Source organism: Sprattus sprattus, assembly GCF_963457725.1.
Source record: "Sprattus sprattus genome assembly, chromosome: 8".
NCBI lineage: Eukaryota > Metazoa > Chordata > Actinopteri > Clupeiformes > Clupeidae > Sprattus > Sprattus sprattus.
Genome location: NC_137927.1, coordinates 11,002,056 through 11,073,789, shown reverse-complemented (window position 1 = coordinate 11,073,789; position 71,734 = coordinate 11,002,056). Strand labels below are relative to the sequence as shown.

Below are 71,734 nucleotides of genomic sequence, written 5' to 3'. Positions count from 1 at the left end.
TCACTTGCCATTCTGTGAGGTGTCTCAGGTCTGTATGGAGGCTGGCTTAATATTTGATGTGGGTGCCTCGCACCTTGGTCAGGCAGGTTAAGGCGGTGAATCCCTAAGCTTTGGGCGGCCGCTCAGCGGGGGCAGCCCTCATGAGGCGGCAGGCGGGCGCTGGGCTCTCTGTTCTCACCGCCAGCCCTGAATATTTCACTCGCTCAGGATGCCCTTTGATGCCCGCCGTAATCCTCTGCTCTCCTCTGCAGCCTGAGCGGTCTTGGGAGGTGTGTGTGTGTGTGTGTGTGTGTCTGTGTGTCTGTGAGAGCGAGAGAGTTAGTGTCTGTGTGCATAGTATGTGAGAGAAGCTCTGTGTGGTGTGTGTAAGAGAGAAGTCAAGTGACTGTGAATAGTGTGTGTGTGTGTGTGTGTGTGTGTGCCTGTGAGAGCGAGAGCGAGAGAGTTGGTGTCTGTGTGTGTATTATGTGATAGAAACTGTGAGAAGGTGTGTGTGTGAGAGAGAAGTGGAGTGACTGTGTGCATTGAATGTGTGCATAGAGTGTGTGTGTGTGTGTGTGTGTGTGTGTGTGTGTGTCTATATGTCTATATGTAGTCTGCGAGAGGGAACGGGAAGGGAGAGACTGTGTGTGTGTACACATGAAAGAAAGCTGAGATAGGAAATGGAGGCTGTTTGGTGGCTGTTTTTGACTCTAAAAATACTACAGTCAGATCATGGTACACACATGATCTCACTAGCATATGTTTAAAGTAATCCCTCTGCCTGAACTCTGTCTCTCACTTACTCTGGTCTATTTCCCCTCTCTCTGCCATCTGTTTATCTCCACTACCTATGGCTGCAGTTCCAGCTGTGGAGCCCTCTAAACTGCTGGGGAGAGGGGGCTCTAAACTGGGACTAAGAGTAGTTCTTAGTGTTCATGGAGACCTTTGCCAGCAAGCTGTTGGCTCCATCAGAGGGTTTGAACTAGAACCTACAAGTATATTACATCAATGACTGGTACACTAGTCAATTATTTTGAGCTGATAAGTGTTTTCAGTGTAATGCGTTGTGAAACAGGTGCGGTTATGTGTTGGGAAAAAGTACGTTTGGTTTGGTGTCTGGCTGGTTGTGGTAGCTGGCTGGAGGCTGTATTGAAGCTGGCCTCCTGGACTTTCCTGTGTGTGTGTGTGTGTGTGTGTGTGTGTGAGCCAGTGGGGACAAACACCCAGAGCGTAAGATATCTCCCCCATCTCCACTCAGTGCATCAGTCAGCCAGCCCCGGTTATTAGAGCTGTGGCAGGTCAGCTAAGGGGGGAAACAACTCTCTCTTTCTCTCACCCTCACTCTCTCTTTCTCTCACCCTCACTCTCTCTTTCTCTCACCCTCACTCCCTCTTTCTCTCATCCTCACTCTCTCTTTCTCTCTCTCTCCCTCTCTCTCATTCTCTCTCTCTGTTGCTCTCACTCTTGCTCTCTCTCTCTCTCTCTCTCTCTCTCTCTTTCTCACCAACACATACACGCACTTTCTCTCCCACTTCTTTTTCTCTTCCTCCACCATCTCTCTCCCTGGTTCTCACCATTTTCATCCATCTCTCTCTCTTTTTCCATCCGTCCATCCATATCTTTCTCCCTTCCTCCATGTCGCCCTCTCTCCCTGCCCGCAGTGTTGGCCTTGGGGCTGAGCTGCAGTTTGTCAGGCCCCGGGGCAGGGTCACCGCTTGCCTCCCATTCACTGGGCAGTTAATAAAGTGGCCGGGGGCCTAGGCTCGGTCCTGACCCACAGCGTATCCATACACACTGGCTCGCTGGCTGGCTGTCAGATGCTGAGTCCCCAAGGGGGAAATAAAACTCCTATTAACATCCTCTTCCTTACTGGCCCTGACAGCTTGATCAATTAGGCCCCTCTTTAGGTGACCTCTGCGTTGCTGTGACAACGAGGTGAGGGCCGGAATGAATCGCTCTGTCGCAGCACTGTACCACGGAGGGCGGAGGGGGGCGGAGGGGGGCGGGGAGTGGGTTCCCACTTCACTGTGCCGACGAGACGCTTGCTCAGTTTTCTAATTTTCTCTTTCTTCAGCACTCTCTCCTCTTTTTTTCCCTCTTTTTTCTCCCTCTCTGTTTCTGAATTCCTCACTCAGTTATCATAGTTCTTTGTCCTTGGAGTCCTGTCTTTTTTCTGTCTCCTCTGCTTTTCATACTCTCTCATTTTCTCTAACCTTTTTCTCCCTGACCATCCTATCTAGTAGTGTGCCATGTCTCATGCTCTTCTATGCCAGATTCTTCACCCCTACCATTTTCTTCTGTCCGTTCCTCCATCTAGCGATAGAGGCTGTTCTTCTCGCTCTTTTAATAATGGGCTCTGGTGTGTATCCCCCCCTCTCTCTTTCTCTTTCTTTCTCTCTCTCTCTCTCTCTCTCTCGTTCTTTTTTCTCCTCTATCTGCAGTATCTGTCCTCTTTATCTCTGCTCTTGTCACATGGAGCAGGTGCTCTGTGCTGGTAATGTAAAGCACCCCATCCTGCAGGCTTGAGTTTCACCTCACTGAAATGTGTGATCTTATCATCCTGTGCCTAGCATGACGGAACACCAGGTATTTTTGTCATTTTCTGTGTGTCTGTGCCTGTGTGTGTGTGTGTGTGTGTCTGTAGAGGTCAGGTTCCTGAAACAGCACGCTCAGACCTCACTTTCAAAATCTGATTATATTGTCCTCACTACCAAAAGGGCATGGACCCGACAGAGAGCGAAAGAGAGAGAGACAGTGAGTGTGAGAGGGGGAACAAGGGGAAGAAGACGGATGGAGACAGTTTTAACACACAAGCCGTTTAACGAGACTAATCTGCACCAGAAGGCGTCGCTGGCCCTAACAAAACACAAACCTGCCGGTGAGAGTTCATCGGGGGCCGCAGCGTCGTGGAGGAGGCTGAACACTGACTGTTGACAAAACACGGCAGGCCAGAGCGCTGCGGGCCGTGGCCCGGCTAGGTGTAAATAGAGGTGTCGCGTCGGGTCGACAGAGGGTCAACGCGTCCGCTCCCACTGGGGTCAAGCCGTAATCACTTCAAGCCGACCTCCGCGCTCAGAACAAAGAGATCCCAGCCATATCTGTAAGCATTAGGAGAAGCTCAGGGAAAGCTACACCATATTGCTTTCAGTAACCTTAACCTTTTGAGAAATGGGAGTTCTCAAGAGTCCATGAACTCCAGGTGAATGTGGGTGTGTGGTTGGGCCGGTATCTTCCCCTCAGTGGACCAGAGCAGGCCAGCCCTGTTGCGGGGTGAAACAGCCGCACTGGACTGCTGTTGGGGTAAACAGGGCTTTAGTGGTGCTAAAGCGGGCTGATCTCACCGCCAGTCTTGGTGGAGACGTGTGGCAAATGCTGAGTTTCCATCAGACAGCGGCACTCTGGGGCTGCTGCAGGGCTTGACCCCTGTGTGTGTACGTGTGCGCGTGCATGAGTGTATGTGTGGAGTGTGAGGGCCTGACCTGACGTGTGTGTGTGTGTGTGTGTGTGTGTGTGTGTGTGTGTGTGTGTGTGTGTGTGTGCATGCACGCGCGCATGGAGTGTGAGGGCCTGACCTGACGTCTGTGTGAGTGTGTAATCTCCTGCTGTCTGACAGCTGCAGCTAATCCCAGTCACAGCCGTGCTGAGCTACCTGACCGACCCCGAGCACGGGAGCCCCTCTCCCCTGTCTCTCACAAGAACCAATGGCTGTTTCTGTCAGGAGCTTTTACATCAGTTCAGGAACCTTATTTTATAGATATTGTTTTTATAACATCAAGGTATTGTAGGCTTATGTATATGAATGCCTGTTATATTAGGCATGTCTCAAATAAAATGGTGTGTCAAGTTGTGCTATCGCACTCTCTTAGGCACTGGCTGCTTTTACATTCAAACATGTTTTTATTGGAACCAAATTTAAGTAGTGGCCTTGTGATTTTAGTTTTGTTTAGTTATGCTTAATCTCCAGGGCACTTTGACCTTGTTAACCATGAGAACAAACAGGAATCAAAGCACTTGAATTGTTGACACACAACACCAGCATATCGGGCATGAAGTGCCAGGTCAAGCACTGGGGGCTGTGCAGTATCTGCTGGGTGGGAGCTGTCTGCTTGGCACAGATAGTAGTGAGAGTCCACAGCATCCTCTCCCTCTTCCTCCCCTCCCCACTCTTAAGCCTTATTCACATATGAAGCCCATTAACCTATCAGGTAAAAACAACATGGGATAGATAGCACATTTTCATTCACACTCAGTCTTCCATAATGGTAAAGTCATGGGAGTCGAGTATTCCCACCTGACTCTATTTGACGGAATGCTATGGAGCTTGAAACGTGCAAACCTGCAAGGTCTCATGCTAGTTAACCTAGCTATGAACTATCCTAGTAATCTGTAGCTTATGCCTGGTGCACATCAGATGATTTTCAAATCTTTTTACACAGATTTAACAGATTTTTAATCGATTCCGACTCCACACGTCACTACAGTTGCATGCCCTTGTAAGGAGCTGTCAGGGTGTGTATATATGCAAATATAGGTGCACGAGAACGCGCATTCAATGTAAGAAACCTCATTCGGGGGAGCACAGCTGAGAGCACTTCGGCTGCGTAAGAATACATTTTCAGGCGTTCATGAATCTGGCGGAGATCTTTTTCTTACGTTGGTTTTCTGTAGTCTGTAAAAAAACATTTCAGAAGAAACTTCAGAAAATGTTCGAGAATGAGGCCCATTGTTATTTGTACACAGGTGGAGGGGAGAGTGAGACCTGTGATCATTAGAAATGTGGTAATTTGTATACACTCTGACCATCCAATGCCATGGATATGACGTTCCATATTCATATTTTTAGGCTCTGCTTCCCGTTCAGCTCACTCTCCTTAGCAATTGCAGGTTTTTGATCAATATGTCATTGCTGTTCCTTTCACACTACAGGATTTTAAGTCTTAACAATCGAACTTGTTTGTTACCGATCAAGTCAGTAACATTAAGATTGTGTCTGTAAACCCCTCACATTACAGGATCATTTGAGCCGGTGAAGGCTCTTGGGATTGTTGTGAGGAGTGAATCGGTCTCAAGATCTGTGCAAAAATCCTCAAGTGTGGGGCAAACACACAGTTGGTAGTTGCTAGGGTGTGTTAATAGTTCATGGAATTTTGTAATGTCTCTATGGTTGCAGATTTTGACATGAATTACATGACCCATAGTGTAAACGAATCACGAGCTTTAACCCTGGTGCTTGTTTCTGGGCTGAAGGCCAACAGTGTAAACGGAGCTATTAAGAACTAATTAGCTGCTAAGTTAAATGTATATATTTGGGGGCCAAGCAGTGAAGCTGCACATGCACCCTGAGGGTTTCTACCTTTTTTCTATTATAATTTACCAGACTATAAACCGCACCGTATAAACTGCATAACAGTATTTTATGTAATTTTATAAAACAAACCCGTCGTCAATGTTACATTGCCCTGTCACGTCAAACTGAATGCCATGTAGTTGTGGTGTTTGCTACTAGCCATTTAAAAGTTGAAGCCATTTAACATTATCACTCTGATCTTAACCACAACCATGTAATATGAACTTATGGTAATATGAAGTGAATATGAACTCAGTAATATTAACGATAATCTTCTGACAGGGCTCCAGTGGGTTGGTTGCCTAGTTGGTATGCTAGTGAACCGCTATGAGAATGCTAGAGTTCCTTTTGCATGACGTGATAGCTAGTTATCTAGCTAATGTTACAGTCTCCGCAAAACCCTAAGGATGCCTGTGCAGCTATAAGCACAAATTCATATCAGCATGAGTTAATATTAACGCACTCTAGCAGCTGCTAAGTTTGAAGATGGTTCCCTAAGTACGAGATAGCTAGGATAGTTAAAAAGCTACGATAGGTAGAAACCCTCTGGGTGCCTCTGTAGCTTCATATTTACTAAGTCACCAAGGAAAAGGCTTGGACTTTAACGTTTTTTTTCCCAATCCCAAACGACACCGCAACAGTTAAATTGTTATAATTAAATGCCTTTCAGTGTGAGTGAGAATAAGGTACTACTACCCCCTCCCCCCATCCTCTGTCCTCTCTGTCTCGCCACAAGCCCAGTTCTCTCACTAATGATCAAGATTACCCTGCGTCATTAAAAGGCGTGAAGCGAGAAGGTGCAGAGAGGTGTGTTGGTGCCTGTCTCCCTCTCTCTCTTTCACTGTGTGTGTGTGTGTGTGTGTGTGTGGACAGGGTTTTGAGGATGTGGTGAATATGCACTGCTCTAATTGAATATTGACATTCTGCATAGGAGGCTAAAGGGTTCTGTCAAACACATAACTCGCCGGCAAAGTGCTTCTTTTAACCCGCTCTGCCAGCAACTTCAAGCTATTTGCCGGAATCTGTCGCCATGGCAGCAAGGTCTGCTCCAATGTTTGTTTGTTTGTTTATTTCTTTCTTTATTTTCTCTCCTTACTAATTCCCCCTGCCCGGCACAGACAGCATTTTCTATAACTTTGGGACCCTGTGATGCGGTGTGGCCATTAAGTTCCTTGGCTGACACAAGGTGTGTGTTTAATGGCTGGTTAATAGGGTCGCTCTCCCCTGCCCTGCCCCGGCACAGCCCAGCCCGGCTACTACACAGTGCTTCCGCACGACACTGTCCAGATGGCTGGGGAGTCAGCCCCTTATCTAATCTGGCTCCGAGGCCGAGGGGCTGGGGGCGATTGCCAGTGAGCATCACACACACACACACACTCTCACAGTCCAGGCTGCACCACCAGAGCTGGATAATAAGACCTGTGTGTGTGCACGCAGACCCTTGGAGGAAACAAGCCTTCCTTTATGTGACGGGGATGTCATTAATCTTTATGGAGGTTAACAAATGCACTCGCATGGAAGGTATATTTCATACACAGACACCGACAATGGCGCCTTTGTACCAGACGGCCACAGCTCCCCATCCCCCTCACCTCCCCTCAGCTCGTACACCACTGCCGACGAATTCCAGCCGCATTGCACACTAGGGGTTGTGTTCTGTTTATTTTTCTCAGGTGTGTGTGTGCGCGCGTGTGTGTGTGTGTGTGTGTGTGTGTGTGTGTGTGTGTGTGTGTGTGTGTGTGTGTGTCTGCTCCTGTCTCGTGAGATCCTGGACGTGAGATTGCATATGAAAATTGTGTCTTGTGCCCCCCCCCCCCCCTTTCACTCACAACAGTCCTGCGTATTTACACAAATATTTTTGTCCAGATAGATTGGATGTAGTCCTTTTTCATTCCAATATTGCTGAAGGTTTTATTTTTTGTGAGGTCCAATACAATGGAATATCCATGTATAACAAATCGCTAGCGTAGGGCTCTTGATTTATGAACCCTTCCACAGATATAGACTAGAACCTTCTCTTTCTATTCCTCAAATGCTGGCGCCTGCACTGAATAATTTTCCCATACAGGGGATCACTGTAATTAACCAGTTATCAAAGGCCCCGGTCCAAGTATATTCCGTTTCTGTCCACCTATTGTACTGGTTGGATTTGTTTATTTATATATTTGTTTGTTTGGCCCGTAATTTTTTTTCTTCTTTCTCTCACTTCCTTCCCGAGGCTGATCGAAGGGCCTGCAGGAACCGTTTTATTTGTGTCAAAACTCACCTCCGCTCGGCACCGCTCGATACTTCATTCGTCGCTGTCGCCGTGGCAATTCCTCATTGTAACAAACCCTATTGATGTTTCTGAGCTTCGAATCCACCCCCTCCTCCGCCTCTTCCCTTCACACACACACACACACACACACACACACACACACACACACACACACACACACTCACAGAGGCACACACGCGCACACACACACACACACACACACACACACACACACACACACACACACACACACACACACACACACACACACACATTCTCAGTCAAGCCCGCTACAAAATACTGTGACTAAATGACTAAGAATAGCATCCCAGTGCCACCTCACCAGCCAACCAGCCATCTATTTCACATTCTGTCAGAGAGGCTGTGCTGCGTCTAGCTTCATCCACATGGCCTTAGGTCAGAGGCCAAAGTCCCTGAAGTCAGCATCTTTTGTAATTTTTACCATTGAACGGTCAAAGTGCTCATCATCCTCCCTCTCACACACTCACTCTCTCTCTCTCTCTCTCTCTCTCTCTCTCTCTGTCCCTCTCTCTCTCGCACGCGCGCTCTGTTTCTTCACCACTCCCTCCGTTCATTTACTATGCAGAAGCCCCTGCAGTTTCCCTCCAGCACAGGGCTTGTCGTTTCTCTTGGTGTGTCCCCCGTTGCCAGCAGGAGGGCTGCGGGGTTGTGTTGTTTCTGTTAAACTCCCCATCAGAGAAAAGCAGCAGTGTTAACCTGCAACTACCTGCAGTGCCTTCCCCTCCAGTCACATGTGAAGGATGGACTCTGTGGGGGGTAAAGGGAGGGAGGGAGGGAGGGAGAGAGAAGCTATCATTTTTAACAGGATGAGAACATCTTCTGTCAGCTGTCTATTCTGAGCGTGTGTGTGTGTGTGTGTGTGTTTTTTTTCTCCCTCAGGACCCCCTGGTTTAATGGCTGGGGCTTTAACCTACCGCGGGGACAGTCCCTGCTGGATAAATGGAACCTCATACCTGAGGGCATCGACATCCTCATGACCCACAACCCGCCCCTCGGTGAGTTTAACTAGACAGTCACATCCCACCATTAGCATAACTAATGAGGTATTGGCTCATGCAAATGTTGTGTGAATATAAATCACGTGTGGTCTAGTTTAGATGAGAGGGCTAGTTTATATTTTGGTTTGGCTTGAAGTCAAACAAACTTAGGAGTAAAGTATGTCTTCTCATTTTAAAACTCAAATATTGAATTTGAATTGAAAATAAATATAAATTGAATTTAATTGAAGTGTGAAAATTTCACAAAACCCACGTAAAAGTGTCATGATGTAATTGTATTATCAGTAATGTGCCTTTACTGAATGGCACATTTTACCCAACCCATTTGTCATGCTTGCCATGGTCTTGGCTATGGCATAAAGGCATTAGACATTCTTTTTCCTGTTTAAATCCCGTTTTTCCTATTATTGGACCTAAATATTGACTTTTCCTCGCTTCAGTAACACTTTTAAGGTCTTTAGTGTCAACCTCCTGCTCTCCACTGAAGTACTGAGATTAATCGTCCCTTTAGCAGCATTCGTGTTGTGCTGTTTTGTGGGCTCTGTGATGTTTTCTCTCTGGTTCGTGTGATTGCTTTTCTTTCTGCAGGTTGTTTTGCACTTTAAAAAAAAAATCTTGGATGTGAATCGAATGTGAACGTCATGTACTGAGCTGTTGATTTTCTAGGGGGAAGATTGATTTTCTAAAGGGTGACAGATTTTGATGTTTGTGTGTGTGTGTGTGTGTTTGTCTGTCTGTGCGTGTGCGGTTGTGCGTGTGTGTTTGCAGGGTTTCGGGACTGGGTTCCTAAAGAGCTCCAGAGGGTGGGTTGCGTGGAGCTGCTGAACACGGTGCAGAGGAGAGTCCGGCCCAAACTGCACGCCTTCGGGGGCATCCATGAAGGTAGAGCCTCCAGACTGCATCAGACACATCAGTCTCACACCATAGACAGTAGCCATGCGCTACCACTCCAGATTCTCCCGTTGGTTTAAATGCATCAGTAGCTTTGTTGTGATTGACGTGGAGCTGTGCTGTGAGGAGACATCAAGTTGGATCATTAGCAAAGTCACAACAGTTGCTGAAAATAATTGAAAAAGATCACTTACTTCAAAATATAATTGTGACAGTATAATATAATTGGGCAAGTATAAATATGTATCATTTAAATAAGACTGTTGGCTTATAGTTGAATGTGTAACATAAGCACTAAAAGTTGGATGTCATTAACTGAAACATGATTACAAGAATTTAAATGATAATGTGCCGCACTCTCCTGAGCGAGTTTAATGTAAATGAGAGCGTTGAGTACATGAGTGCAGGCTGGGAAAGGGAAGTGGGCACCCATGGGTAGGAGTGGAAAGTTTCAGTTGACACTCCGTCTTTTTTAATGTATCACACACACACAATGGACATGGCACGAGGGCAAGGGGTTAGTCATTTTATCTGCCCCTTATCTGTCCTCAGGGCTACAGTCTCTAGCGTATCTCTGCAGCAGATGTGGCCATGCCATTTGTCCTCCATCCCCCTAGATTTTTTTTTAATTAAACATGTTAAAGGAGAACGTAAAAAACGAGCTAGTTCCCAGCCTGAGGCTAATTAGAACCAAGTATTCTCAGAGACGCGGGGGCTTGCAGTGTTCCTAGTGTTTATCGTGTATGGAGGGGGGTTTTGTTTGTACAGCAGACTGGAGGTTTTTTTTTCTGAACATGGTACAGCAAATGGGCAGAGCCATGGCACCAGCTTTCTCTAGGAGAAGAGAATATTCCTGGAGCCGGTCCCCTCCCTGGCTATAAAGAGGCATTGTGGGAAAGGGAAACTGCTTTACATTTAGTTATGCAGCAGATGTTTTCACCCCAACCCCACTCGCACTATGGGGAAGTAAACGTTTTTAGATGGTATCAGCATTTTGGGCCTGTGCAGATCAGAACACATGGCCCTGTCATCAGAGGCGCTGTTCTTCACCAAATACAAGAGTACAAGAGTAGGAGCAAAGGTTCTTTTTTACTCATCATGTCGTCTCAGGTTTTTTTTCTTTTTTTGTGTGTGTGTTGGGTCGTGTGTTATATGTTAGATTCACTCATGTCAGTAGTAATTTTACACAGCTGCAAATCTGCTGAAAAACAGCTTTCATTCATATTTCCTGAGTGACATTCGCTTCATAGTTCCTGTGGTCTTATCATACTCAATCATTCCACATGATTATATTCTGTCATTGCTCTCTCCTGTTCCAGCTGCCCTACATGGCAGTTTCGTCTGTTTCGGTGACGTGTTGCCTATGCCACGTCTGCTACCAGCAGGCCTTGTCTTTAGCTCAATGTCACCCTCTCAATCAGAACACGTACCCCTCCTGGTGCTTTTCTCTCTGCATCCTTGTAACGTTGACCATCCATCCATCCTTTCCCCATCTCCCCAGGTTACGGCCTCATGACGGACGGCTACACAACCTTCGTCAACGCCTCCGTCTGCACGGTCAGCTTCCAGCCCACCAACCCCCCTATCGTGTTCGACCTGCCCAACCCGAGCAGCTCGTGAGGGGCTCGCCGGAGTCAAGGACACCCTCCGTTTCTTTTAGTTTTTTTAACAGTAATTCTTTTCTTGTGTTTTCTCTTTTCCAAAATATTAGTCTTTTTGTATACTGTCGTTGGAGGGTGGATAGTTTTGGGGAGTTATTGGGGATTGGGTCTCGGGGCAGGGGGGTGATATGGGAGAGGAGGAGAAGCTAAAATCTGAATCTGTAAGATAAAGAAGCATTGTGAATTTGTACAATTTGTTTGCTTTGCAACTTTTTTGCTGAATACATGAATAGTGGATGAAGTTTGTTTTGATTAAATATGTTATTTCTTTTTTTTTAAGGACAATTAAGCTTCCTTTTGGCTGACAGGGATACTGCCTTAAACTAGCTTTACATTTCCTAGCTAGAGCCCCCTTCTTTCTGCTAGCACAAAGAAAGCCTCGTATTTATTACCCGTGATTGATCCAAAAGGACTCGCATATAAGAGCAGTGAAGAACTCAAACGAATCTCACTCATCTGTGCTATAGTGTTTCACTCTGCAAATTTAATTGGACAAAAAAAATGTCTTAAAAAGTATAAATGTGTGTATGTGTGTATTCTGTAAATTCTCTACTAAAATGTTTGTTCTGAACGTCTCCTAACTGAGAGATGGTTTTTCATTTTGCTTGTAAGTGATATATATTATATATTATGTGCAAAATGCACAGGTGGTCTTTTCTGTTCTCATCAAAGTTTCCTCTAATGTTGATATAATGTAAGCCACCTCAATACCTGTCTGGCATTAATGCCGTTATGTAAGACAGAATCAGCTCTTGGAATATAAGGTATTGGCAATCTGAAAGATAATGTTCTTTTATATTATTTTCCTTTCTTTCTCTCTCTCTCTTTCGCTCTCTGTCTGTCTATCCATATATCTCTGCAAGCCTGCCTAAAAAAGGTTTAGTTGTCCATCGGTATGTTAAATATGATAGTTTTTGTGTTTTTATTCCTTTGGTTTCTAATTTTTGCACTGTGTGTAAATGCAATCTTGCTAGCACAAAAAAATGTTGCCAATAGTTTCAACTCCGCCATTGTAAATTGTCCCATGGCTCTCTTTAAGTTAGATTGTCTTGTTCAACATTGAAAGTTTAGAGCCGCTGTTTTTTTCCCTCTTCTTCTTCAAGGTCATTGTGATATATCTAGCTGCCTTTATATGCAAATAAAATTGCAAGATTTTTACTTATTTACAGTTTCATATAATTGTTTTATTGAACACCTCAACCTACATTTATAATCTAACATTTAGCTGGAACCTGTTATAACCTATATCCCACAACCATCTTCATTCTGTTTGACAGAGGTGACAATACCTAGCCTGACGATGTCATAATAATTCTAGTCAGAATATGAGTCTGATACTGCTCCATTGAGCTGTGATTATGGGGCGTGTTTCAACGAACTCTTCGCTCAATTGGATACCTAGAACCAATCAGAGCAACGTAGTATGACCATCTGATACATTAAACTTTTACCAGATCCCGTAGGAAGGACGGCAAAAACATATTTTAGATCGACAAATGCCTTAATCGCGTTTCTCTGTTGCTCTTTCAAAATGAATGCGCTGTCAATATTTCAGCGAGGCTAGCTAGCTACTATGTGTTTCAATGGATTTTTGGTCTAAGCGTTAGCAATAACCTAACAATAAATGTCTAGAGAGCTTCAGTTAAGACCTACAATACTCTACAACATTCATGTTGCACATACACAACTAACCGAGTCAATGTAGACATAAAAAAGTCGTGTAGATAGCTTAATTCACATAAAATATTTCCCCCTAACAGGCCCCGAGACGCCGCCATCTTGGTATGAGTTCGAATCTTCCGTTAATTCAACTTGAGCCATCTGTCCATCATCGTATAAAGCCCGCCCTGACAATTTGATTGGCTGTCATGTTTTCGACGGGAATTATTTCTCCCCAACGGAGCCGTGCCAGACCGAACTTCCAGCCCAAAACATTTTGTGGGCGGGGTTCGGTCTGGTATCCAGGCTAGACGATACCTATAATGCCTCTGAAATTGTAAAAACAAAAATGCAGAAAGGGGGGGGTATAATTTAGTTCAGTGTACCTTTATCCTTTCCATGTTCGCATATTTGACTACCTCCCAAGCCCCAAAATAAAAGACATCTCACTGGGCGCCCCTTCTCTCACACACACACATACACAGATATACACATTCAACCTCCTTCGCTAAGCTGAGACATCAAAGGCACCAAACCAATTAACTCTCACCCAAATGAGAGCAGAAAATATGGCTCCGAACCTGGCAGATTCTCTCTCCACATTATCATAATCCACACTAATCATATTAGCATAACCCCTCGAATCAATGTCAGCACAGCTACTTCTTCTCTCAAAAACATGCATGCAGAAGGGCGCACACTTGTGGGTGAGTGTGTGTGTGTATATCTGTACAGCATCATACCAGTTGGCCACAGAATAAAGAAAATGCAAACATTTTTAGCTGTAAGCAGTGACACAAACATAAATACGTTTGGCGTATCACAACCTCGGGGATGAAGGCGGGTTTTAAGAGGAGGCGGATCATTTTCCCCCAGATGTAGATCAGTCAATTTGTTGCAGAGGTTTCCCCGCTTGACAAAATATCATAGAGCTTTTTTGGACTGCACCCATTTTTGTCTAGGTGATGCGGAACGAGCCACCCGACGTCCCTGAACCCTCGAGCAACTGGTTCAGTGGATCACGTGTTGATGCTCCTATGCTGGCACTCAATCAAAGAGCTCCTCGCTCTCCCCACCCCTACTCACTCCCTATCACTCTGAAGCACCCACTGCAGTTCTTCCCAAACCTAATTTCACCAGACGGATGGAAAATGCTTCAGCACACACACTCACACACACACACACACACACACACACACACACACACACACTCGTGCGCGGACCCCCAGTTTGCCAGCCTGTGGAGTGAATTTATCTGTGTATTAATAAAAAGAGCCCGGACGCTTGAGTTAGTGACATGGTTCCCACTCTCCTCCATTTGTCTTTATTTCTCCCCCCCATCTCTGTCTCTCTGCCCCCCCCCCCCCCTCCATCTCTTTCTTCCTCTCCCTCGCCCTTCTCATTTCTGTCCCTGTCACCATCTCTCCCCATCTCCCTCCCTTTTTTTCCGATGCGTGGCACGCAGACAGGGAGGGGAGGTGAAGCGAAGCTGTCTGTCTGTCTGCGAAACCACTCCTCTTGCAGCACAGTGCAGTTGTGTTGGGGGGGGGGGGGGGGGGGGGGGGCTTTATTGCTGTTCCAGATTGCAAAGTCTATTAATTACCCCTGCTCTGACACCAGCAGGCATTAATAGGTGCTCTTGACAGGGACGGCTATTACCCTCCAGTGCCCTGACAGCTGCTATTGATATTGGATATTTGTCAACTTAGCCTTCGCCTGGCTGTGATGGATGCCACATGGTTCGCTGTGAAGGCTAATACCCTCCGTCACCACCGGCTGTGTGTGTGTGTCTGAGTGTGTGAGTGTGTGTCGGTCTGTATGTGTAGCGTTTAAATATGCAGATGGTGTGTTTGTGCTACAAATGTGCATGTGTACCATGGCGTGGTGGGGAGGATGAGAGCCTGTGCGTGCATACCTAGACTGGTGACTGTGTGTGTGTGCGCGCATGTGTGTGTGTGTGTGTGTGTGTGTGTGTGAGAGAGAGTGTGAGTGTCTGTGTGAGGCTTAGTCTGGTGCCAGCAGCTCAGTGTGGAGTGTTTATGCGGTCTTAATTGCACCCAGCGTCAGTATTATTGTAATCTGGAGTTCATTTGGCCCCAGTTGAGTCGCAATGAAATAATGGAGGGAGGTGGTGCCAGGGAGAAAGTGTTGCTCTTTGCTTTCCATCTTCTCATCATTCCCATATGTTAGAAATTATACCTCTTTATTAGCTGTATTATTTTATTACTTCAATTAAGATTAAGGGATTATCCGAGAGCAGTTTGGAAAAGGGAGCAGAAAAAGCATTGTACTGTGATGTTAAAGCGCTCTTCAAACTTTCAAACCAGTGTTTTCTTTTTCTTTCATCAGTACAGTCCATGACCCCACAGCTTTTCAGAAGCAACAGTTTCTCCACTCATCATTTCATCATTTGGATTCAGTATATACCCCCTTGAAATGTTCTGTTTTTCTTTTGAGCATTAGGGTTAGATGGGACTAATTCAATTGTGTTTTGGAAGAAGACGGCCATCTGGTTTTGAGTCACCCGACGTTTAGCCAGACATCTGAAAATGACGTCAAAAATACTACAAAATAATGCAAACTCTGTCTTTTGAAATCAAATGATATTATTATGCTGTAATTTGCTCTTACTCAGATTAGTTTATGGCATTCTTAATAAGGTACACACATGGCTTTTACAAATTAGGCTTTCAATATGAGATATTATTATAAGGCAACGATAGTACGAGCGTTCTGATTGTCTAATACATGGTAATGCCTCCTGCGTATCGCCCACTCAGGAGCCTCAATGGGCGATACGGAATTGCGTATTGCCCTGACGAAAACTTTTTGTGAGAAGACTTGAGAGGCAGCCACATCGCCGACTTTTGATTTTGCAAAGGAGAGAAAAATGGCATATAATAAACAACATACTAACCTTGACCGTTTTAATATTTCCCGGCATGACCTCACTCTTGGTTAGGAAGGAGTTAGTATTATGCCAGTACATAAACATGATTAGAGCTGGTAACCTCCATCCCACAAATGTTTGCAGGACTGAGGGGCACTGATAGGATACATCTATCAACAGTTGATGCCACACCCCTTCATAGATCAGGTCCCTTTTAAATATCAAATTTTATAAAGTATATAATATCATATAATACTAAAGGTAGAACATGAATTCAATATGGAATGCAAGCTGTCAGACTGATCTTTCCAATCCATTCTTTCATGACCATAATTGTATATCTGGATCTGCCAGGTGAGAACCTACCCGTTCAGTACCAGAATATTCAGTTATACATTAACCTTCTCTCGACTTGACTCAACTAAGTGTGGCATGCCACACACAACTCTCTCCCTAACCCTTACTGGGTCAGAACTCTATTGTGTGGATCATCAATCCCTCACTTCTTATCATCAACACCCTTCACGTTCTCTGTGAAAACATTAGTTTCTAGATCTTATCTAGAACTTTCAAAGCCCAACCAAACCCTTTATCTGATCACTCTCTCTTCCTCTCCACGTCTCTTTTATAGACTTCACACCTTTAAAAGAAACAGAAAATCCATCTTAACTTCAGGAGGAAATGTTTAACGAGTTGCAGTTCTCTCACCCCTTGACCTTTTCTTTCATGGCTCTTGTGTGTTTCCTACTCATATCTGACTGCCTTTAAACCTGACATCGATATTCTCTGCGTGATTATTAGCAGGAGGTTGAATGTAACTTTCAGTTGCTCTATGAAACTCAAACACTTCCTCCAGCGGCTGTCTTTTACGCTTGATTCAAATCAATTCCCTTTCAGAGTTAAGTATTCGTATTCACCTTTCAAATTTCAATGTCACTTTTTGTTCGTATTTCTTTGATTGATATCTTTTCTCTCAATAGCTTAGGCATTTTTGTCACATTTTCACAATTCTTTCTTACCAATCACCATTCGTTTTTGCTCTACTTTACTGTACATGCTTGCCCAGGCTTGTTGACACATCTGGCTGGGTTTCTGTGAGAAACAGTTAAGACGGAGGAGCTTCAAATCTACACGTGGACCTGACCGTGAAGCTCCAGCACACCGGGGCAGTAGCCCAGAGCATTAGAGGCCTCAGCAGCTTTATCAGCATTTTGACACTTACTGCTTGAACTCTTCCCACCTGCTTCTTTTTTTACAAGCACAATCAATGGCAGAGAGAGGAAGCAGCACTGCTGTCCGCGGGGCCAGTGCTCCTCAAGAGGGAGAAGAGGCAGGATGGACACCGCTTTGTGTTTGGGTTCACTGGAGGGAGGAAGATCGTGATGACAGCCCGCCGCTCTCCCGCGGCGGTTGTCTCATGGTCGTGTAGAGGTCGCCCTGAGGTCGGCGAGAGGGGCCAACGGGTGCATGTCTCAGCAGCCCCCTGCTCATGAATCCAAACATGGGTTGGCCTCTCAAACATGCGCACACACTTAAATGCACACATGCAGGGACACAGGTCACACACGCACACACACACAAACACACACACACACACACACACACACACACACACACACACACACAACTTCACATACAAAAGGCTGCGTGCCTGAGTTATTGACATCTCCATCTCTCTTATTTTCCATCTTTCTTTCTTTCCCCTGTTCACTCTCGTCAGACAAGGAAAAGCTGTACACATAACCAACTAAAGGAAGACCACAGGATTTTTAGGAATAAAAAATGGGGGTTTCACCCCGAGCCATTGTTTTGAAGCGTGTGTTTTCCCCTCTGTTGGCTCTATCCTAGCGCATAGCCAACCATCCTCCTTGAAGTAACATGCATAGGAATCAACACCACCCACACATTCTCTCCAACATGCACACATGTCATTTTCAATGTCTTAGTTTAAACTTAAGGTATAATTAGAGCCTTGATTATGTCTTTGAAACAGGACTGACAAGCATTACTTGAATTTGGCCTCATTCACTCTAAATTAGTTTTCACAAACTTGTTTCCCCCCCCCCACTGATCAGTTTATTTCAAGTTGATCACAAAGGTTATGAGGTTGTACACTTTGTAATTATTCTATTTCGCTGCCTGGTTATCGCTGTCATGTGCAGGCTGTGTGCTAAACACTTTCCCCCTCAAGTGACAATTAAGAACATGGGTGAAGAATGGCTTCTGATGACTTCCTGAATGTAACAATCACACAGTATCTGCAATAGAGAATGACTAAAGATTGACACTCTGAAGTGTCAAATGATGATTTACACGCAATTAACATTGTCAAAGATGATTCTAATCATAGGTTACATCAGTGATGCATTTGCAATACATTCTGAAAATCACAAACAAATGTACTTCAGATCATCAGATTCCTTATCAGACTCATCGCTAAATAAAATTAGTACTAGCAAATGCACACACATTTACCCAAAAAGTTTTATACTTAAACTTTATATTGTTTAATTAGTATAGGTGGACTAACATGTACCCTGGTCTCAGATATATTCAAATCAATACAATGTTTACATTCACAAATAAGCTATATATCTTCACTAAAGATATTTTTTGCAGAAAAAATATTGTTTCTTTTAGAATACAAGTAGACATAAGGGGCGAGTTCATTGGGACCCTATTCATGGGAAGGTGTAAGTGATGGTACGGCCTACTGTCAAATTCAATACTGGATTTTTTCCCCCCAATGTATTATTCAGTTGGTCTAAGCATGAACATTCATGACGTGAAAGTAAAGGATCCACAGGTGTTAGTCAGTATGCCAACAACTTTTTCAGCTCACCCGCTGTTAGCGTCCATCAGACACAAAATCATCTGTGGGATTCATTATTATGTTAGGCTCCTGAACAGGGGATTGGGAATGGGTCGCTTGTTCAGTCGCAACAGCTTGTCCAATTTGCATCAAATAAATCAAAGTAAAGTCTGCAAATTTAGTGCAGTTCCTGTCTGTGTTGACAATTGCTGCGGCAGATAATGTAGCGATTTTCCCCCCGTCTTGTGAATTATGGCAGTATATGGCGCCGGAGGCCCAATCCACTCTCTAGACTCAACAGCTGTACTTTCAGAACAACATTAGAATCGTTGGTGCATCAGCTGCATAGACTTCCGCAACAATATACTTACCATGACAAGATGTGCTATCATCAATCTGTAGGTTACGCCTTATTGTGCCAGTTTCAGTTATTTCATATTGACATGAAAATTGGGCACGGTGTCTGACTTGTTTTGTGCAGGCCAAATCTTCAGAAGAGAGATCATTTACAATTGGTTTTCATTTGATAAAAAAAGAAGATTAATATGCTATGTAGGCTCAGGCTACAGTAAAACATTGATCAGCAAGGGCATTGGCCCTTGGAGTTTTTGCAGAGGTTTATGAGATGCCAATACATTTATCTTAGAAGCCTGTAAGTAGAATTGCATTCAGATACAAGCAATATTCAGAAAACATAGCATTTCTTAATTTCAGTGCTCAGAATAAGGTCTATCTAACAGTGGATCATGTGAGTACCTATAACATTTGGAAAACAATTTACACAACCTTATCTTTCACACTGATAGAGACCTCGAAATAAACAAATGTGTACAAGTATGAAATGTTAACAGTAAAACGCTAACGTTTTAATTAATAAATCACATTAGGTCATGTTTTGTGTCAATAGTTGTAATTATGACAATGTTCCATTCAAGATGAGAGGTGACAATGCTATCAGAAGAGCTCAGTTACGACATGGTGATAAGGTTTTAATTGCCTCCGAATGCTCAGTCTCTTGCTGACCTTGTGGTGTCTTACCATTAGGAACCATGAAAGGTTACTGCACACGCTGAGTCCTACCGCTCTGTGTGCACCTGTCTGTTCCGCGTTCCAGCCAGACAGCTCGCACTCCCTCCCCTCTCCTACCTCTCCCTCTCATTCTGCCCTGTCTTTGTTGACAGGTTGAAGGTTGATTCGTTTAATTAGCTGTAATTTATTTTCGCCGTGGTAGCGGATAGGTATGGAGGCCTCCTTTAATTGAATGACCTTCTCTGTAATTACAGTCATTGTGAACGTGTAGGGACAGCATACTGACTATCTTCTCGTTTCTCTTCTCAGTTTTTTTTAAGTCTTTCGCGTCCCTCTTTATAGAGAGTTTGAGCGCCTTTTTTGCGGTGCCTGTTTGTAGCTCCACCTGAGCTCATGAATATATTCAGCTATACGAAGCAACAACCTGACGTCTCCTGGCACTTTCCTTCCGTGGATGCGACGGGCCCCTTTGAGTTCTCCCTCTCTCGGCGATTCCTGTCTCTCTGGAGGAATGGATTTCTAGTTTATAGGCGCTCGAATGGCAGCAGTTAAACACTGCCACAATGGTGGTGTGTCATTCTGTTTCGTAGTCATTTTATGTCTATTCTTTCGCATGGTATGTGGAGGCTGGTGGTGGTGGTGGTGCCGCAGCATTAGAAGTCAGTTATCTGTCAGGAGAACGGTGGGGGTGTTCTGGGTGGCAGAGTGGGTGGGGGAGGTGATTGTAATCTCCCTGCAGATGGATGTCACGTTCTCTTTGTTCTCCGACTAATTAAATCATTGCTAATCACATTGTGCCTGATGAAGCGTGGAGGGAGAGAGGAGGAGGGCTCAGGGCTGACAGGGAAGGAGCCAAGTGTTACCTGTACTTCCCACCGATAGATCAAGTCCCCCCTCACAACCACCAATCAGGAGGCAGTGTGATTAGTCTGTTGGTGTCTCACTGAATAGTTTACAGATTTGTGTTTATGTCACGTTAGGGAAATTGATTCAAAATCTACAACTGAGATTATTACGTCCGCCAGGGAGGTACGGTTTCGGTTCGTTTGGTTTGTCTGTCAGCAGGATTACAAAAAACGTAGTGGCCGATTTTCACGAAACTTGGTGGAGGGATGTAGCATGGGCCAAAGAAGAACCCGTTACATTTGGTGCGGATCCGAATCACGTTCCGGATTCAGTTTTTTTTTTTTTTTTTCACTTTTGTTAGCATTACAAGATCATGCATTTGGCTTCGGAAGAGGTCTTCGCTCTCTGAGTGCCTTTCTAATTTTAGTTGTTAACCTTATATTTACATTTTCTTAAAACCATCTGATGGTCATTGTTTTAAATGTATCATACCAGTAGGCCTACTTGAGCAGTGTTATTTTATGACAACCCTCCGGCCAAAAATGGCCTTTTATTTAGGGCAAAGACTGAACCCTTTGGTGTCTGTGAATGGCAACCCATCTCATCGCTGGGTGGAAAGAAGGAGGATGAGAGTAGGCGTGAATCTCTCTCACAAACGCCAGTGCTGTGTGGCAGCCCCCATAATCCTGTTGGTTTTGGCTCTCTCTCTCTTCTCACTCTCTCTCTCTCTCTATGTCTCTGTCTCTGTCTGTCTCTCGGGGCCTGCGAGTCCACATGTGGAGCATGCAGCACATGCAGACACTCTCCGTGTCCTAGCCTCACTCGCTCGGACTCCCCCGCCCCCAACCCAGCAGCCTCTCTCCCGTTCCAGCGGATCACCGTAATCAGAGTGAGACTCCGAGAGACAGCGGTGTACATAAAATCGCCTGATCCGGAGTGAGAGAGGGAGAAGGAGGGAAAGGGAGAGAGAGAAGGAGAAAGAGAGAGGCAGGGGGGCTTGATGAAATATGTACCCACATAAACTTAGAGGGCGCATCAGAAATGCTCAAGCTGTTCTGCGACATGCCAGGGAAGAAAAAAAAAAGCGACAGGCGTGGGTTGATCTCAAAGCAGTAATCCGCAGTCTGGGGGCTGAGGCAGACAAAGGCTACACGACGCCACCACCCTCACAGTCTTCAGTGAGAAAGACTAAAACATGGATTATCAGACACCTTGGGGTATGGAGTGTGGATGTGTCACACTTAAAGGTGGAGACAGCTTTTTCTCGGCACTCCACCGAAGTAAGAGCAACATTTAGAGGGTGCGACATGGTGGCTTGGAAGACTTTAAGTCAAACTTGACAAGCCCCCTCTAACCACAAATATGCTTTGAGTGTGCGCAGCTCTGGGTAGCACTGTCAATCTCTCACAGGTTAAAGCATGGCTAGGTCAAACTTAGACTACAGTATCTCTAACATAATATCAGTATGTATCAACCCAGTTTATGACAGCGGAGGTAGTTTGCTCCCTGTAAACACTGAAGAAATGCTAATCCTCAGGTTTGGCCAGTCATTTCTGCGTCTGCTCTGTCTGTCCCTCTTGAATGGGTAGTGGAATTTTTTGGGTGAAGTAGGCTTGTCTCTCCAGCTGTTGCCATCCACCTGTTCCTCACGTTAACATCAGGGGGCAAGGTTAAGCAGCAGGATAGCCGGGCACAGCATGAGACAGACTCATGTTTCAATTTGGATGCCAGATACAGCGAAAATGAAGGTGCTGCAAATGTGTCTAATGTTGCAGTCACATTACAAATCTCATGTGAAAAAAAAAAAAAACATTTCAGAAGAATGTAATCATAATATCAAAGCCTTGTTCTTTATCAGTACACCCAGTGAACCTCATGATGCCAAGTCAGGAATTGGTGGAAATTCATAAATATTCACAAATATTCTCATCTTTTGCCTATTCATTAGGAATAATGCAGTAAGCATAGCAACACGACTCCAATAGTGACAGAAGGTATTTGTAGCAGGTGTTTTGCATGCAGAGATTACAGGTATGGCTATTTCTTGAACTTCAGAGCACAAAAAATAAAGCCTTTTGTCAAAGCATGCAAATCCTTCTTCGTACCTTATCCATGCTTTTGAAAGTGAATGGCAACAGCCTTGAGTAGCTATACGAGCGAATAAGTATCGCTCAGTTATTTGTATTCCCTCATAGGCGCAAAAGCCTACACCATGGAGTGTGAAGAGACTGGGAACTGTTGTTTGAGTTTTCTCTGTGAGGTATTTGCATCTGCATCCGTGGTCTTCATATTTTATTTCTGAATAACTGCCTGATGGATGGACTCTGGAGCACCAAATTTGTCTGCCCCTAGACCAGATGAAATGGCATCTGACAGCCCTGTGAAGCTCAGTGGCTATCTCCATCTGGATCTTGGCAGTCAACACAGCTTTACCCCCAGAGTCTCTGCTCCTGTGGGACCCTTCATACGGACTGCTTGGGTCTCTGCAGTGGCCTGTGAAAAGATCCACATAGGACAACAATGGTAAGTGTCTGCCTGTGCTCTTTGCCTGTCTGAAAACCAAACACACACACACACACACACACACACACACACACATGCATTTACTCTTATTCATGGACACATATACAAAGAAAGGCTGGCTATGATCAAAAGCCAGTCAGAGTGGGATTCTTTTTTACATTTATTTTTATGGTGGTTTTATTGTCACAACTCATCCTGTGCTGCATGGCAACGCACTCTGGAGACCGATCCCTGATTTGCTGCCTGCCTTTGTTGCCAAGGGCAGCTCTCTGAGAAGCAGACCGAGCCCAGCTTGAAAGAAGAAGCCTGAAAAGGGAAAAAAGGGGAGAATAAAAAAAGAAAAGGCGGAAAATAGCCAGGGCAGGGGGAAAACGGATTCATAAATGACAAGAGAGTTCACCTCCTCGGAGTGGCTCTGCATCGGTAGAATTCACCTCAGGCTTTTAGGATTTATGCTGTACAGTAGAAAGCCATTGTGAAAGAAGCCCTTGCATTTGGGAGGGGGGTGAGATGCCCTGTTGCCAGAAGCTGCTGGCTTCTCTTAATGTATCCTGTGTATTGATTCAGCCCTCCCAACCCTCCCACCCCTGTATGGGGTCGACATGCCTTTTTATTAAAGTAAGCAGCTGGTCAATAGTGCTAACCAGTAATGGGAATTGACTTTCGGCTAATTACCCAAACGCCTGCATTAATATGCCCCCTAATGGAAAATGAATGCTTAAGCCCAGACCAGACTTAAAAAACCTTGATCAATCTGGTTCTCTCTTTCTCTTTCTCTATTTAACTCTCTCTCTCTCTCTCTCTCTCTCTCTCTCCCTCTCTCTCTCTCTCTCTCTCTTTCTCTCGCAGTCTCCAAAGACCATGACATGTCAGATGAAAAAAATAACCTTAAAAAGATAAACGAACCTAATGAGGTAGAAGTTTTTCTCGTAATTGAAGAGCTGCTCTCAGACAGTGGTCCTGCGCTGCATTTTAAATGAAGATGCATGTGCAGGGAAAGCACTAGTGAGAGCCTGATCCCCAACCATGGACCATAGAGGGAGAGGGAGCAGGAGGTCTTGAGCATTCATGTGGTCCACAGGCATGCATGTCATTCCCTTGGAGTGGGGCCGAACATGGAAACTTAAGTGGAAGATGAATTATCACGTCGAGGGTGTAAGTACCTCCATTTGGAAAACCATTTCATTGGCAAAAAAGCTGTAGCTTTTTGCTCTTTGCTAAATAACTTAAATTACTCCGGTTGAGAAGAGGATGCTGATTCATCATGCAACCAATGTCATTTTCAACATTTTGTTGAGATGAATTAAATGAATATCAGCTGCAACATGCTCTCAGCTGTCACCCATTACCTACATAGTTTTTGTCTGTGTCTTTGTGAAATGTGCACACATATATGTAGTAGTAGCTGTAAGTGTGCTTGTATGTTTGTGGGTTGGAATAGTGGACACGCGCACACTAGACACTAAAGTAAGGAGTGCAAATTGGGCGCATAATAAGTCAGACTCATTGAAATGTGACCATAAAACCCGACCGACAAGAGGGAAATCGGGCTTTTAACCTGACTCTGGCTGAATACTCATGACCATTAAGGTCTAACAGCATCCCTCTGATTGGGATGGTGGCGGGAGATGAGAGACATACACTCAGATGCACGCAACGTTTGTGTGTCTTTGTCTGGCTCATTCAAATGTAAATTTGTCCCCACTCCAATATGCCATCACGTGTGGAGCGACAGGGTGGGGGTGGGCAGTGGGGTGGAGATGGTATGAAAATTCTGTCTAAATTGAAATGTCAATAGTAATTTTGGTGGGTCTGTAAGGAAACATCTGAGAGTCAAGTGCTCCCTTGTAGGTGGAATATAAAGTAGAGTCAGACACACACACACAGCGACAGAGAGAGAGGGTAGTTTGCTGTTGATGTCCGCCGGGAGAGAATGTCTTCATGATGGACATGCTAAAATACCAGAGGATACCACCTTCCTTAATGGGTTGATGAATGAGCTTCTCTTCTTCCACGCCCTCCCATTCTACACCACCCATCCCAGCAGAAGAGGGGGAGGAGGGGGATTAAAAGGATGAGGTAGAGGACGGGTGACATTGGCCTCTCATCAGTCCAGCGCCCAGATTCCTGGAGCTTTCAGCCTCTGCTCTTATTTCCTCCCAGCTATTCATGCCATTACCCCAATCAGTCCATAATTATAGACAAGGAGGACAATCACCGCCGATTGTCCTGAGGCAATATAACCTGACATACAGTCAGAGAAGGGAGCAGGAGGGGGAGGCTTGGGAAGGAATGGGCTTAAGACGGGCACAGATCTGGCACGGCTGTTCCCCATAATATTGGGTGATATGAGACAGTACTGTAAGTAGAAGGAACAAAGAGGCATTGTGCATTGTTTTGGAGTCCAGACCCCCTGCCCTGCGGAGCAGATACTTCTGGTATCCTGATCCCACTGGGGGTAAGCCGGTGTCTGCTGTGTAACAGGCTACCGCTGGGGCTGAGGAAACAGGTTGGGCCTGGGCTTGATCAGGATTACTGACAGATGGCATATTTAAGACAAAATAGAGCTGGTCTAATGGAAGTCTACTCCACACACATGATATGTTGATAAACAATGATGAGAAGAGTTAAATGCTTTCAAAAGGAGGAGAAAATGTAATATGTGTGTGAGAAAGTGTCAAAGTCCACTGGGAGAACCTTTGTCCTATATAGTTCAATTATTTATATCTAAGTTGATGCATTCATTCCTGACAGGCCATACTTATTGGATTTTAAGCTAAAGTATAAAGCGTGCTAAAGTATTTTTCACAATGTTATGGAAGTTCTGTCTTTCTTTATTATCACAAATTTATTTTCAAACTTCAGCTCAAAGAGAGTGCATGTATTGATTGTACTGTCCCATAATGTGGCAGCAGCATTACGCATTGCGTCTTTTATCAAAAATGTCAGCCAGTGACTCATATCTTCTGCAGCTTTCGTCCAAACAAACCGTGGTGCCTAGGAGGTTTATGGAGCGGTTGAAGAGGCAAGGCAGGTTATACTGCCCTGATCAAGGACAGAGGCATGGCAACATTGTGCCCATTTTGATTTTTTATCTATTTTTTGTTATGACACAAATCCCCAGCATGTCTCACTCCCTAATAAACCACCCCGTCATCAACCTTGACACCAGCTCACACCGTCATTGTGTGGTTAAAGAGGCAGATTCATGCACTTTTGATGTGGCTTGTATGCAAACCCAGCCCATCCCGTCACAGTTTTAGTCACAGAATGCTTTGTGACAAGCAATCTCCCTGCCACTCTCTCATCTTGACCCTCATCAGGGTTTCTGGCCGGCTGACGAACCCCCCCTTCACCCCCACCGTGTCTTATTGACTGGTCGCCTCCAGATCCACACAGCCCACTCTGAGCCAGACCGTGAACCTGCTACACAGCCAAGACGTAAATGCAGAGTGCTACTCAGCCCACGCTGTAAGCAAAGCATGTTACAGTGGCATCGTAATGTGTCGGGGGGGAAAAAAGAGGAATCTCTGTAAGGAATGGAGGGGACTGTCCCTTATCAGATGGGACAGAATGTAAAAACAATTTGAATGTTATAGAGATTTATGCATGTGCTGCGAAAAAGAGACTCTTCCTTTTTTTTCTCTATCGTAGGCTGTGTCCTTTCCTGCTATCTCATTGGAAGTTTTATGGGTATGGTTTTCATTTGGATTTTGTAATCTAAAACCTCAGGGATCAGAAACAATATGGCAGCAAACTCACATATCTGAAGCCATGAGCAGTAGAAACCACATCTACAAAAAGTATACCCAGTAGACGGCTTTGGTATGTTTCCCATTTATCTATTTTTTTAACAATAACAAAATGTGCTTGATCCATAGAGGCTCTTCTCAGTGCTGTGTTCATTAAGCTCAGTCCATTTACTTTCTTTCTTCAGTAAGTTAAACATATACAAGTCAGGTGAATAAAAAATGCAAATTGTTAATTTTTTCAGGACAAAGAAATTCTGGTCAATGATCTCTTGCGCACTAGTGGCCTTGGGCCAAAAGGAATGGTCTGATAGTACTTTCAGTGACAGGCCGTGTGTGATTTGCTCCAAATCTGTTGTAAACTCCTGTAAGTCTGTAAATCTGAAGTCCACTGTTCTTAGGTTGTGTAACTGAATATGTGCCAGACAGTGATGGAAACCATTGCAAACAAAGATCTGTCCAGTCCAGTCCAGCAACAGCACATGTTTCAGCAAATCCTCCCCACAGGGATCCACAAGTGTCTGTCTGTCTGTCTGTCTGTCTGTCTGTCTGTCTGTCTGTCTGTCTGTCTTTGTCTGTCTGTTTCCTTGCAGGCCTCCGTGCTCATCTGCCTTAACTCCCCACCTGCTTGGACCTCTCTTCCTGATCCATCCCCAGCCAGCGAGCTTGGCTGTGTCACATTAATCCATTCTTTCTGCTTGTTTGCCTGTCATATTTCTATTAAACAAAACAAGAAAACCTCAGTCTGTGTCTTAACTCAATCAAATGTAACGGCACGCCATTCGTTTTTGCAGCTCTGTGTGAACGCATCCAACATGTGATAAACTTTTAGGTCACAGCAATTGCCCAGAAATCCCCATGCTGTGCATGGAAAACTCATTTGAATGCGGTTAAGAATATAGATTATTAATGGGTGCCAGCCTGTCGTGATTTACATTGCGGGATGGATTACATGTAATATGGTTTGTAGGGTATGACCGAATCTGTTGGCATTCCAACTGGAGCTCTGCCATCACCTTCGTTATTTTATCGTGGGTATCCATTCTGATTATCCAGGGAGTCCAGTGGACGCTGGCTGCCTGACAACTCTCTCTCTCTCTTTCTCTCTCTCTCTCTGGAGAAGCAACCCTTTATCGCCCATCCAAAGCTCTGTTTTTCAAACACTCGGCTCAGTCCGAGTAGGGAGGAGAGAAAATAGGAAGCAATAGAAAATAGAAAAGAGAAAGATGGAGAGAGAGAGAGTAGAGAGGTGTGGAGGAAAGTCGAGAGGGGAAAGGAGAGAACGAGAGCGCATCCCTGGCATGGCGGGGTAATTCTCACAGAGATCTTACCGTGCTTAAAATACTTCAGCTCAGCGAGGATGGAGGAAGATGGAGGTGTGTGGAAGAGATTGAGGAACAGAGAAAGAGGAAGAATGACAAAAATGCCATTGTGGTTAGAGGAATTAAGAGGAGAATAAGACAGGGACCAAGGAAAAGAGGGGGAGGTGGAGAGGCCTAGAAGAAAAGAGAGAGAGAGAGAGAGAGAGAAGGTACAAGAAAGAAGAAAGGAAGAGAGAGCGAGAAGCCGTGAGAGAGATAGAGAGACAGAGTGTGAGAGAGGGATGTGTGTGTCAGAGAAAGGAGAGGTTAATAAAAGGACTCAGACAGTGGTCTGTTGGAGGTGGAATAAGGTCAATCTGCTACCCCTCCTGCTCACCCTGCCACCTAACATCTGTGCCAGAAGGGACCTCATGAATTACACGACCTCTCATGATAACACACACACACACACACACACACACATTCTCACTCTTTCACACACTCAGGCACACATATGATCCATGACTCTTCACAGAGATATGCATATGCACATGTACATGCACTTTTACACATGCACACCCACACACACACACACACAGACAGACAGACAGACAGACAAACCACCACCAACACCAACCCCCTTCTCACACACTCACTTGGGACAGAAGGGGCCAGGGCATTTGCATCAATGCACCAGATTGTCTTTAACCCTTCCATGTCGTTATTAAATTCTAATGAGATTAACTAGACTGCAGGTTTGGTGTGGTGGAGGGGGAAGGGATGGTGAGAGGGGAGGATGAGCGTGAAAAAATACAGCATGTCTAAAAAGGATTAATGAAACAGAACGAGCATTTATCCCGGGAAGGCTGCTCTCCAGCAAATTCTCTCGGAGACCATTTGATTTTGCTCCTGAGTGGGGTCAGCATGCTTTTTTAAAATTTGTTTTTGTTTCGTTTTGCAGTTCACACTCAAACGCTCTTTTTTACAAAAATATACAGTGGTGAGAAGGAGATCCCGCACAATTTTCAAATCACATTGTTGGACAATTCCAAAATAGTGTGGAGAGTGACTTCATTGGTCTGGCCAATTTCATGGCTCCCTATGGAGACGGGTATAGGATGAAGAGGACCTCCTGCAGACCGGAATTAATTATTCTAATAGAGCGTTTGTTTCCTAAAGGCACGTGTGATGAGATAGGGCTAGTCTTTTCAGTCTGGGAAACCCAGCCGGTTATGTAACCAAGATATGTCTGTCTATACCCCATGTTCTGGTTCCGTGAAATTTTAAGTGTAGAAAGTCACTGATTAGGAATTTTGTCATTTACCTCGTGGTTGTTAGTAGGATTTAATTATTTAGTTATTGCAACACATTGAACAGTGCAGAACATGGCAACATTCTATGAGCATAATGCAGGAATAAAAAAGTACAAAACTCCCTTCACTCTGTTTATTATTTAAAAATATAATTACAATTTAATACTGAAAACCAAACAACCCTCTCTAATTAATGCTCAAACATCCATTAGATGATGAGATTCGATCATAATGGTTGTTATTACTAAAGTACTGTCAGTGTAGACAGCTTCTATCAGCTTCCTTTTATTAAGTTTATACATTGAGCAGACACTTGTATCTAAAGCAACTCACAGTGCAGTCCAGATGTGCATTTTCAACAGTATGTGGAGCTCCATGGGACCTGAACTCATGACCTTGGTTTTGTTAGCACCTTGGTCTACCAGCGGAGCTACAGGAGCGTTCTTTCTTTTTTTGTTCTTTCTTTCTCTCCCAAGACCATTCTTTGTCCCTCTTCCTCTTACTTTCAGGAAGCCCCAGCTGCTCCTATTGGCTCACATATCGCCTCTCTTGGCTCCAGTCCTGTTTTTACACTATACAGGTGCCTCTCCCAGCTATATGCTTTGCAGAGAGCTTCACAGAACTGTGTTTCAGTAATACATACTATGGACTAACTTTTCTAGTTACTGTATTGTAATTCATGATCATTATGTGGGTCTGTTTTAGTCTTTGTTCACCCCAAAGTGACTCCACGTGACGTGAAGCATCTTTTGTCATAGGTGACTTCGACGGTGAAAGACTAACAAACGATGGAGTCGTCTTCACATTCATGTTATGGCTTTCTATATTCATTTGTAGCTTTGTGGACTTGTTGATGAATTAAAACAATGCTTATAAGAGGGATCAGGATCTTAACATTAAATAAACAATGTGAAGAGAAATGCAACTTAATTTGATCAGTGCTGTTGGCACACGCAAGCAAACAGAGAACGTTTCATTGATTATACTGCCATCATGTGACATAGTTATGTTATTACATCCCCTCACATCCAAATTTAAAATTATTGAAAAATGCAAACACTTTCAACATATTACAAAATTGCAAAACAGATCTCTCTCTAGTCTCTCCTTCTCCCCACCCCCTAATGATGAATCTTATAATGACTCTGTATCTGTCCATTGACATGGTCTGACTATTTTCTAGAAATATTAGGCAAATGCAGACCGAAGCACCCATTCCATCTGTGTAAAGGGTGACCCAGTGTCACAGAGATATGCATATGCACATGTACATGCATATTGACATGGTCTGACTATTTTCTAGAAATATTAGGCAAATGCAGACCGAAGCACCCATTCCATCTGTGTAAAGGGTGACCCAGTGTGGTGAACCACAGACTTGCAGACTGTGGGCAAGCCCTGTATCACTACTAGAACAATAAGTCTGATGTAGGCTGCTGCAACCTACATTTCTGGACATGACCAATATCTCCCTCACCTGGATCCACAAGGTAGAGGGTTGGCTATAATTATGGACTGATTTCTTTCATTTTGTTTCTGTTTGCCTATTCTTTGCTTTAATTTGAATGGACATCGTGTATGTCTGGTGTGAAAAGTAGCCCTGCAATCATCGTATGGTACTTTACAGTGTGACTTTGTGTCTGGCACAGTTTGCATGACCAATTGCTAGCAAAATCACTCCTCGTGGGCTACCCACCTCACCTATCGCAAAACTTTCAGTATAATTAGAAAAATTACTCACTACTAAAATACCTACTACTCACATACATAACATTTTACAGGCAGAGGCAACGATTACCTTGCCTAGTAACCCATGCTACAGTTCTACCCATGCCCAGTAGCCTAGCCTAATGATGTTTCCTCAGGTCGAGCTGGCCGGTTTGGGAAACCTAACCTACAAGCCATTAAAGAGACAATAATCAAACGACATTAAATTGTAAATTCAAGAACATTAAACGCCTCCAGCATTTGTTATCACCTTGTGTCAAGCATTGGGAATATTTTGGATTCCACATATGTGGTGCTTAGGGCCGTTGCCAAGGAAACTCTAGCCCGTATCCTCTTTGCTCTATCAATGTGCCACAAGCCTGGGGGCATGTTCTGAGCCAATCAACGAAAGACTTGCGGTTGGTATCCAGGAAGTTCAGGGGAAAGGGAGGTCCGCAAAAGTGAACGTGAATGTAGCCAGATAGTTTCAACAACAGATTAGGCTGGCTCATCGACTCATTTAACATACCTCAGCTGACAGACCCTTGCAATGGACTGGGAAGAGAGCAATGAAGTAAGTTAAGTCACTTGTTGGGAAATCTTTGCAATGTTGATGTTGTGCTGCTAGCTAGCTAGCTAACAGGGCGTAGTATTCAGTAAACGGTTGGCTAGAGTGAACTCGTTTGCATATGTTCTAGCTAGCTGTAAACTAATGAGATTATATGATGAAATTGTTGTTCGCTAACTCATTTTATTGTACACTTAATAAGAATACTGGAACATCTGTGTTCTAACTAGGATAAGTAGCTAGTTAGCACATTTATAGTGATTTGCTGACCATTGCATGAGCGCTAAAGCTAGCTAGCTAGCTAGATAGTTAGCTAAACCCCCTATTCTTGACGGTAACGTAATGGGTGTGACTGCCAGTGACAATTGTCATGCTGTTGCGGAATAACCAGGGCTAACCGTTGTCTGCTTTATCATCAAGAAGTGTTCCACACCTCAACGATCACTATTGCTACCTAGCTTCCTGATTTAGCTGGCTAAGTAGGTAACGTTAGCTGTTGTAACGTTAGCATTGGGTAGTAAAACAAATAGCATCAAGTATCCACTATCACAATGGAAGTAACGTCAGCTCTTTGCCTTTACCTCACGTATAATATAACATTATGTATCACTTTATAATGCCAATAACCTGCTGCGTAGATAACTGTTAACACAACGCTGAGCAAGATTAGTCTACTGTGAGGGTATCATTTCAATACACTTTGCTGTTCTTGTTTATAGTCAATGGTTAGGAAGAAAATGTATGGTGGGGAGACTATTGCTAAATTATCCATTTCAAATTGTACAGTCTCATGGTCATATGAGTGATGGCTGCCACGGACATGGTGGGCATGGCGGGCATGGACATGGCCATAGTCACGGTCCCGGAGGGCACAACTTCGGTGGTATGGGCCATGGGTTCATGCCTGGTCCTCCCGGTCAGTTTGCTCAAAGGGGTGAAGCCTTGACGGACCCAACACAACAACCCAAGAAGCGCTCCCTCATGGATGACAGCAGCAGCTGGGATATAGTCAAAGCAACACAGTGAGTTCAGTTATGTGATTTAGAGCAACCATGTTTCTTCCTTGTTATCTCACTGTCAGATTTTGCAGATATGACGAAATGTGAATGAATGTTCGTTTTGTTGCTCTACCATTGTGTTGACACATCTATAGAGAGGTTAAAGGTTAAAATCCACCAAACCATTTGCACATTTTAACTGTCGAGGTTCAATCTCAAAGGTAACTTCAAGTGCGGTCTTTATCAGTAATGTACACACTTCAGCTACTTTACCTGGACGTTTAAGATCCCAGAAAGCAAACAGGTATTGTTCTGTTTTTACAGGTTTGGAATCCTGGACAGGTGTAAAGAACTGGTTGAAGCAGGGTATGATGTGAGACAACCGGACAAAGAGAATGTTTCATTGCTGCATTGGGCAGCCATAAACAACCGCTTGGAATTGATCAAGTATGTGTGCCCGTTGTGTCTTTACACGCCTTTTTTCCCCTTTAATGTAGCAACTGTTAATGTTTTTGAAAACAGGAGAAGCAAAGAAAGAAATATCTGCCTGTGCTTGTGCAGAATCAGTAGATCTTATGAAACCTGTCTGGTCACATTTTCAAATGATTAACAGTGTATTATATAGACATGCACTGTGGCTCAGTATGCAGCTGTACTTGTGTCTCTAAAGCAAAGTTGGCATGAACCAGACAGTTTTAAATACTCAGCCATCAAATCCCAATGTCATATTAATGCCTGTGCATTAGTAGTTCAGGGCACTTGCAGTTTCAGGAGTTAAATCACATTTCTTTTTAAGGTTCTACATCTCTAAAGGAGCTGCCATCGACCAGCTTGGGGGGGATCTAAACTCAACACCACTACACTGGGCCATAAGGTAATGGAAACAGCTTTATAACACCTTAACATTGCCTCATGCTGATTTGTGATTTTTTTTTCATGTTGTTTGAAAATCTGTGTACATGATGATTATGTGTTCGCTGAATTTTGTAGATTCGTATTTTTTTATGGATGCAAATTGATGCATGGCCAATCTGTAACACACACACACAAAAAAACAAAAGATTTGTTTATGAAATGAACTTGAACATGAAATTGCACGTCACAATGTATGTTGCTAACCTGTATTACTCTTTCTGTGTGGCCATCTAAGGCAAGGCCATCTGGCCATGGTGATCCAACTGATGCGCTATGGTGCAGACCCCACCCAGGCTGATGGGGAGGGCTACCGGGCCCTGCATCTGGCTGTGCTCTTCCAGCACATGCCCATCGCTGCATACCTCATGGCCAAAGGACAGGTAAGAGACACACAGAGCAGGTGTTGCTTCTCTGTCACTCAAACCATCTTGTTGAGAGAATTGTATGAGAGGCTTGCGATAAAACACGTGTCTTTGATTGTTTTGCTTTAGGAAGTGGATGTACCAGACCAAAATGAACAAACCTCTTTGATGTTGGCTGCGCAGAAAATCATTGGGTACATAATTGCGTTCTTTTTTCTGACCATTACAAATGGGTATCTATGAAAATAGTATATGGCTTGATTGCAATGGGAATAGCAACTGTCATGATGAGCTGTTTTCTAAAGAAATGAACTTTTCTATGTATACATTGTATTCAAGTGTTTGTGCTTTAAAGAAACGTTTCCATTTAGTTCACACACTTCTCTCCAAATGTGTCTTGTTCCAATAATAGCCCTGAGCCCACAAACTTTCTCCTGAAGTGTAATGCCTCTGTGAATGCTGTGGATAAGGTGAACAGGAACTCGCCGCTACACTGTGCCGTGCTGGCAGGGAATGTGGATGCTGCCCACATCCTGTTGGAGGCAGGAGCCAGTGTGGACCTAGAGAATGCCAACGTAAGTGCTAATGCATACGCAGCTTCGGCCTATCTGATTCAACCAGAGCACAGCCATCTCGATCTCATTGTCTACCTGTGTGTGTGTGTGTGTGTGTGTGTGTGTGTGTGTGTGTGTGTGTGTGTGTGTGTGTGTGTGTGTGTGTGTGTGTGTGTGTGTGTGTGTGTGTGTGTGATGCGAGCTCATGTTTGAATGAGATCCAGGAATGTGTGAATGTGCCTTACTGTCTGTTGCCTTGGTATGGCTGCTGTGAAACAGGTATCATGTACAGGAATGTCTGGTTGAGTTCTGAGTAAAGTTGCGAATAGAATGTACTGCAATCATTTTTCTGTTACAACAGTTCCTGGAAGTCGCATAGTTATGCTTTGTGAACTCACTGAACTTGCCAACATAGATCTGACTGATATGTTCTCGAATTCGAGAAAGACACAGGTTACAGTTCTTAGTAGGGAAGCATCCCTAATCAGTGTAATGGTAATGCTGATCTTGTGGTTTGTGATATCTGATTCGCAAAATATGGGAGCTCACACTCAACGTAGAAGTAGAGGCTTGTGTCGTTTTGTGTTGTGTTGGTGTCAGTTTGTTTTGTTTTGTCGGTTGGTTGATTTATGGCTACCTAACATCTTATTTTGGCTAGTAAATCAGAGGTCTTGTTTGAAACAAGCTTCATAAAATTGTGTGTTGTGCAGTGGAATAGTTTGTTATCTGCCCAGCTGAATGCTCTTGCAGCGATTTGTTCTTCCCACACCTGTTTGTTGACGCCTGACTGATGTCTCTGTATTTGGCATAGTCAGGGGTGTTACCATTGCTAAAATTGGCTTTGTACCATTGCTTGTATATATTTTATATTTGATATTATATATCAGTCGGTTAGAACACTTATACACACTCACTGTGGAGTTTAGAGGTTCTACTGGAGATGTAGAACTTGAACTGAAATGATATTGACATTAAGGCCCAATCTCAATACTTCCCCTTACCCCTTATCTTACCCCTTACCCTTGAAATTGCGCGTTCATGTGAGAGCTAGTGGTGTCTCAATACCCAACTTGATCAAGATTAAGGGGTAAGGTTAAGGGGTGTATGGCCCTCGTTTTTGAGATGATCGGAGGGCTACCTTAACTCCAAGGGCTATCCCAGAGCACACCGCGAAACCAGCTCGGGAATTTTCAAAAAAACATGGCTGCTTGAAGCGAGGAATATTTTACATGAATAAAGCTATCTACACAACTTTTTATATGTTTATAATGACTCGGTTTGATCTGAAATGTGCTACTCGAACGATGTATAGTATTTTAGGTCTTAACTGAAGCTTTCAAACGGTAGTTTTAGGATACATTTAGCGTGTATACCACCACTCCATTGGCTTATATGGTAGCTTGCCAGCTATCATGCTAAATACATTACATGTAAGTATTTTTGGCTTATAATTAATTTAAAAATGACGACAGTCTTGTTTCGTGCTCTACACAGTTGTATACATATATATTTGCAACCATGTTCTTCATTAGACTTTTTTTTAAATCGCTAGTTTCATAGCTCATACAGTCACGCATGACGTACCCGAAACCTAGTGGCGTCTCATTTCATAGGGGAAAGATCTCAGCCCTTGGCCTTTACACTTGCAAGTGCTAGGGTTAAGACTAAGACAAGATTAAGCAAAAGGGGCAAGGAGAAGAATCGAGATTCGGCCTAACTGTGTAACCCTTTCTTATGTCCTCTTGCAGGGTCACACGCCGATCGACCTGGCACACCAGGTGCACAGCCCCCTTCTTGTTCACATGCTCAACCACATCAAACAAGAGAGGATCAAATCGAACTCCACGTGCCTCAAAGTCTTCACCAAGTACAGGGTACGGGATCTGCCACTGTATCTCATCATACATGTTAGAGGACAGACAGACAGACAGACAGACAGACAGACAGACAGACAGACAGACAGACAGACAGACAGACAGACAGACAGACAGACAGACAGACAGACTGTGGGTCACACCAAGTCTTAATAATGCCAAATTAAAACTGATTACTGAAAACTGTGTCCTTTGCTAAGTACCGCATCACTCTCAAGACATTTTCTTTGTCTAATTTCTGGCAGTAAATAGAAAATTTACCACAGCAGGAGGTGTGATTATGCACTGTTGTAGAAGGAAGTCATTGGGGAATAATTAACCTTGTATTAAAGCGGTAAAGCAGAAGCCATTTTTACACACTTTTTTGTTTTGTTTGTGAAGCCCTTGAGAAAGCGATGGAAAAAGAGAAGGAGAAAGAGAGAGTGTGTAACAGAGAGAGAGAGAAAGAGAAAGGGGAAGCAAAAGCCCAAGCACCAGCAGCTCACGCCGTTTTATTTCGTTCAGCAAATGGCCTTCAATTATTCAATCTCCATGACCTACATTACAGAGTTCATTGATTTTTTTATATTTAAAATACATTGTATTTTTATATGAGTATTTAACCCAGTTTGCCCCCTCTAAAAGGTTTTGTTTAGAGAAAAGTTTGGAGTTCATACCAAGACAATACTTCTATACTATGTAAAAATGTGTAGAGGTAGAAGGTAATTTGTGCATGTAGCAGTCGTGCAGCCCATGTCGTCTGTATGCACATTTAGATGTGTGTGTTGTTGTTGTTGCTGTGATGTTCATGTGTGGTGATTGCCCTGGCAGGTGTGCCTGCAGCTGCTGTTCTGTGTGCTGATGACGTGGGCTGTCGGGGCCATAGTGGACATGAGCTCTGAGTCCTGGCTGCTGAAGGGAGTCCTGCTGGCCTGTGTGCTTGCAGTGATCAACCTTGCCTTACGGTAACAATGACCTCTGTCATTCATTGCGATGCATCTGCTACTGAGATGTGAACAGGACCTGTAGGCGATAGTCAGAGAAGTCTTATTGAAGCTAGTTATTATTAGTAGAGTAACACTGCTTTCTGTGAAATAATTGATTGAAATTGACTTCATTTGAGTTCTAGACATTCAGAATGGATGCAAAGTCCTGTCGGAATTATGTTAGAGATTTTGTGTTTCTGTGAAATTGGTTGTACTACTTAACATCACCACAGGGTGCCACTGTTGTGCCAAGTGTGTTAAAGTCTGTGGTCTGCTTTGTTTTGTTTACCTGCATAGACAAACATCAGGTTACAACGTCCGAAGCCAGATCCCTTCCATGGTTCTCATCGCATCTATATTCTGGATGCTCTTCACGTGGTTCATGTATTTCATTCCTGATATCCTTCCCTATTGCCAGTCATCCAAATGGGCTTTGTGCAATGTGTGTATTTTTAATCAGTTTAATGCTTGACTTGTTCACAGAGAGGTTGTGTTCATTTGGAGCTTGTATAATGTTCGTGCTGATGTTTTGTTTGTTTCTTGCAAGCACAAAAGACGGCTTAGAAAACCCACATGAAATCCCAGCTAATGCAGTACATTTATGTTCTTGAAAAAAAAATAACATTGCCACCTTCAGTTTTGCCCATCACTGCTGCACCGAAACATTTCTAAGCTATCGTCTTTGATTGGTTTAAAGGGGAATAACCTGATTCTGTCCTGGTATTAATTGGCATGGAAGGAACAGGAGGAGACTGCATGCAGGTTTTGCGTACCACCTTGTTTCTGAAATGGAAATTAACCAGCTGATGGAGAGATAGAGGAAGGCTTTAATTCTCTCTGACTGGCTTCTCTCCCTTTTTTGATTAACCCGCTGTGTAATTTGATTTTGCCATTTACTCTCTGAAGCAAGCAGTCATGGCAGTGGTTGTGTGATACTGAGGGGTGCTATGATCTGCATTAGGAAATGTCGGGCGCCTCATTGCACAGCCAGCTTCCATTTCCCATTTCAGATGAACTGATAAGCAAGCCCTTTTATGTGCACCTCATCTGACAAATTGCACTGTACAAAAGATACGTGTCATTTTTATGCAGATGAGGAAAACATGACCACAATCATCATGTTAATTCACTGGTCCGAAGCACAGGCATATAGTGAGCCGTGTAGTAATTATGCTAAAGTAGTGTTCGGTGTGTGTGTGTGTGTGTTTATGACTGAGTCCTTTGTATTTTTTATTTGTATGTGTGCCTTTTTATGTGTGTGGGAAGATGTTTTGGTTCAGACCATTTTTACATTACATTAGACTAATGGCTACTAATACAGAGGTGTGTGTTCATGAATGTGTGTGAGACACAGAGAGAGTGTGTGTGTGTGCGAGAGAGAGAGATTGTGTGTGTGTGTGTGTGTGTGTGAGAGAGTAAAAGAGCGATTAATATTCCTTAACCCACCGCCCTCACATGGCCCAAGTGCTACGATGCAGGTGCTGTTCACCATCAACGTGACTGCCCTGCTCTACTACTACTTCCGCTGTGGCAGAACTGATCCTGGCATCATCAAAGCCACGGAGCAGGAGAAGAAGAAGGTCCATACACACACACACACACACACACACACACACACACACACACACACAGAGCTGTCTGATATTAATCTATGTGGTGGTTTAGAGACTATGAATGAGCATTGAGTATGTGCTTGATGTCCCCTGCAGAATGTGGTGGTGTTGGCTGAGGCTGGCTGCCTGGATCCCAGAATCTTCTGCACTTCCTGCATGGTGAGAGGGACCGATCAAAAGCTCTCTTCATAATGTAGAAATGTATAAAAAGATGCTGTTTTTGTTGACATTTTTGTACAGATCTAATAGTAATAAATAAGGACAGCCTTTTAGGAATGTTCTTGATGTCTGTTCTTGTAGAACAGTGTTTGTTCTACTCCTCAAACTTGCAGTCACGGCCTGACGTGCACAGTAATACTATTTCAAACCAAGTTAACCGTAGGTCATTGTTTTATGCGTCACAGATGAGAAAGCCAATGAGAGCCAATCACTGCCTTACCTGTGACGCCTGCGTCGCTAAGCAAGACCACCACTCTATCTGGATTAACGGTTGCATTGGTGAGCTCTGCTCTAAGACTGCGCTCTAATACAGACCTCCTGGAGTTAAACAACATTAACATCTACCCTGCTCTCTGTTGTTTGTCCTTGTGTGTGTGTGTGTAGGTGCCAGGAATCATCACTACTTCGTCCTCTTCCTGCTCTCCCTCTCCCTCCTGTGTGTCTGGATGTTCTACGGAAGCCTTGTTTGTAAGTAATGATTTGTAACCAGTGCTCAACTTTGTTATAACAAGAAATCAGCTAGATTTGTCACCTGTGAACACCGCTCAAGTAACCGTATACTTAACCATTACCCCAGTGCCAGTAGGGTTCTCCCGCCTCCTGTGTGTTTTTCTATGCTTGACTAAGCAGCACTGCTCCCTCTATGCCATCAGACTATTCCAAGAACTGCCCACTGCACTACTCTGAAGAGGGGCTGTGGGCGGCCATCACTGGCCTGGTAGGATGCTCCCCCTGGGTGCTCTACATCTTCAGCATGGCCTTCTTCCACCTGACCTGGGCCTCTATCCTCTTCCTGGTGCAGATTTTCCAGGTACACCTCCAGAAAAGGCACCATGTGATTTGAATAGGCATGTTGGGGGGCTCAGTTGTGGTTACTCCTGTTGTAAGAGGGATTCTGTCCTGCCGACTTTAGCTGGGTGTCAGTTTTGCAAATGGGGTTTAAGTTATAAACATGGCACATGGCTGTTGTTTTGTGTGCTGATGCACTTGTCGTTAGTGTTGTTCAGTATTTAACCTTTGGGCAGTTGTATTCCAAATCGCCATCTGCCCTATTTGCTGCCCTATTTGCTATGTTGTTTGTGTACTTGTCAGTCACTGCTGATATCACGCATACATTGGCCTATCACCTAGCCCCGATTAGAATTCATACATGCTTTTGCTCCTGTTTTGCGTTTTGTTGCTATGCTTAGATAGTTCTGTTTATTGCAGTTACAGTTATTTGTCTCCTCTGATGTACTGTGCTGTGCTTGTTGAATTATGCATGGCTGGAAGATTTTCATCTTCCGTGCGGTTGTGTCGGGGACTCCCAATCCCCACCCCTCTACATCCGAGCCCGCCCCCCTGCAGAGAGTTCAGTCTTGCTCATTGTCATGCCGTGTCTGCCGTCGCAGGTCCATAGGAAACATGAAGTCTCATCCCCTGTGTTCAGCTTAACCTGATTTTGTCCATGTCATCTGTAGGGTTGGGTACCGAGAACCGGTACCAATACGGCACCGGTTCCATACAACCGATACCTACCCGGACCGAAATGCAACGCAGATTTCGGTGCTTCCTTTCGGTGCCTGAGCAGATTTTTTTTTTTTTTTTTTTATTTAAATTTTTATAATTTAACAAAACTAGCGATAGCTAACAAGATGTAACGTAAGTGGCGTAGATCTTTCTGAGTACGATCTGTATACTTTTTTGTGTTGCTAACAGATTTCGTGGGGCACATATAAAACTGCTCCATCTCCCAATGTAGACTCTCGCCTGTGTCGCTCACGCTGCATTCTGTATGGGACTAGTGGAAACGAGATTTGTGTTGAGTAGTTGCCATGGTAATGGGTTGACTTGCGTGTGGTTTCGGTTTCAAGATAAGTGTGGTTGTTCTAAGCAGAAGTTGGATACGCTTTATTAAACGGAGAGCTACCGTCTCATCCAAAGATATTCCTTCTCAATGTGAGTTCTTAAGAGAGCCCTCGGACGCTACAATAACATTGCAACAGTCTGACAGCGAAGAGCAGGCAGCCTTGCACAGAGCAAGCACAAACAGAGCTAGCCATCAATATAACGGAGAAAATGTCGAAAGGTAAACGATCAAAAGTGTGGCTGTATTTCGCACAAAAAGATTCAAACAACGAGACGTGCAAAATTGCGTGTAAATGGGGGAGAGAACTCAAGAGGCCCTGAAGCTAAACTCTTAAAGGGGCAGTACACATTCACGAAACCAGTGGGTTTAAATAAATGCAAACTAATTCATATTTTTTTTTACTCTGAAGGCAAACATGCTCATATTTCTGCAAAAGTATTACTGAAGTGTGAAGTGTGTGTACAGAGTGTGTTATGTATTTATTTATATTTATTTAAGTATACTGTAAACAGTTGTTATAAGTTAATATATCGTTCATAGTTGAAGTTAAAAGGTTTGAAGCCAATTGTTTTGTATTTATTTTTATTTATAGTGTACCTTAAACAGTTAATATATTGTTAAATTTGAAGAAAACTATTTGCCTTGGCAATAAATAAGCCTAATGTCTTTAATTAAAAAAAAAAAAAAAAAAAGTATCGGTTCTGGCACCGTTTAGGCACCGGTATCGTTTTAAAAGTATCGGTTATGTACCGGTATCGGAAAAAACCCAAACGATACCCATCCCTAGTCATCTGTCCCACTCTAGGTGGCGTACTTGGGGCTGACCACTGCGGAGAGGGCCAACCTCATGATGCGACAGAGGAAGCTCCCTCAAGCCACGTCTCTAAGGCAGAATCCCTACAAGTAAGACTCATCAGGCAGACGAGCGACCAGCTCTCCAACACATATTACTGAGAATGATGCTTCTAGTAACCAAACATGCCTCTGATTCACGCCTTTGGCTCTTTCTCTCTCTCTCTCTCTCTCTCTCTCTCTCTCTATATATATATTTCTGTTTCTCTCTCTGTTTCTTTTCTCTAGTTTTGGGGTGCTGCGGAACCTGGTGAACTTCTTCCAGCTGCGCTGCTGTGGCCTGTGCAAGCCCGTGGTGGTGGACTGGACGCAGCAGTACTCTCTGGGTCTGGGGCGGGAGAGCCCCATGTTCAATGGCTCCGATGCAGTCTGATCTCCCTTTCTCCCTCACCCGGCTAAATGGTTAAGACTGGCCCTAGACTCGTAGAGAAGGAGCCTGTCAACCTGTGGATCTGTTTACCATCAGATGGATTTATTTATTATGTTTTATACATTTTTGTAAACAATTGGAGGGAACTCTTAAAAGAGAAAACAAAATGGAGAGAAAAGGGATGAATGGGAAGACGGTCACCGTCGTCATATTTGTGTGGATATCTGCCTTACACTGTAAAATGAAAAGGAAAAATGTACATACACATCAAGGGTATATAATCTTAAGTTGCCTTATAATGGCTTTGAATATATTTGAATATATACAAATTGATTATTGTTTTTATATGTATTGAAATAGTTCTATTTTGATCTTTGTAAGATGCAGAACAATCTTTAAATGGAATATATTTTACACCTTTTTTGAAATTCTTTTTTTTTATATATGTGTATTGAATGGTATTGTATGCTTTTTAAATCTTGCCTGTTGAAACTTGCGCGCACTCTGCACAGTCTTAGGGGATGTGCGTCTGCATCTTGGCGAGATGAATGCCTTCTCCCCCACATTCCACAGCATGTTTATGAAGGAGCCGAGTTCATTCTGTTACAAATATTGTAGACAAGCAATGCCCATGCTGCCAATATAAACCACTGATCTTCTCTACTGGTGTGTATCAGCTTCTGTTCAGCATCCCCTATTCCCCCTTTTGTTAACCTGCACATATAGTGAGTTCAACAGCTGCCATTGCACACTCTGCTTGAGTAAGCAGACAATACAGTACTCTTATCAGTGATGACGTTGTGGTTTGTAAGGCATGCTGTGAATCCTGTCATGAACACTTCTCAGAAATGGTCAGTCTAGGGGCGGTTTGAGGTACAGTAAAGATGTCTTGTACAGATATTAAAGCAATGGTAGGCTTTGTGCTGAGAAAAGAGAGGCTGATTGTTATGGTACTGTAGATGAGGATCATGTGGTTGTCAACAGTATGGTCTGCAGTTCTATTTTAAGGACTGGTATATTTACATAGTGTTGGTTGATCTTAGCTTGTCCATGTGTTCACGTGTTACTTAACAGTCAAGCCGGAATGTCTGCACACCCCTTTCACCACCTCCCATGTTTTATTACATTACAGACATATTCTAAAATATATTGAGTTAATTTTTTGTCTCAAAATTCTACACAAAATAGCCAATAATGACAAAGTGAAAACAAGTTTTTAGACACCTGTGCTAATTTATTTAAAATATCATATGTATACAGAAGTGTGCACACCCTTTGATATGACACCCAAAATTAAGCTGAGGTGCATTTTGTTTCCACTGATACTGCTTGAGATGCTCATAGAACTTAATTGGAGCCACCCTGTGATAAATTCAATTGATTGGACATGACTGAAGCAAATGTCTGTATCTCAGGGAGGTTGCTACTAGATATGCCTTCCATTTGACCAAATTCTGAGTGTGCCTGAAGAAATAGCCATTCTCTTTTCTTTTTTTAAGGACAAAAAAAAATTGATGAAGTTTATGCAAATAGCCTTGTTATCCTTCTGTATTTTTGTTTGCATGTTTTTAATTACAAAACATTTCTGCTTGGTCACCCAGGGAATTATGAAGAAAAAATGAAATGGTTTAGGATAGACACAAACAGATGCAGCAGTAATGGGAAGGACTTTGTTTATTTAAATTTTCACAGGCTGAGTTATGAGCACAGACTCATTAATTAAGAATGAACACAGATGGGACAAATGTAAATGAACATCAACAACCCCTGATTCAATCTTTGATATAATGATTTGTTCACATTGTTTCATGGCACTTCTGATACAGACTGGCAGGCAAGTGCTCTCTGTTAACATATGTGATTACTGTTGATGAAGATGTTCTTTTAGATGTCTTGTTTTCCAATTACCAGTTTGCACATTTTTAAGCACTTTTTGTTTCTCTTTGCACATTTCCTGTCAAACTGTTGTATCCTCCCCAGATCAGCCACTCCTGTATATTCCAGATGCATTTTGTATCGGTATCATTTAAAATAAGGCTTTTTGATAGAAACATAAAAGTTAGAACATAAACGTAATCATTTCTCTCAGCAGTCAGAGGCGACCTTCAGTCTCGCTCCTCCAGGACTCCCATGTTTCCCAGACCTCTCCCTTTGGGACCAAAGTTTTTGGCATAGCACACTAGAATGACCAACAAATACATGCATCAACACCTCTGTACAGGTTTATCCACATTTTTAGCCTTGATTTGATCTCTATCTTGATGTCTCTGAGACAGGGGACATAGATACTGAGAAGAGCTGATTCTGTGACCTGCTCCCACTAGTAATGTATCCCCCCATGTGTTTGAAAAACCATGATTGCACTTGATTTGCCTCTTTAGAAGGGTCAGCTTGAGTAGTGTAACAAATCTGGGCTAGGCGCTCAGATATTGTCAACAAATTAATTTGGTTCATTAAAACACGCACGACAGAAAATAACGTGAATTATACATTTATTTTATAGTGACAGTGAAAAGGAGCTGAGAAAGAGAAATAGCCCGTAGGCCAGAGAGTCTGTATCACCGTCCAAACAAAACCGCGCAGTTTTGTACTAGTCCCACGTCTCAAACCATGGAAAAAACTCTTCAAAACCTCTGACGCAAATTACATGTCCAAACAAACAAAAAGGTAAATCCACATGAATTATTCCACACGAGTTAATCCACCCAGCAGCGAGACAATGTTCCTTTAGACATCGCAACCAGCATCAAAATAAAGTAAATAAACAGGTTCGATCTCACCTCTTCAAAAAAGACGGTCATTGAACTGTTCGCGCTATCCCGACCGTATTCCTAACCGTGAGTAGGGATTAATCCAATATAGCTCCGATCGGTATTGTAATCCTTGAACTGGAGACCTCGAGGATGCCAGGTCACCTCTGTGACATTTTTTTCTCCCCCCTGGTTTTCCGCGTCACGGTTTAAAAACAGAACAGGTGACTTCCAAAACAGAGCGCAGCCATAGGGCAGGCAGGGAAGGTGTGTGCGTGAGTGAGTGACCCTATCCCCTATCGCTCTGGAATCAGTGGCATACGTGAAAACATTTTATGGACTAACAAAACAACATATCACAGTAATATCTGGCCAATCTCATATATTGGACACATACCTCTAAATTATCTATAAGCCAATTTATTTATATGTGGCTGATGTCACAGTAGGTTGTAACCCATATTCTAGTCACACACTGTGAATATTGATTTAATTTGCAAACCTTTCTTTTAACATTGTGCGCTAGTTATTTCTCTAATATCCTCCTGTATGCAGTATATGCATAGTCTAGCTGGCCATGTGGATCCAGTCAAAAGCAGCTTAAATCAGGAGACTAGCAATTTCTATCTCTGGGATGAGAGAATTAACCTTCACTATCTACCACTATTTGTCAAGGTAAGTGGGTCAAATGTATTGTAACCCTGATCAGATGCTGAATGGGTCATCAGTGCCTATGTGGCCTTCAGTGGAGCCATTTGTCTGGGGTCCATCTAGTGTAATCAGTGGCAATCAGTCTCCTCAGATAGGGACTGGGCTGATTGAATCTGGATGAAGGATCGCTTTCAGTGCATAGGCACACTTGGCTTCCTTCCAAATTAAATGATACATAACTAAATAAACCTTTGTGAGCAGATCTGCATGCAAGGATGCACAGTTGGGTTGCCCAAGTATATGTAATGTTACCTTTGCAGTACAGTTCTCCGTCTTTGTCAGTCACTGTTGTGGACTCCAGGCTCTTACCACACATGGCACAGCGGAAGCAGGTTTTATGCCAGGGCTACGGTCACAGCATCAACATATCACATTAAATAGGCAGCACTGTAGGTGTTTGTTTGAAAAGTCTGAACAGACTATAAAGGACATGTTAAAGGCCATTAACACATTTGACACTGTCTATTTCACTCCAATTCACACACATGATATGATGTTCAAACAGATCCGATACACACACATAAACAAAATTGTAGGTTTGTCAGGAATTCAGATTTGGGTTTTTAGAGAGGTCTTACCTTTCCTGCACTCATGACCTTTTCTGCAGCATAAACAGCTTTTGAGCATCGGGGGCAGCGATCACTGCTGCCAAATTTTTGGGCAAACTTGTTCGAGTTAGAGTTGGTGGACGATGGTCGAGCCTCGGAGCTACGCAAATGAGTGAGGACAAAACAGCGAATATGGTAAATTGACGCAATATAGATAGATATAACAGTGAAAATGTAATGATGCTTGAGTTTTTGTGGTGATATTTTATCAAGGGCATTTTTGTTTTTCTGTTTGTGTTAATTGCTCTGCAACTAATTATGTTCTCTCTCTCTCTCCTCCATCTTGGCTTTTAGACTCATTTGTTTCAGACATTTTAATTAAAACGCTTTTATTCCACATCACTGCTGACAGTAATTAGGATGATCGCTACTTCAAACTGATGTAGCCACCCATAGAATATGCCATTTCAGAAGCCATAGCTTTACGTCAGCTTGTTGCCATCATATTTGTTCTTATGTTTATTGTCAGTATAAGCAGCGCATTCCATCATGTAGCCTAGCTATTTTAATCGCTGTGACTTTCTCATTGATCATAGCACATTATTTGCAGTGCCATGATTTACATTGTCCCAACAGTCAGGTTGCTTGAGGCTAATAGTCTGTAGTGTACATTATGAGTGTGTGGTGTGCCTGTGTTCATCTTACTTTTGAGATTGGACGTTCAGGACTGGGTCGACTGGATCTGAGCTTAGCGCTCCTGCTCCCTGCCCATATCCGTAGCCTTTTGGGCCATATTTCTTGCCATAGCATGATTTGCAGTAGATCTCTGATTCGTGTGCTGCCACAGTAGTGCTGTCTAGCCCCTTTCTGCAGGCCACTAGATGAAATCAAAAGAAATCGGTTGAGAAACTATCAAGAACAAAAGGACGGACAAGGCAAGTTATGACAACATAAGAAAACATGGAAAGTGAAATCTTATCTGTGCATCTAAGAACCGTCTTTTTTAGATAGTCTTTGTGGAAGTTACAATGTTTTGAACGAAAAAGCTATGCACAATTACAGATTTGATCGGTTGAACTCCTGGCATTTTAACTTTTGCAACACTTCTGAGTGAGGTCCAGAGTACCGTTCCCCTGATGAGACAATGACCTCATGTATCCATCATGTAAGGCCTTTCATCCCCTCCCGGTAGCTTGACAGCTGTCCGGCCACCTCCTCGGCTAACAGTAGGCCTGGGTGCCCGACGATGCCCCATGATGCATGCCCTTATTTTGGGAGGATGGAGACGGACTTAACGGGGAGACGCTCCGCCAACTGCGGCAGATGGAGTTGCAGCCTCTGAATTACATGGTAGTTAGCAGTCCCTGTGGCCCTATCCACCTATTACCACCCGTAGGCAAAGGCCAATCTCAATTAATGAGGTGGGATTGAAATATAGTTATTTGTTTGAAACAGATGTCTTGGGGTTGTTTTGTCGCTAGAGGATAAGAATGGGTGTATTGAGTGCACCCTCATTAAGCGTTGGCCTGGCTGGACTATATAATCCTTCCTCATCGGGTTTCTACAGTAGCATAGTTCAGTGGTCATCTTCAAGAAAAACAATCTTTGTTACCACACATTTGTCCTGTCAGCAGTGGCAGCTGTATGATTAACACAAGTGTGATATTAGACAAGCCTTATCCAAACAATGGGATAACATCTGAAGTTGATCAGAAACAGGAATAAATCCTCGAGATTGAACCCAGAAGAAAAGACAAATCTAAAAAGGGATCTTCTTATTCCTCTCCTAAGTTTCTCCCACAATGACATTAAATGGAAGTAAAAGTAGGATTTAGGCTTAAATCTCCTGCTTCTCAGATTTCTCTTTTGTTTCTCCTACAAGACAACTTTGGTATTTGGGAGTGGGACTCAAATTTTCACAATACAGTACATTTAACTAGCTTATGAAATTTAAAATATCTGTGATTAAACTGATACATCAATGAAACAATAATGTGAGTCACATCTAGGTCTCCAGAGCTATCAAAGGTGGGAATGGAAAGATCCGATTGCAAAAACAAAAGACAATTTCATATTTTTTCTTTTTGTGTCTCTTTTTAAATTTAATTTTGTCCATATTACAATCAGTATTATGGAGCGAAAGTTCTGAATTTGTATTGTGTTTGCAAACCACACATCAAGTCAAATTAAATCAATAATAAACCACCTATTTACCCAGTAGCCTGCTGTTTGGCACTGTAATTGAAGTGTAATTTTAGGTAGTGGTTAATTTCAGGTGCAGCATCCATCATTTTGAGTGCACTTACTGCAGACGAAGCAGGTTTTGTGGAAGCTCCTTCCATTGCACTGGATTTCCTCTGCGTGATAAACAGTCTTCTCACAGGCTGCACACTTGGTTCCTCCACCCCAGTTTGGCATCCTTAGCACTTAATATTACTCTTCAAAATAATATATAATAAAGTCAAGATAAATGAGCAGCCGCATATTAAACAATGCATACTGTTCACTTAATTAACCAACTGAATACATTTGAATGTATCGTTTAAACATTTGTATTACAAAATACCGTGACCCATACTGTGGTTCACAGTCATACTTTCTATCAGAAATAAATCAAGTAAGCCAAATTGTGAGTCACATACTGTTTGCATAAAATATAGGACATTTATGTCTGGGATCATTTTCCATACAGTAAATTTAGATCCTGAGGCAGAGGTCCATTCCCGATCTCTGTTATTCCGACAGTGTTTGGGGAATGGCTTGCCTCAGTGGGCCGGAATGTGATAAGGGTCCAGGAATAACTTTTTAATACCGACTATCCAGTAATCACAATGCATGTCAGGCTGTCTGATATTACTTTCAGGAAAAAATGCAGTCAACTCAGCTACAGGTCAAACACCACAATGTATCTTTCTTTATAGAAACAATTATCAATGAAGTGTGGAAAGAAAAACATTGTTTTACATCCGTTCCTTTCCCTTTCATACTCTTACGGTTGTCTTACCTACTTGTCATCTGTCTTCATCAAAGTGGATTCCTCAAGCCCATATATCAGCCTTCTACAGACCAGTTATGACGTACTAAAATATATGATGTATACAATAAAAACATAAACAATACTTACTTAGGGCCTCCAATATGTCCTGTTGGTCTTCCTCCTCCACTCAGAGCCTAACCTTGATAACCAGACGGGATGAGGGCCCTTAAATAGTGTCCATCTTTCACTCACAGCCCTGCTGGACCACAGGCACCGGGGCCTTTCTAGTTAAACCATCCTCCAGAAATAGCTCCTGACAGGAGTGAGGGGGTAGGGGGAAAGAGCCACCAGCCTGGGTTTCGGTCAGTCCATTTGCTCATGAATTATATTGGTATGTTACCCTGGCATGGAGGAAAATTCCAGAAGGACTAGAGGTCTTTTATGATGGGTGAAGGGGTGTAAAGGGCTTGTTTATGGAGTGACAGCTGTCAAAATTGTTTCTTTCATGAGGCTGTGTATATGTGGAATCTATGAAGACAGAAAAACTTCAGACAAGTTGTTTTCCCAATTATTTTAAATATTTATTACATTTCTGAATGAAAAAAAGTGTCACTTATTAATATTAGAGTTGCCTGATTTCATCTAAAACAAGGGTCATTTCTTTCAGTTATATCACAGAAGAATTTTAAGGGGTAACAGTCAAAATGTACAGTGTGCAAAGTTGTAGTCCTAGTTCTATGTTTTATTAACACATACATTACAGTATTATCTACAATACTTTAATTTCACTTTTTTTTTTCAGTCGCATTGGCCCTTTTCTTGAAACAGAAATAACGACCACAGTTTTTGGTTTCCTAAGTTTCCATGGCACTTTGAGATAGATGATACTTCTCCATCCGACACAGCTGTCATTTCATGACATTCATTGAGATTTCTATGTAAATAAAACCCTCTTAGTAATTAAATTCAAGTTATACCTCATTATAACACTTGCATTTTAAGAAAATAAAACATCACAACAAAAATGCTTTTGAATTAAACAGCAAAGCCAACTAACTGCCCTTGGTTTAAAAAGGCATGTGGTTTCGGGTTCAACCTGCAACTGTGTTTTGTGCCCCTGGGGCGAGAGAGTCACATTTGAATAGCACCATGTCCAAATGCTTTGCAGCCACTACATAACGACATTCCCTGAGCATTAGTACACGACCAAAGCATTCTGCACGCACAGTATGAAATTAATGCATTATCATCAATGCTACAGTACATCACCACTGCCAAACGCCGTCTCTGTCCACCCCCTCAAGCAGACACACACACACACACTTAACTGGCTCATGGTTGCAATGGTGTTTAGCAGCAGAGAGGCGTCTGATCCTGGCCATTCCTTCACGAAGGCATCTCTTTCAGGGGGCCTCGGGACTGACGTCTAGTTTCCTCTGGGGGATGTAGAGGGATTTGGTGGCCACTTCCGTGGTCATGGTGGTCAGGGAGGGCACAGGAGTGTGGAAGAGACTGTGCTGGACAGAGGGGGAGCCTTTTGGTGTGGCCATGAGAGGCTGCAGGGGGAAAAGACAACAAAGGGAGTGTGAAAACCCCACCCAAATGGACTCAATTACTTCAAGACTACACCCGTAAAGATCCTCTTTCAAAGGGGCCGAAAAGACAAATACTTCTAAAGTTGTCAGTTGTTTAGTAGGATTGCTGAAGCTGTTACTTTAATGGTGATCACTAAGATAATTCTAATGGTTATTACAATGTAATTGTTTAGTCAATACATTTAAAACACTTTGATTACATTAAATGGGGATATTATCTCATTCAAGTTATACGAGTTAATAGAGCATTAAGTATGATGTGAAACCTGCTAAACCACTGGTCAAAGAAGAGAGAACTAATCTCAATCTCATAATATCCTTAGTATCTACTGATGATTTGTGAGCTGTGAGTCTTACCTGTGCTAAACTAAAGAGAGTTAGGGGCTGACTGGACGGTGGGTGTTGGAGAGCTCCAGCAGGCGACATGGGTTTGACGAAGATCATCCCCCTGTGAGGGAGCCCAATGTGGGCCGTGGGCAGGGGGCTGGCATGCTCAGCGGTCATGGGGCTGGAGGTGCCGCCCGCAACGCCGGCAGCCGTAGGGATGAGGCCAATGTTCTGTAAGGTGAAGTTGAGGATGGCCGGGCTAGGGCTGAGGGTCCGTTGCATGGTGAAAGGTGAGACCGAAGGGGCCGGGTGGAGAGACAGGCTGGTGGGGGTAAACTCCTGAGGGTGGAAGGGTCTGGAACCTGTTTCAGGGTGGGGCAGATTTGGCCATGAGATTAGCGATGATTCACAGTTGTAAGACATAATACCAAACAATAACCTGTTGGTGTTATGGTCGTCTGTGTTACAGGATAAAGGGCATTGCTTCATACAGTGCCATGGAGCTCTGGGAGGTATTCTAAGCCAACAGGCGGTGCCTACCTGCTGTGGGGGTTTTGTAGATATTCGTAGGTGTTGAGGCTTTGCCAATTTCGCCATTAATTCCATGGGAATCCTTGTAGCTGAATAGGGACTGAGGTGTAATAGGGATAAGGTAGCCTGTGGGGATCAGAGTCTAAAACACACGAAGGAAAACATCAAGACTTTGTTCCCCAAAGTTCAAATCAAGCCTCACATTATCATATGAATGTCTGAATAATAATGGGATTAGTGTAATCCAGTTAGGGAGACATATGCTGTCCCAATGCCCACCTCTGTGTGTAAGTGTCCGGCGGACAGCATCAGCTCATGCAGCAGGACGCCTTGGTTCTGGTTCTGGCTCTGCACCTGAGTGGGGTGAAGCGGGGTGAGCATGGCCTCGCTGTCAGAGGCCGCAGCCCTCTCCTCCTTCTCCAGGAAGGTCTCTACGCTGTGCTCCAGAGTCTGGCTGTTGGCGGAGGGAGAGGCCTGGTTCTCGGGGGGTTTGGTGAACTCCGGGTCCAGGTGCAGCGCTCTGGAGGAGGGCCGGCTGGACACCAGGGCCCCTCGGCGTGCCTTCAGCCTGGCCTGCAGGATCTCACACAGCTTAGGTGACACGCCCTAGCAAAAAAAAAAAAAAAAACATCAGTGAACACCAAAATATACCAATTTGAGCCTCTGAATAATTCCCCAAGCAATCGAATGTGTGCAACCACTACGTTCACTTCCTGTCAGCGAACAGTTTACACAAAACTACTCATAATCATGATTGCTTGTGAATAACCATGTACACTCACCTCTGAAGTACCATTGACTTTCTTGATCTTGGAGGGACTGCGGACCGAGCAGGTCTTGTCCCCACATTTTCTCTTCAGTGCAGAGGGACTGCCTGACTCACTGCTGGACGTAATAGTCCTCTGACTGCTCGAGCTCACCGGCACCGGGGATCGGTCGGCACCATCTCCGGGGCTCTCAAACGTCATGGAGCGCACGGCCAGGCTGGTGGGTGCCGGCCTGTTGGAGGCGTGAGGCCTGAGGGAGGCCGGGTGCATGTAGACGGCAATGGGGCCTCCCATCTGGTGCTGAGGTAGCAGGACTGGGATGAGGGAAGAACACGTAGCTGGGAGATGGGACAGCGGCGACGGGGTTAGAAGAGGTAGTGGCACCCCAGTGCTGTCTTTGACGTGGGCCTCGGAGGACAGTGGTGTTGAGCCAGCCGTTGGCTTCTCTTCTGCTGGTTTGGCAGCACTTTTTTCTGAGTTTGCACTACTGAGTTCCTCTTGGGAAGATCCTTTCGATTCCTTGTTGGTTTTCCTGAAAATTGACATCACATACTTGAGACTTATACAATTATAACGACAATTGTAACAAAGCCAACAATTATACCAGTGATTTTTGTGGCATGCCTACATAACACATGTTTTACTCTGACCCATAGTGAAACGACCAAAGTGAACTTACTTTGACTGTTGGTCCAACTGTTTCTTGCAGATTGCAGCTAGCTGGGCCATCTTACTCGGAAGGAACACTGAGTCTGATGAATCATCTACAAAAGATCAAATGGCAGAGATGAGCTCACTCTGTCTGAATACTCTCAGGGGGTCTCTCTGATGCTTTATATATAACTGAGCTACATTACTCACTGGAGGTGTCTCTGATGGGGCTGGAAGGCGCAGAGTTTATCTTCCGGCGGTCATCCTGGATGCTTTTCACCATTTTGACCAGGGAAGGGTGTCGGGTGAACCCTCTCTTCCCGCCAGGGGATGAGAAGAGGTTTTTGGCACAGTTCTCAATGGATGATCGAGACTCTAAAATTCTCGTTGATGCAGTGGTGGATAATGTGGTCCTGGGCACTTCTAAATTAGGAACAAATTAAAATGGAGGTCGCGCATGAAAAATTGTATTCCAAATATGCCACGGCATAGAATTTTGGTCACCGCCGCAAACCTTTTTACAAACAGAAAAAATAGATACTCAGGTTGTTGTGGTTGCTCACCCTTAGGAGATGGTAGGTCCTCAGGCCCAGCCCATTTGAAAGCAGTCTTCCTCCCCCTCTCCTCAGTCACGTGGACTTTCTTGATCAGCTCCAGGCTGCTCAGGACGTTAGCAATATCATACAGCCTCCGGATCTTAGCTGAAAATAAATAACAACACAGAAAATGAAGGTCAGATTTAAAGTTTAAACCTTTTACCAAAATACCCAGGCACAAAAAAAACAAGCACTTAAAAATAGGTAGGCGGTAATACTCACTCTTAAACTTGCATTTGTTGATGTCCTCAACCTGGTCCTCCCCAATAAGGATTTTGGCAGCCACCTCCAAACTTACCACGCGAGGAGTGGTCACCAGGAACAACATGACAAACTTCTGACTCATCACCCTCAGAGACTTATCTTTGCGACTGTTGACTGAGGCTGGGCAAGGAAGGAAGAAATGTTGGTTATAAATTCAACATAACCTTCTCTGCGGGATTATTTTTACTGTCAAATACATATTAATTAATTTACACAAACAGCCAACATGCAGGAAAAAGCTTTTCGAGGTTATTGCAACTATTGTAGGATAAACATTTTTTTGCCAACTTACCACCTTTGAACTCCAATCCAGGGAGTTCCACGAAGCACATCTCCTTCTGCCCATTCTCTACGTCTGTATCCTGCAGAAACGCCTCATCGTTTTCCTTCTCTTCCCCATCAAGGTCAAACTCGCGGTCCTCTCGCTCCAGGCTCCACTGACGGATATGCTGGACCTGCTGGCAGTACCGCTGCTCCTCGCCCACCCTGCGCAGCATGGCCAGCGTCTGGGGAAGGTTGGAACGCCCATGCCACGTGTACCTGTTCTTTGCCAGGCGGCTAACCATGTGAAGGCTTTCTAGAACATTCATGATGTCGTAGATGCGCCGTCGTTCCACATCTGAAAGTCAGATATTGTGTTATTGTGTAATGTCACTACTAAGAATATTTTGTTAAAATTACTTTCAGAAGAAACTGTGACCTACTCAGTTCATTAGCCACATCGTCGAGGCAGATATCATTGTTGACTGCGGTGTTTGGGTAATCTGGGTACCGTGCAAGGAATTTGTGACAGAGTAGGCCCAAGCTCTTCTCTTTTCGACTAATCTGAAGCTTTTCTGCTTCTTCCCCGAGTCCTGGTTCCTGTTCAACCTGATCCACGGTTCATATTAATTATTTAATTTCAACATGTACGTGTAAAATGACAAACATAAACATCCAGATGTACAGACTGTTCATAATGGTACAACCTGATGAAATTCTACAATCTTTTTTCTTCTTACCTGTGTTAAATATTCAGAGTCTCCTCCTTCAGTGCCCTCCTTGCAAAGCTCTCTTTCACGGTTGCGGATTTCTGGGCTGGCCGCACTTATGAGCATCTTCAGGTTTGAGGTAGGAGTCCAAGGCTCACAGGGTAGGGAGCCTTTGCCCTTTGTGGGGGTTGTCAGTGGTCCCATGTTCTGCTGGCACTCAGAATATGAGGAGACCTTTCTTGGTGTTTTAGTCAGCAAGTTTGGCTCTGCAAACACATCCCCCTAAAAACAAACCCACAACATTTGTCAGAATATTCCTTCAGAGGCATTTTCAACAATCAGATAAAATAATACAAATGTGCCACTGGGTCAGACGAGTTGCAAATACTTTGGATATGAATTAAGTCTATTCTGCACAAAAACGTGATAACACACTGACCTTATGATCTGGTGCTGGTTGCACACGAGTTTGAGGTTTCTGATTTAGATTTTGGAGTTCCTGCAGAGCACTAGACATTTTCCACCTTTCAAAAAACAAAAACAGTCGGTTAGACTTCGACATACATCTTGAAAACACTGGCCATAATGGCATATAGCTTGTTATACATGGCTAGCTAACGATATCAAAAATATATCTGACTAACCAACCTTGGCTAATCTCGGGAAAATCTTTAAATCATGGCAAATACAGATAAACACACCTTTTCTTCACAGCATTATACATTCGCGGAGAAAGCATAATTAAGAAGGCTGATCTGTCAATCTGGCGTAAAGGAAGTTTGTAGCCACTGCTCAGTGAATATAAAGCTGGCTACATTTCGTGCTAAACAATGTCAAAAGTAACAAGATCATTCAAACTTAATTTCCCAACGTTTGGCGGTAACTGCCAACTATTCTATGGAACTACAGTAGAACGCATGGAAGGCCGCGCCTCCTTTCCTTATCAACCAATAATAGTGAAGCGGGAGAAGATTTTAAAGGAAGTGTAGACGGTCCCGCGCAGGTACATATTTTTTAAAATCTTGGCGCGGAACCCGCTACGCACATTCCAATGACACACCCGGAAATCAGAAAACTTGCTAGCATAGTGAAAAGGGAAATAAACAATCAGATACATATACGACTTTCTAATGCATTTTAGCTTAAAACTTCATATTTGTCGCGTATAACATCGAAACAACTATCGTGAAAACCACGTCTGTTAGTTTGCCAACGAAAGTGCTTTGATCCATTGACATTCCAACTCATCATCTACCACACTTAGCTATGCGACCAAAGAATGTATTTTATGTGTAGTCTAAGTTGCACTTACGTTACCGTTGTTTCCATTAACATTCTTCTAAAATAACATATTTTATTTACAGATGTTTCCATTCTATGTCGATAACATGCCGGGCTGAGTGAGCGCGAATTAACTGCTTCAGTGCTAGTTTGAATTTAGCGCTATGCTCCTGGTTCACTGTGTAAACATAAGTTTGAGTCATTACCCTAACCATGTTCAGACAACTGTTCGTACACTTACGAAGGTAATATATATACACACACATCAGCCTCTTTTTAACAGAGTTGTTGTGTTACGTTTCAGATTCTCCAGCAGAATTAATATGATCTGGACTGCAGCGTAACATTAACTTAACAGTAAATTCGCTAGCGTGCTAACCCTAACAACGTATACGTGAGTTAATTTAGCTAGCAGCTTTGAGACTGAAGTTACCCGGGCATTCTTCTTATAGCCCGCCGGGTATTTCTACATAACTGATTAATAACAGAATACCTCGAACTTGCCATTCTATCAACATGTACATGTATGCGTGTAATCAAACGAGGAACTTACCAGTTCGAGTCGATATCTACAATTTATCTTCAAAGCAGATTTTCACTCCCGTTTGCAATCCATGGACAGGTCTAAAGTTCAACAGACCTCCAAACCTCAAATGTTAGGTTCCTAAAGACTATGAGTTATATCCACCAACAGATATCAGTGTAAACGCAATTCTGCCACTCGAAGATAGCTATACATTAAAAAAGATATACGAAATTAAAGCGGAAATCACCAGTAATTCAAGAAGTAATGTTAACCATCATAACCATGATGGTATAACACACGTACACTACAGATCACCCTTACGTTCCTATACTTTCGAGTAAATACAAATATATACTTCGGACCAAATAGAAATGGATTATATGGTCCTGATCACTGGTCAGCGGGTCAGTCAAGTATTCCAGAGAGACAAATGTAAGTTTATACGACCAACGTGTCCATTTGTCCCGCCCAGGCCTGTGTGCATACAGCGCGCCTTAATCCGCCCCACCTTTACTTGCCCCCCAGCCAACCACAGTATAGCCTGGATTACAACAGAGGAGGGGTCAGGCAATTGTAACTGTTATCATTTGTTTTAACACTTCAATTATAGTTGATCAAACAGTTACCAAACGGGCCTGCCAAATCAATTATGTACATGCAAACTGTAAATAAATGCTATAGTATAACAAACGATTCATTGGCAACAAAAACTTTGCAATCTGGACCAACGCAATTGCATGAGGCAACAACACATTGCAAACTGCTTTGTGCACTGCCTGTATTGCGCATTAAATCAAAAGTATTACTCACCCATCGATGTTAAAAGAACGATATGTGTCTGCTTCGAACAATGGGTATTGCATGTCCACGTACACAAAATGCAAAAGGAAAATGTTAAGCTACCAATTTAATATATTTTATTTAAGATAACGTTACAGTGTATAAGGTTACGTTTCCATAAAGACACCCCATGCAAAGTGCCATCTGCAGACAATTTTCGCGAACCACATTTCCAGGCTACTTTTACTTTGGTGACTAAGGTTAGATGTATCATGTCTGGACATGTGAAAAGAAGGCGTGGTGGGTGGATCCCCATTTGTTAATAAAAACCATTGTGATTAGCTGTAGAATTTACGTAAACATTGGTGGAAGCGCAAATCTGAAAATTCGACACTAGATGGCAACAAATTCATTCTCGCAGCAAGTTACCATGGAAACCGAACGCGGAAAAAAAATCGGGGTAGACAGAGCGCGGAGCAGTGACGTAATGTGATCGATTGGAAGTAGTGGGGCTCTCGGTGGTGGGAGAGAATCGCATGCGCTGGCTGCAACTGCCGCACGACTCAGCTAGGGAACAGAGAGGAAGGAGTGTGGAGGAGCATCCAATCCACGAGTCTATCCTGAACAGTTGTTTTTTGGGTGAGTAAGCTGCATGTTCTTATTTTACAAGTACGGGTTTAATGTGTTCAGCATCACTTTAAACAACAACCTTCCGGTTGTAAGATGCTTTTTTTGCAAACTGTTTTTTTTTGGGGAGAAATCAGTTGACATATAGTGAGAGAAGTAGCGAATGAGAATCCTGCAGGACTGCTTCACCACCCCAAGCGTATTTGGAATCTTGTGTTCAGTACCCTAGAGTGTGGGCTGTCTAGCGAATCCTGAATAAGACAGATTAAAAAAAATCTTAAATTCGTCAAGACGTTTTTAGAAAGTATCTTGAATTAGGCAATAGATGTTGGTTTATTATCAGTTTGGGTTTAGGTTTCCAAAACGGCAATAACAACTCAGTGGCGCAGTGGCGTGCACCTGCTTAGGGAACTCGTTCGCTTTCCGAAAATTGCCCTGCAACGCTTTAAGGTATCAACTGTGTTTTGTTTTATTTCTGATCATTATCGAGATTATGTGGCACAAATCTTATTTTTCACAGAAGCTTGCTTGTTTGTGTAAATAATACTTAATTTAAATATTCATAATTGGCGTATGTAATAAACATGAATATGATCAAATAGACACCTATCCGTCCTTGTTGAGTAATCAGCTGCATTGATATACCTAACATATTCATTTTTATGTTAACCCGGGATGGCTTGACACAGGATCTCCTCGAATAGTTCAGCTGGTGTTATTCTAAGATAGTCTATATTGAAGTTCATTACCCCATCTTAGGTGGCAAATGTCTTTAATTGCATATTGCTTTTATGTCTTCTGTACAGGCAAAGTGGTGGTGGTGACAGGAAGATTGTCTGGAGCACAAGTCCTGAGAGAGGAACACTGTCTTTTATGTATCCTGATTTTATTTTGTGCCAGTCAATAAAGATCAGAGATGTAGAATATCAGAGTGATTGGAGTCATGCTGACCGGATGTCCCCCATGGTTTAGAAACTCCTGTTCTACATGAAGGTGATGGATCATGGGGCATCATGAAGGAGGGCCTGCTGGTCTCAGTGACCCCATCTCCCCCTGATGTCTGCCACATGCCAGCCTCTCTGGACCATAGCTGAAGATAAGCACCATGGTCTGACCTCACCTTTGACTGAGTCTCATCACACTGCTACTCAGTGGGACAGGTGCCTGTGTTGGGAAAGGTGATGCTTTGAGAGATTTGGAAGAAAGTGTATGGGGGCCTGAGGGAGTTTGGTTTGGGGTACATTTAGTTTGTTTAAGAGAGGGTCTTTTTTTGCCTGGTTGGATATTGTTTTCGAAGAAGGGAATTGTGGATATTAAAGAAGATCAATGAACAAGATGGAGTCAGGAGCCGAGGCCCCACTACCCCAGCAGCAGAGGAGGAAGCCAGTGATGCATGGCTTGGATGACCAGAAGAAGGTCAGTCCTCGATTTAAAATGCAGTTTTCATCTTTGGTTGGTTTTCATTTCTGTTCACAGAATAATGAAAAAGATCAAAATCACGTTGTTTTGACATTACTTTTATAAACCTTATGATACTCATTGTGCAGTTATATTTCTACATCAATTTACAAAACTATCTTCTTTAGGTCCTCTCTTATCCAAATCTGTGTTCTCTTAACATTCCTATTAGGCTGAAGCAGGCTGAGTACCATTCCCTGCCATGTGCCTCACATTTAGTGCTTTGATTTATGATTGGTTGTGGTCTAGTGTATCCTGTGCCATATGGCCCAGTGGTGAGGTATCAGGTGCAGTGGGTGCTTAATTGACTTATGTGCTGAGATGAATGTGTCATTTTTGGGTGCTCTCAGATGCATGAGGGGACTGTATTGATTGGACCAAAGGGTTACATTAGACGGCAAAAGAGTGACCTTGTTTGTGTGATGTGTATGATTTATGCTGTATTTACATTTTGGGTGTTAAAAACTGTGAGGTCAAAATAAGCTAAAAGGGGAGACAGTCTTAGGCAGGCATTATGATGAATGATTGTGTTAATGGTCACTCTGAGGATGCTGGCAGTGACATTAGTATGCAGTGGTTGTCACGGGTTTCGGGGTTACAGCGGGAGCCCATCTGTTCTGGCCCTGGACCAGTGAGAGAGGGTGGCATCTGGGGGTGGCATGATTTCACAATAGTAGCTCAAGCATTCCTCGAAATCATGGGTACTGCCGTGCTGAATGAATTTACCCCATGTGTGACCTCTGTTTGGCAGTGTAAAACTTCAGATTTAGAACTGTGAAGTGTTCTGTAAGAAGTATCTCATAATCAGGTAACTATTTTAGATTCTAACTATTTGTGCTTGTGTGGGGTTTGAGGAGAAGGCCAACTGTGCCCACAACAATATATTGTGTCTTTCCACCTCCAGACTGGGCACCCATGGTCAGAGTATTTTTGTATGCAGCAGACTTGCTGTCTTTGTGAAGTATTTTTCATTTTGCTTCTTGGGTTCCGTGGGATAGATTTGTTAGGTAAGTGGATCTCCCCATGTGATCAAAATGTCTCTTAAACACTGAAGTGTTTTCCTCAGATTAAGCATGTAAGCCATGCAGTCAGGATGGTTTAGTAGAGCTGTTGCCTATGTGGTTTTTCTTTAGGCTTACTGGGCTCTTTGCCAAACTGTGGAAAAAATTGTTATTTTTTTTCTGTTACTCTGATACATGGAGACAGTTTTGGCGCATTGGGGATGTTCAAAGGCATGCCTTGGTGAATCCTCCTCCCCCAATATACTGTATCGCCATCTTGCTAAATTATTGATTTGGTCAGGTAGCCTATGTTAAATTGATCACCTGGGATTTCCTAAAGCATGAATATTAATTGTTGTATCTAACATCCCAGCTGCTGTTTTCTAGTTTTCCACAGAAGGGATTCCTTCAGAGGATGCAGACACCTAAAGCTACTAAAAACCAGATAGGATTAGCGGTAATTAAGAATTGGTGGCTGAGGAAAACTTCCAGGCTTGCCGATTTTTGGCTTGCTGACTTGTTTGTGAAGATGTTCCATGTTGTGCCTCTTCTCTTGTGTACAGAAATATTCCAGCTGATTCCATGCAAAAAAGTAGTGTAATTACACCGGCTATCCATATGAATAATGTGTATTTATAAGTCCTTGTCTGACAGCATCTAAATTCTGTTCCTTGTGTTGTGTTTGAAGATAAATAAAGTATTGCTACGCTAACAAACAAGCCACAGCACACTTCTGCAGATTTCTGCCTGTGCACATGCCCCACATTAATAGCTACGACAGTCTTCGGCTGTGTGGAGCTCAAAGTGCCATCTCCTGCCTTTCATATAGAGGGTTTGCCTTTAAGTCAGCATTGGTTTCAAACTTTGACATCATTACCGTGGGAGGCTTTCAATGCTCAGGGGGGGAAGACAGCGAGACTGTTGTCTCTGCTCTGCGCTACGGTTGATCCTTAATAAACTGAAGCACTCTTGAGGTGGTGATGTGACTGGAGGGGGAAGTCATTGTGGAACAGTGTTGCCTTCTGTAGAATAGGTTGCAGGCAGCACTCCCCAATTACCTGGCAGTAGATAGATTTTCCAGATACTCGTGGTCTACACGGATTGTCTGGGGTTGCGGGAGTAATTGGAATACGTCTGTTTGTAATTTATTTTCTTTAGATGTTCAGATGATTGTCATTCAGAGAACACTAATATGATGGAGGGCACTCCTAAAACATTGTGTAGAGTAGAAATTAATTTGCTGAAGAGAGTCTACAATGTGTCTGCCTGATAAAATAAATGACATTACACACAGTAGCCTAAGCACTGAATTCCACAACCCCCTAAGGGGTATTGTTATTCGTCAATTGAAATTCAATGTAAGATTGGGTTCTTTCTAACACAACGGAGTCAGTTATAGATTCTCTTTGAAATAAAGGAGGACATTGTAGTATGTGAGTGTAGGAAAAATCCCTCTTACTCTGTGGTCACTTGAGAATGCTGTGTAGCTATCGAGATATCATTGTGTGTTTTCTACATAGACTTTACCCTGTTTCACCCTAGTCTGTGGCAGATTATAATGTATGTGGCATCCAGAGATTTGTATTTTCATGTATTGTGTACCCTACTGTGGTTTAGTGTTATTATACCCTATTTAGGCATAGTTATTCAGTTAGTCAATGTCTGGATGGCTTTTGAGGGGACCCAGTGAAATGCCAACGTGGATATTATACTTGGCCTGTCACTATGGAGTTACCTGATGTCTGTGCGCTGATGTGCAGTTGCCAAATTTTCGGTTTATTTGCTCAGTACTTTCACATGAATTTTGATGGGGTTCAACTGGGATATGAAAATGAGGTCACAGGTAATAAAAATACCCCCGCGTCTCACTCTGCACCTTGTGATTGCTGTTCAGCAGTTGCCCCCGATGGGAAGATGAAGACTCTACCCCTGTGTGTGTGTGTGTCAGGCGCTAAAAGCCTTTGAACTGACACATCCCTCCAACTAACTTTGCACTTTGCGCCGCCTTCGTCTATTTTTGGTTCAGCCCCTGGTGCCGAAGCTCAAGTCCTGCCTTCATGAGGTGCTGACGATTGAACAGGGGTGTCGGAAGGTTCATAGGAAGTCCAGTCAGAACTGAGCTGTGTTTGCACAGGGCCATGGTTTATTAGGTTTCTGACAAAGCATTCAATTAAAGATATGCTGTTCTTTCAGCAGGAATATTGGATGGCTTGCTCATTTCTTTTAAGTATTGTTTCCAGGTCTAGGTAAAGACCAAATAATGAATTATAAAGGCAAGGGTGTGTGAATGTATGACTTGATCTATTATTTGACCTCCTACCAGGTTGCCATGGATACAGTTTGATTAATATCGCCCGTCATGCAGCAGAGAAACTGTAGAAACTGTTCTTTGATTTGCAAACAGTTCAAAAGGAGAAAAATTATGTAAATGACACATACTGGTTTGAAAATGAAAACGTTTAGTACATTTATTAAAAAATGACTTGTTTGAGGTTATTTTCTATATTACATGTGAAGAGAGAGGACATTTTTGTTTGTTACAATGTGTTATACTAGCTACTATAGCGTCATGAACTTTGCAGCTTTAAAGTTAAAATGCTATTTTACTACAGCCCTGAAAGACTGCAACATGGGAAATGTAAATGCGGAGGGTCCAAGGGAGGGAACTAAATTTCATTTCTGGAATGAAGCCATTCCCATTCCCTCATTGAAACTGGGGTGGATCCCACGGTATATGTGAAGTGTGTAAGCATGAGGGTGTAATTGAATGCACCTCCTGAAAAAAGCAGGACTATTTAGATCTTGATAGCTGTGGCGGTAGTGCTTTTGTCTGAGGGCAACTGCTAAATCCATTGACTGCTACACCTATTCATTTGTGAGCTGGTCTCACTACAGTAACATGAGTGCTTCCATTCAAATACCTTTTGTACATTAATGAGGAGTATTGCAGATGCTATTGTATGCCATACTTTTACCTCCTTCAGTAGTCTAGTGTAAAGCATCCCTGTCACAGTGTTGTGTGCTACTGTTGTCTGTCATATGACAATTGTGTCTCTGTCCTAGCATATGGCAACAGTCATCTAGGCTGTTTACAGTCATCAGGGTTTCAAACCTGCTGTTCACTTGGGTGACAGCATCTGTGCTAATGATGCTTTTAACCTCTAGAGATTTCCCTGGTGTACATGTCACTGATACGACCATCAGGCAGCACTAGTAATGTCATTTTAACAATGTGACATTGTGAATTTGTCAGTTAGAGCTTGTCTTGTCTCGTTTGTGCCTTACCACATTGAACTCCTAGATGGGTAGTGCTGATAGGTCTTGCATTCAGTGATGAAGTGCTTCTCTGACATTGAATTTCAACCGGACTTTTAGATCTCCATTAAACAGAGTAATCGCCGTTTGCAAGTGTGCTCCCTCCTGTGTAAGTAATATAATGCAACCCTGGCACGCTTCCCAGAGAGAAAGAGAGCTATGTTTTGTTGTTGACAACTTTGATTGATTGCATATGCCACAGGCCTCTACTACTCATATCTGAAGACTAGCGAACATAATATCTGTGCGGCTCGGCCTTTGATTATTTACAGCAAACTGTTTAGGAATTGATTGAGACTTAATGCCTTCAAGGCCTAGTTGTGATTGAGAAAGGGAGTGTAAATGCAAACGGACCTTGTAGATTTAGGCAGGTGTTTGTTTCCCACATGCCGTTGTATTATGGCGTAGATGTATAGTTTGTAAATCTAGGGTTGAATTTTCCATAAACTAAAAGGACACACGCTTTCAATAAGCTGGTAGTATTCATCCTATATTTGAGTCATGCCACTCTACACTGACTTCCATATATGAACCCACTGAAGCAGGTAGCCTAATCGACATCTGCAGGGTACCGTGAGCAGTAAGCAAAGAAGCGAGCAGTTTTTGAAGGAGGGGAGCAGGGGGGGTCGGCGGGCGCAGAGATTGTGCCTGTCCACCCAGGCGGCACTGATAAGCTGTGGATTTGGGGGTTTGGGTATACGGGTCAGAGGGTGGGGCCGCCAGCCCAGGCCACTGGTAGGCTCCAAGCACCATCTGTCAGACCCACTGTCCCCAAGCACCAGGCCGGCCGAGGACAGGTGGCCAGGCTGGTTGGATGGCCATGCTTGGGCCATGGGAGACCAGGGCTGCTAGTTTGCTTTCTTACACCTTAGCATCACCCAACCTCCAGCTTTACTGTCTCTGAGTGCGGAGGGATAGCAGGATCTGGTCTTTGCTGAAAAATCAAATGCTTAATAGCTATACACTAAATAACGTATACTTGCTATATGCCTTGTTCTTTTGCTATGGCCAACTGAGTTTACCTGCTTGCCCTGTACATTCTGTGTTTTAATGTGACTTTCCATTCTATAGCGCGTGTTAGCATGTGCTCAACATTTACGAGGTCTTGCCTCTCATTGTGGGTCATTGGTCTTGATCTGGTAGTGTCTGGATCGGTGGCCATGGTTTGGCAGTGAGCAGGTGTGAAGACTCATTCCCGCAGTGATGGGATTTATCTCCAGTTTTTTCTTTAGATGGAGGCTCACCACATTGGACTATTGCTAGGCTATACCATACAGATACACTCAGAGTAAGTCTGTTTTGCTCAATATGGAAACAACTTAAACTTATAAGAATCATTTATTATAAATTTAAATAATACAATAATAAAATGGAGTTTTTGGTTTGTGGAAGTGAATGTTCTATTTTTGGTTTTTAGCCTCCTTTGTCTCTATCTTCCATTCCTTGTGAATGTGCTCATATGTTTCACAGTGCATTTGTGAAGTACTGAATGAGAGCACTGACTTGTGAATCATTTCAATTATCACCTTTCAGTTCAGCTAGTAAATGAGAATTCAGCTGGCAGGGAGTCATTTGAATAATTTGGTTTGAAAGGAGAGATTATGTCTTTTAATCTGTCTGCTTCTAATAGCCCTTTCTCCTCTGCATTATGGATCTTATCATAGTAATAAGTCAGATTTGCTCATTTAATGTAGTCAATTTGCACATATTTCCACTGCTCTATTAATTATTACCATATTGTCCCCGTGACGTGAAAATATGAAAAATGGGCAGTTGCTAAGGGTAATGCTCCAGGCTTTCGATGTCAGACATGGGATAGTGTGTGCATGTAAATAAATAAACAAATGCATAAATTAGTGGATAAAAGTCAAGCTCTCAGAATGACAAATCGCCAGTCTCCAAGTTATTTATTACTGAGAAGAGTAAGGGGAGCGACACAGCCTGGCTTCGTGGAGCAAGAAAACCCCCTCAGCTACACCCACAACCCCACTACCCATGATGCTCTGTGCCTCCTCGTTATAATTAAGTGAGTTCCCACTATGCCTGGAGCTGTTAAGAAATAGCTGTGGTATTTATCTGCAGGCTCCAGTCAGTGTTGGGAAGAGGGTTTTGGAGATGTAATGCTCCAGTATTACACGCTCTCGCCTTCCCCATTCTTTCTCCTCATGTTTTCCTCCACGCTGGTGTCGAGCAAGAGCCCGCCAGAATTCAATTTTACACTCCAGGAATTCTCCCACTGATAAGCTGGGATAAGGCGAAAATGGGCCTCGCTTACTCTCTCTCTCTCTCTCTCTCTCTTTTCTCAATCGTACCCTGGAGTGTGAGGTGGGAGTTTTCCTGGATTCCCTCCCCCTGTTTTCGGGAAGCCTCCAAAGGGAAGCTTAATCACCAAGGCACCAGACATGGGACCCAGACAAAGAGGGCTGGAGAGGCTGGAGGAGAACATGGCAAACCTGAGGGAATTCCACCACTGATTTTTGTCACTTGAAATGTGAAAATTTGAAATGTGCGTATATTGTGATGGATGTCTCATGAAAAAAGCAAACAAACTAGACAACTCTGGTGCCTGTGGCGGTATGAGAATGGGTTGGTGAAAGTGACCATGAGGAATGGTACTAGTTTCTTGCTCTTTCACTTGGTAGGGAAACAAATACGCATGTTTTTTTTCCATCACCCAAAACCTTTTATGGATTTTCCTATAGAGTTACAAATATTGATTGTGTGCTCTCAAAGACTGCATGTAGTTTTCCACGGATGGCATGTGAACACCTGCTTTGATAGCAGAGAAAAACATAAATCAGTTTGCTACTGTTTTTTTGTGTGTCATTTACAAACAATATTTTAAAGTGAAGAACATTTGCAGTTTGTTCAAGACTCCTCGATGATCCAATTTTTATTTCTTTATTTTTGTCATTCTAGCATTTTAGTGAAAGGTATTCTTACTCATGTACAGAAATATGTTTTTAAAAAAGGACCTAAAGATTGAACTGATTCTGACTCCTGCTGTTGAGCTGTAATTTAGTCCAGTCCCCCAGCTGCCTTGAATTGAAACCAACCATTGTGTTTTTTTACTACCCCTTGTCCTGTGCATGGATTTCCATATGTGCTTTCCCCCAATGCAATCAGTTTAGAATGAGCCGGAATGAATCACTGAATGATTTACTGTCACCCATTGGCCTTACCAATGTGCAGGTGAGCATGCTGCATTACAATGTGGCTACGTCTGGTGGGTGGGGGAGGTTATGGTGTGTGTGTGTGTGTGTGTGTGTGTGTGTGTGTGTGTGTGTATCTTTCATTGTGCCTCCATGAGCAGGTGGAGAACCTGCTTGAGCACAGAAGGCAATATCGGGCAGAGAAAGAAGAATTTGGAATGATGTTGAGCAGAAAATGCCTGTGAGGCATTGGTTTAGGTGTGTGTGACTTTGAGTGAGATGGCTGCTGAAACCTCTGATGGGATGTCATGTTTCAGTATCCCCTCAGGAAGAGTTTTAGCTGCTCTGTAATTGTGTCATTTAGTTCCTGTGTGGTAATTGGAGCTTTTAGCAGGAACATGTGGTATTAATGCCCTGTTGGCTTTGAGCATCCCCACAAGGCAGACTTCTCCATAATCAATGTATGTGAAAAGTAGTGGAAGCACTGGTGGTCCTAAATAGGCTTTCTGTTCAGTGTTAGATATGAACGAAATGCACCTGTTAAAGGGGATCAACATTATGTGTAATGGCTTTGGGCTTTAATATCGGATATCAGACACCTGAGCTGGATCCTGTCAGGTGACAGTCTCCCAGGGGTTTTTCCGTCTGCACGTGGATCAGGATAACGGCATATGCTTCTCGTCTCCCCACTGAAGGAACGTGGTGTTTGGAGTCTGTTGACAGCCGATGACATCATATGGGGAGTGGGAGGAAGAGGTTATCCTCACATATGGAATTACCAGCGCCGGGGACTAATTAGCTATTCCCATCACCCGTCACCACCCCCACACTACCACCCCCATGCCACTACCGTCACTATATACTCATTAACCCACCTCAGCCCACAGACCTCCCCCTCCCTGAACACGCCATCCCCCTTCCATACCACCCCGCCATAAAACTCACCAGTCCCATAAAATGTACACACGTAATCAATACCTGCATTCTGCTGCTATTGATCCCGGCTCCAGTCCCTTGCCCGAAGAGAGTGGCTCTTTCTGGGGAGTGTTTCTCACATCCTCCCCCTTCGGCTGTCTTCATGCCTGGTTTATGTCTATAGAAGGTTTCCCGGACTGCAGCAACCTCCTGGAAATACTCAAAAAGAATTTGAGTTTCTGTGTCTTGAGAAGCTGTTTGGCACTTTAGTGCAGCAGACAAATTGTTACCAGTTGTAGGTGCTTACTATATAACATAACAGGATTCTAAGTCAAATCATGGCTCTGCTTTTTATTGGCTGTCCAATGAAACAGCCAACACTAAGCAGATGACGAATGCTTAAATGTCTCATTTTCATGGGCAATAACTTTAGTCTCTTTTAATTTACATGTAATGAAACAAGTCAGGATAATCTTTAAATGAAGTACACTCTATTAAATTGACTGCACTGCAATAACATTACACTACACACACTCCGTCTTCTTAGCATGTCCTTAGCCGTGTCCAGAACAGGGTCCTTAGCCTAGTGTGACACAAGGACTGCATGGCTGCAGCTGGCATCCTGCTACTGTCTTCCTCCCAGTGAAGTCACCAGGGCTGCTGAGCTACGGCCTGGAGCGTGATGGGAGTGTGTGACAGCTGTGTAGGGGATACGGATGGTGTCATCAGTGCTAGGGTGGATGAGAGAGACGAGGGTGAGAGATGGTGCTTGCATGTCTAGCCAGGGGGAAGAATGTTTCTGTGTGTGTGTGTGTGTGTGTGTATGTGTGTGTGTGTGTTTGTCTGTGTGTGTGTGTGTGTGTGTGTGTGTGTGTGTGTGTGTGTGTGTGTGTGTGTGTGTGTGTGTGTGTGTGTGTGTGTGTTTGTGTTGTGTGTGTGTGTGTGTGTGTGTGTGTGTGTGTGTGTGTGTGTGTGTGTGTGTGTGTGTGCGCGCACTTGTCTGAATGTGTGTGAGTTGTTTCATCATAGCACCATGAGCCTGACGGGCAGCCTGTTCTCCTTGCAGTTCTGAGTAGCTTTGATGTTGAGTGAAGGCCTTGCGTGTGTGCATCGGCTCGACTGGACTCGGCCAAAGTTCCTCCCCCAGAATCAACCCCCACCATCCAACTCCCAAAAGCTACAGAATTATGTCTGGAGTTGAACACAGAACGATGGCTACTCATCCTCCACAAAACCAGCCTTTATTCTAGCCTTTCTTCCACTCCCACTAGCCTCCTGGACAGTCCCTCCCTGATAAGAATAGAGGGATGATGGTGGTGGTGGTGCTGGCGGAGGAGGGATGTCAGGGTTTTAAAAGGTTAAATGTATTCTGTCTTGTACCCTTACACCTTCCTCTTGAGCTGTTAACAATGGGCTTTTGACGCTAGCAATTTGGGAAAACAAGATCACTCCTCCTCCTCCTCACTCTAATCTCGTCTATTTTCCACAGAGAAGTGCTTGTCCCAGCACAAAGGGGAGGGCCGTCCTGCACGGGGGGCTCAAGGACATTGCAGCGGAGTAATCGTAACCGTTAATAGCCCCTCTGCAAGTGTGTGAGAGAGAGCGAGAGAGAGAGAGAGAGAGCGAGAGGGTGAGCGAGAGAGAGAGAGAGAGCGATAGAGAGAGAGAGAGATAGAGACAGGGCGATAGAGAGAGAGAGTGTGAGAGCGAGAGAGAGAGTGTGAGAGCGAGAGAGAGAGTGTGAGAGTGAGAGAGAGAGCGAGCGAGAGAGCGAGCGAACATAGAGATAGAGAGATAGAGAGATAGAGAGAGAGAGAGAGAGCGCAAGGAAGGGGTCAGAGGATGCGGGAAGCCTGGCAACCTGATCTCCATTACTGTACATAGAGGCCAATGAATGAAATCATGTGCAGGAGCAGACGCCATAGTCAAATGCCCATTTAATTACCCCAGTATCAGGGGTGGCTTTTAAGGCCTTGTTTCTGGCAGGGTAAGCACGGTGTAATTGCCCTGACCTGCCCGCTCGCATCTGTAATGCTGGCAATGATGTCTTCTTAAGCACGCGTCATAGCATCCGAGGCACCAGCCTGCAGGGGGCTCAGATTGACAAGCCGTCTGATGAAGATCAGTCGAGATTAAGTGCAGCGATCGGCTCCACAGTAGAGGACCCTGATCAATACCATAAGGAAGGGGTAATGGAGGCGATCAATGCGCACCCAGGACATTGGGACTGACTGGCCGCGTTTTGCGCTAATCAAATATTTATCGAGAAGGAGGGCCGGAGGGGGGGTTAGCGACAGCTTGTCTGTCTGTCCGTCTGGAGACGCTCTGGGCTCCGGGTGTCGATTAACGCTTCTGAGGGGTCTAAAAGGATACAAGGCCTTTTCATTAAAAATGAATCCAAAGCAAATGCCGGCTCTGCCAGGAGACTGCAGAAAGGGGAAGTCGGATCGACGCTGTCGGCAGACGGATGGGTCTCACTGAAAATACGGCTCTGCAGAGGAAGGCCCGCCATGATTCATGCTAATTGAATGTAAAATCATGTTAATTTATTGGCTGTTGGGAGCGGGCCGCCGTCTTGTCTTTGTAAACATTTATAAGACTATTATGGGGAAATCAGGAAGAGAGGTCCGATTATGCTGTCTGAAGTCAGTTGAATGAACTATTTCAGAATGTTTCTCTCTGTCTCTCTCTCCTTGTCATCCTCTCTCTCTCCTTCTCTTTTTCTCTCTCTGAGTGTGTGTGTGTCTATAAGACGCTCAGAATATGTCTGTATTAGAGCGAGAGCGTGAGAACAAATACGATTTGTTAGTGTGGGATGTGTGCGCTGCCTGCTTATCAGGAAGAGAGAGATGTTTATTCCGTCGCCACAGACCCGGTTGACCCCCAGGATCGGGCCTCTCGGAAGCGTGCGAGCGGCGCGGCGCTTCCTCTTGTTACTGGAGCGCGGTCCTCTTCACACCCGTCACAGCTCAGACGCGTTAGTGAGTTAACCTGGTGCTCCCTCCATTTTCTCTCTCATTTCACATCTCCTCACAGGCCCATGGCCACAACCGAGAAATAGAAGGACCACTTCTCCCCCTCTCCCTTCCTCACACTGTTCTGGCTTTTTACACTCTCTCTCTCACTCCCTCTTTTTCCAACCCTCCAGAGTAGAGGTGTGTGTGTGTGTGTGTGTGTGGAGGGCAGGACTATGTGTGGGTTAAAGCCCCCTGTAGCTGCGCTGATAAGGGAATGATAGTGTCTGTGACTCCTGCGGTGGATGGCGGCAGCTGGATGCTGCGTGCTGGGCCCTGATAAGGGATTGACTCACCTCTTTCTTTCTTTCTTTCTTTTTCCCTCCCTCCTCTCTGCTTCCTCTCTTTTGTACACTCCTCTGCTGTCCATTGCACTTGTGTCTTCCCTCCTTCTATCTTTACCTTTTCATGTATCTCTTATTCTCTCTCTTTCACTCACACGCTCACTCACTCACTCACTCACACACAGTGCACATTAATAGTGTTGCTGGCAAAAAGGATGGTGTCCTTGGTGTGTTTTTTGATACCATGATTGAGCACGCATTGTTGGCATTCGTCTTTCAAAATCTCATGTGTAGCATCCGCTGATACCAGATATTACAATGCTGCATTCTCAGCACCATGCAGTATTGTCACAGTTTGCACGAGTCCTAGAAGCAATCTGATACAATCCTACAGCAGCTGATACACAGTGCTAACCCATCCGCATGGTCTCTAATGCAGGCGGTGCCACAGTTCCTGCTCTCATGCCCACAGAGACCTATTGACTGCTGCTGGGAGCCAGACGCCTCACTGCAGTGCTGGCTGGCTTTGGCCTGAGTGGAGTGGCCC

At 43.7% G+C, this 71,734-nt stretch overlaps 4 protein-coding genes across 5 annotated transcripts in view; 2 read left to right on the top strand and 2 right to left on the bottom strand.

Moving 5' to 3' along the window:
* Window positions 1–11,305, top strand: part of mpped2a (metallophosphoesterase domain containing 2a) — a 50,059-nt gene extending 38,754 nt beyond the window's left edge. For both annotated transcript variants that reach the window (XM_080843072.1, XM_080843073.1), the window contains 3 exons: window positions 8,508–8,623; window positions 9,395–9,508; window positions 11,019–11,305. In XM_080843072.1, the coding sequence (XP_080699198.1) occupies window positions 8,508–8,623; window positions 9,395–9,508; window positions 11,019–11,137 (349 nt within the window). In that variant the 3' untranslated portion in view covers window positions 11,138–11,305. The remainder of the gene's footprint in view (window positions 1–8,507; window positions 8,624–9,394; window positions 9,509–11,018) is intronic.
* Window positions 11,306–31,453: 20,148 nt separating this feature from the next.
* On the top strand, window positions 31,454–42,414 carry zdhhc13 (zDHHC palmitoyltransferase 13). The gene is made up of 17 exons (XM_080843000.1): window positions 31,454–31,581; window positions 32,362–32,597; window positions 32,898–33,020; window positions 33,370–33,447; window positions 33,724–33,868; window positions 33,980–34,044; window positions 34,263–34,425; window positions 36,153–36,278; window positions 37,089–37,222; window positions 37,541–37,641; window positions 38,699–38,823; window positions 38,953–39,015; window positions 39,261–39,354; window positions 39,460–39,543; window positions 39,729–39,886; window positions 41,730–41,827; window positions 42,005–42,414. The coding sequence occupies exons 1-17, from the start codon at window positions 31,558–31,560 to the stop codon at window positions 42,147–42,149; spliced, it is 1,962 nt and encodes a 653-aa protein (XP_080699126.1). The 5' UTR covers window positions 31,454–31,557; the 3' UTR covers window positions 42,150–42,414.
* A 1,837-nt stretch (window positions 42,415–44,251) lies between these two features.
* csrp3 (cysteine and glycine-rich protein 3 (cardiac LIM protein)) lies at window positions 44,252–48,573 on the bottom strand (the record flags this gene model as incomplete). Its single annotated transcript, XM_080842999.1, has 5 exons — window positions 44,252–44,325; window positions 45,860–45,953; window positions 46,186–46,315; window positions 46,861–47,032; window positions 48,462–48,573. 5 exons carry the CDS (start codon window positions 48,571–48,573, stop codon window positions 44,252–44,254), a joined length of 582 nt encoding a protein of 193 aa, XP_080699125.1.
* Window positions 48,574–50,535: 1,962 nt separating this feature from the next.
* On the bottom strand, window positions 50,536–56,690 carry e2f8 (E2F transcription factor 8; the record flags this gene model as incomplete). Its single annotated transcript, XM_080843261.1, has 14 exons — window positions 56,669–56,690; window positions 55,274–55,358; window positions 54,865–55,116; window positions 54,568–54,733; window positions 54,156–54,482; window positions 53,822–53,983; window positions 53,567–53,704; window positions 53,214–53,426; window positions 53,032–53,116; window positions 52,368–52,884; window positions 51,865–52,191; window positions 51,595–51,727; window positions 51,085–51,416; window positions 50,536–50,688 (listed from the first exon to the last, which is right to left on the bottom strand). The coding sequence occupies exons 2-14, from the start codon at window positions 55,349–55,351 to the stop codon at window positions 50,536–50,538; spliced, it is 2,883 nt and encodes a 960-aa protein (XP_080699387.1). The 5' UTR covers window positions 55,352–55,358; window positions 56,669–56,690.
* Between the last annotated feature and the right edge of the window lie 15,044 nt (window positions 56,691–71,734).

What these genes read in the sequence shown, in the direction of transcription:
- zdhhc13 (XM_080843000.1), top strand. Translation starts at nt 31,558, where the DNA reads ATGGACTGGGAAGAGAGCAATGAA. An exon ending in AAGTCTTCACCAAGTACAGG is followed by an intron (nt 36,279 to 37,088) that starts GTACGGGATCTG and finishes TTGCCCTGGCAG; the next exon opens with GTGTGCCTGCAGCTGCTGTT. An exon ending in TCTTCTGCACTTCCTGCATG is followed by an intron (nt 39,016 to 39,260) that starts GTGAGAGGGACC and finishes TATGCGTCACAG; the next exon opens with ATGAGAAAGCCAATGAGAGC.